Source organism: Cheilinus undulatus, linkage group 21, assembly GCF_018320785.1.
Source record: "Cheilinus undulatus linkage group 21, ASM1832078v1, whole genome shotgun sequence".
Taxonomy (NCBI): Eukaryota; Metazoa; Chordata; class Actinopteri; order Labriformes; family Labridae; genus Cheilinus; species Cheilinus undulatus.
The window spans coordinates 24469405-24530352 of NC_054885.1; the positions used below are offsets into that span (position 1 = coordinate 24469405).

At 38.0% G+C, this 60948-nt stretch overlaps 6 protein-coding genes across 6 annotated transcripts; 5 read left to right on the forward strand and 1 right to left on the reverse strand.

Annotated features, from left to right (window-relative positions):
* Positions 1–4021: 4021 nt before the first annotated feature.
* Positions 4022–13544, forward strand: cnn1b (calponin 1, basic, smooth muscle, b). Its single transcript, XM_041817132.1, has 8 exons — positions 4022–4096; positions 4216–4289; positions 8947–9068; positions 9159–9225; positions 9962–10099; positions 10394–10510; positions 10817–10963; positions 11408–13544. The coding sequence occupies exons 2-8, from the start codon at positions 4230–4232 to the stop codon at positions 11651–11653; spliced, it is 897 nt and encodes a 298-aa protein (XP_041673066.1). The 5' UTR covers positions 4022–4096; positions 4216–4229; the 3' UTR covers positions 11654–13544.
* A 4054-nt stretch (positions 13545–17598) lies between these two features.
* tmem205 (transmembrane protein 205) lies at positions 17599–20018 on the forward strand. The gene is made up of 4 exons (XM_041816917.1): positions 17599–17632; positions 18360–18468; positions 18583–18746; positions 18846–20018. Exons 2-4 carry the CDS (start codon positions 18369–18371, stop codon positions 19146–19148), a joined length of 567 nt encoding a protein of 188 aa, XP_041672851.1. The 5' UTR covers positions 17599–17632; positions 18360–18368; the 3' UTR covers positions 19149–20018.
* Positions 20019–24871: 4853 nt separating this feature from the next.
* Positions 24872–38506, forward strand: rab3db (RAB3D, member RAS oncogene family, b). The gene is made up of 5 exons (XM_041817516.1): positions 24872–25397; positions 30285–30521; positions 34890–35008; positions 35652–35776; positions 35923–38506. The coding sequence occupies exons 2-5, from the start codon at positions 30285–30287 to the stop codon at positions 36108–36110; spliced, it is 669 nt and encodes a 222-aa protein (XP_041673450.1). The 5' UTR covers positions 24872–25397; the 3' UTR covers positions 36111–38506.
* A 2044-nt stretch (positions 38507–40550) lies between these two features.
* Positions 40551–47004, forward strand: epor (erythropoietin receptor). Its single transcript, XM_041817339.1, has 8 exons — positions 40551–40847; positions 41292–41427; positions 41753–41919; positions 42889–43040; positions 43126–43282; positions 43469–43556; positions 43654–43741; positions 45018–47004. Exons 1-8 carry the CDS (start codon positions 40748–40750, stop codon positions 45759–45761), a joined length of 1632 nt encoding a protein of 543 aa, XP_041673273.1. The 5' UTR covers positions 40551–40747; the 3' UTR covers positions 45762–47004.
* swsap1 (SWIM-type zinc finger 7 associated protein 1) lies at positions 46722–52153 on the reverse strand. The gene is made up of 2 exons (XM_041817340.1): positions 51877–52153; positions 46722–47598 (listed from the first exon to the last, which is right to left on the reverse strand). Exons 1-2 carry the CDS (start codon positions 52141–52143, stop codon positions 47035–47037), a joined length of 831 nt encoding a protein of 276 aa, XP_041673274.1. The 5' UTR covers positions 52144–52153; the 3' UTR covers positions 46722–47034.
* A 319-nt stretch (positions 52154–52472) lies between these two features.
* znf653 (zinc finger protein 653) lies at positions 52473–59952 on the forward strand. Its single transcript, XM_041817338.1, has 10 exons — positions 52473–52815; positions 52986–53032; positions 53402–53716; positions 53830–54344; positions 54427–54604; positions 55467–55551; positions 56003–56120; positions 56200–56314; positions 56398–56497; positions 56710–59952. Exons 1-10 carry the CDS (start codon positions 52520–52522, stop codon positions 56885–56887), a joined length of 1947 nt encoding a protein of 648 aa, XP_041673272.1. The 5' UTR covers positions 52473–52519; the 3' UTR covers positions 56888–59952.
* The last annotated feature ends 996 nt before the right edge of the window (positions 59953–60948 follow it).

Below are 60948 nucleotides of genomic sequence, written 5' to 3' on the forward strand. Positions count from 1 at the left end.
GAAATTTATCAGTCAGGGTTTATGTTTTTAATCAGGAGAAGGCAGTATCATGACCAAAACATGACTGAAGACTTTTGCACGTCCCTAACTGTTATTGACCTTAAAGCTTGACTGAATTTATTTTAGCTGAAAGAGGGATTGGTCTGCTTAAATTTTGTTATGAAAAAGATGCTATAAATTCCACCAATCAGACTGGTAGAGTCTAAACAGGTTCTTGTGTCACTGTGAAGCAGACAATCGTGCTTAGCAAAGTTCAATGACTGTTAATTGCAGTTGAAAAACTTTTTGTTGTTCTTCTTTTGCTCTGCTGGTACAGATAACAACAGTGCAGCAGTCACATTCATTGAGCAGTCAGTCATGATGTCACATCCCCTTTAAAGCATTACAAAATCAATCAAATCTAACATTTTAAGAAAGGCCTCACTTGGACAAAAATCTGGATGAAAACTACTTTTAATTACAGAAACCATGTATAAGAGAAAGAAATAAATGTTCATTTTGACATTATGGTTATGATTATGTCTTGATTATGACATAATCAATTATCAATCAATCAATTATGATTATGAGATAGGTATCATGACTTATGCTCCAGCAGCCACTATGGAAAGCTCCAAATGTTTTGGCCTCACTTTAAGGAAGCTGACATGTCATCCATATTCATGTGTGTTAATGATGCACTGTTTTGATTAAATCATGTTCTGTCACACTGACTTAGTCTCACTAAAGGATCAAGCCACTAAATCAGCTGCTTTTGAACAAGTTTATCTAATAATAAATAAAGAAAGTTAGTTAAAGAGAATCTCAACTTCCATATCAAAACTTTTTGTTCCAATTTTAAAATATTTTTGTGGAGCTTGAAATGAGTAATTCTAACAGCTTCCATCTGCATGACATTTTGAGATACAGATTAGCTATTCAGCATAAATGTCATATGAATTCAGTGCCAGCATAAGTAGCACAGCCCTTCACACAGTAAATATTTGACTGTAGTCTGTTGTATTTAGAATGAGGGATTCCTCTTTCTCAAGACATTACATCTCTTTCCCTCTCCCACTCGCTTCAAGCCTTTCCCCTCTCGCATCATGCCCAAATAAAGTGTCTAAATTCCACGTGTCTCTCTTTGAAATGTTTATAAGACCTTTGCGTAGTGTGTGTTTGTGTGAGAAAGTGTGTGTAAATGTGAGAATGATAAGTGTGTCTCTGTGCTTTTGCAAAGTTTTGAATGCAAAATTATAGATTCTAAGTTTGAAAACTGTTTATGTTGATCTGGTGTGTTTTACATTGTGGAAACATCTTTGAATCCTGACAACAAAAAATTAAACAACAGTTAAAATTAATGAGATGAAAGGTTGAAATGGTCTTTACCTTGATGTTTGCAGTCATGTTATCCCAATGATGGGCAAAAGTCAGATATGGGCTTGGAAATGAAAACACAAATACTGGGAATGGAGGAAAAGTGAGTATGCTAAAGCTTTAGATTGATTGTCAACAACTGGTGGCCCCAGGTCCAAATCCAGTCCTTCACAGCTTCTCCTCCAGCAGAAAAACGCAGGAGAAAAAGAATATGTTTAAGGGTTTCTTTATTAATCCCCTACAGCTATTAAAGCAGCACCAAAAGCAACTGAGATCGAAACAGTAAATCAGGAATGACTTAATGTTTGATCTGTACAGAAAACCTGTCAGCCATTTCAACCAACATTAAACCAGGGAAAGAGCTACTGCTCTGGATAAAAGCTGTGCTTGATGCTCTGGCTGTGAACTTGTAGTCATAGAAGCAGTAGTAGTGGTGGTGAAGCTGAAACAAACCCTCCTCTTTTATGGCTGAAATTTTACTGGCCTTGGCCTGTGTACTTAAAGAATAAGGACAACTGGGGATTTTCTTTTCACATTCAGTTATATTGTTTTCCATGCTATTTCATCTAATGTGAGGATTTTACATGTTGTTTGTAAACATTTTTTCCTAAAGTAAACAAACCACCTTTATTCTAAAAAGTGTATCATTCTGGACACACCACATTTACGTAAGCTGGCATGATAAAAATGGGCTTTCAGAAAGTCTCAGAACCCCTTCACTTTTTTCAGTTTTATTTTGCAGCCTGATGCTACAGTTGAATAAATTCATCTTTATCCTCATTATGTCTCACTCAGATCTTACAGATCTGGGGAAGGCTACAAAAAGTTCTGCTGCACTGAAGGTTGCCAAAGACTCCAAATGAAACCTAGACGGCTTTTCATGTGTTTTGCACTGAGGAGATGTGTCCTTCTTGCCACAGTGCCACAAATCCCAGATCAGTGGAAGGCTGTGGTGATGTTTGTCCCGCTGGAACTTTGTCTCATCTCCACACAGGATCTCTGGAGCTCAGTCAGCATGACCATCGGGTTCTTGGTCACCTCTCCTACTGACCCCTACTCCCCTGATGGTCAGTCTAGCCAAGGACAAAGTTCCAGGAGGACAAACATCTCTACAGCCCTCCACTGATCTGGGATTTGTTATATGGATGCATATGAAGATATGAAGCACACTCTACTCAGTATAAATGTGAAATGAATGATTATGAATGGGTAAATGTGACCTGTGGAGTAAAAAGTGCATTGAGTAATCAGAAGAGCTGTATCCTGCATGGGTTTTTCACCAATCACAACACAGCATATCACCCAGTGACGGGAAAACCTGAAAGTCACAGAAATAATTAGTTTAAGTATCTTAAATTCCACCTTGCCCTTGTGTCTAGCTGCAGTACGGGTGATAGGGACTGTTAAATACTAAAAATTACATGCATTTTAGAGGAAAATACAAGTGTTGAAAACATGCTCATATTTCTTTAGATTATATATTTATGTGTGTGTGTGTGTGTGTGTGTGTATAGTACATAAAGTTAAGTGGCTTAATGACAGTAGTATTAACTTTGAAGAAACTGTCACACTGCATACACAAGACACCATTCAGTCCTTATGTGTCACTTACAAGATTTTTTTTATTTGATCAGTTTGCAAAACTTTAGCATTTTGATAGCTTTTTCATGCAAAAATCCCTTCCTGCCCCCATCTGTGGGTGACGAGACATCTGAAAACAACCCATCAGCTTGTCATTTATTCTCTGACCTCCATCAGGGCCAGTGCCAGAGGTAATTAGGCCATGAATCAAAATTGCATCTCTGCAACAGCATCCACAGAAAAACAAGAAGTTGTTATTCTTAATCAATAATGTTTTTCTTAATTTCCTCCCTAGAGTAACTCTTAGTATATCTTAGTGTTTAATTTGATTCAGTAACATTAATTTCATGTTATATTTAGCATTTAGAATTTTTGGTTTAAAATTGTCCTTATGAAGATTAAGTCTGTTGCCCCATGTGGACACCTCAATAAAACATAAAAACCTCCCCACTCCTCATTGCTCGTATAACAGAGTCAGGCACTAAATAGTTTACATATGGAGCACAGAAAATGTACAGCAGCCCTTTTTATAAAATAGTGAACATGGACCAAAGTGATAACACACAATGCAGCCACTCTCCAACATTTTTGATTAATTCAATAGCAGCTTCTGATATGTGTCCAAAAACTTTTCTCTATGATTTTTTTTACCCCCAGCCATACGTTCGGTTTCTATATAAATGTCAACATCAGCCCACAGAAATGACGAATGTTTAGTCATAAATAACAATAATAATAATAATAATTTATTATAATTGTTATCACTATCACTAGTAGTTATTGTTGTAGTTGTAGTAGTCGTAGCAGTAGAAGAAGATGTAGTAGTAGGTAGCAGAAGCAGAGCTTACAAATCCTAAAAGAACATTAAACACTTTTATATTCCATGATAGAAAAAATGAAACTAAAGAGAACATTAATGACATAACTTACAAATAACTGAAAAAAGCCTGACCTTGTTGTGCTGATTGTGGAAAAAGTGACACCGATTAAATCTAATACCCAAACGATGACATCATCCCTAGATGAGGAGGCTGCGTCCTGATTGGACAGTGGCCCCGGCCAATCAGAGAGAACACACATGGGAAGCGTTTAAAAAAGATTCAGAAAAGTGTCTGAAGGTTGTTTAAAAGCCTCTCCATCACGTCTGAACACGGCTGGGGTGAGTTGAAAGGCATAGACCGACGGAGTTGTTGGAGAATTTTCTGTTTGCTTTCTCTGCCTCGAACGGAGAGCTCCTTCTCATTTTTTTAAAACCCTCCTTAACTCCACTGTAAATAGACCAAAAAAGCAGGATGTCAACGCATTTCAGGAGCGGCCCAGCCTTCGGACTAACAGCCGAGATCAAGAGTAAGGTAAGTTTACATTCAGTTGTGCTGTTACGACATTAATCCTGAAACAACTGGAGGACGAAGCTTCTGTGATTCTAAAGACCAGGTCATGGACCAGTGAAGGGAAAGAGTCCTGTCAGTTGGCCTATGTTTACAAGGGCTATAAACACTCTTTATTCTGGAACTGTTTGAATATTTTATCACACGATGGAGCGATGGGGTTACTTGTGTGAGGATGCTATTTTGTGAAATAGTTGTTGGTATATTTCTGTATATTTAAAGAAAAGACCCACAGAGACTTGTTGGACAGATCCTGTTGAGGACAGTTACCTATCTGTGCATGCAGATCCTTTCCTTTCTTCATCTCCATAATGTCATCTCCCATCTTCAGTTAGGCTTATTTTCTTCTTTAAAGTCAAGGTATGAAGCAGGTTGGGATATGTTAACGATTTAGTAGGACACCTGGTTTTGTAACCTATTTTAAAATTGGCGTGGTGTCATGCTGTCTAATAACAGTTACCAAACGAGTAGTGAGAGCCACAAATTGACTTTGACAAAAAATGTCAGAATATTTATTCAATAAGTGTTTATCTTGTAGGTCTGTGCGTGATTTATGTCCTTCATCATTGCCCCCTTGCCAATAGAAAACCAAAGTGATTAAAGATAGGTCTGAGTTGTGATTAAGAGCTTGTACATATTTTAGATCAAGAAGCATGTGAAAGTGTTTTAACTAGGGTATGCCAGAGGTTGTACAATATAAACACAGGTTCCCAAAAAGTCTAGCTGCAGCGTACAATGTAAATGAAACAGAATTGGATTTGTTTAACCAATGTTACCAAGATAGTATATCTAATAGTCAGATTGATAAATTTCTTGTTTAGGCCAAAGGTATCTTCATTCACAGTTTAAGTTTACATACTTTACGCCCAACGTTTTCTTTATCTTTTTCATTGACAAAATAAATGAATATGTAGATGTTAAACATGGAGTAAGTGGGAGAAAAATTCCTCTTATAGTTTCAATTACATTAGTAAAAGTGCTACCGCTGTTAAAAATACTCTAGTAAAGGTGCTGCATTTCCTTAGGCAGACTAAATATTGGCAGTTATTTGAACCAAATCAGTACTATGTTGTTTTAAGATATATGACTAATGAATGAATAATGAATAGTAATGAATTAATTCACACTAAGGTCCTTTTAATTGAAATAATTTGTCTATCTTTAAAATAATTACGGATAAGTGATGCAGTGCAGTGGGATGCAACACACCTCTCTGATAATGTTGAAAAGTAGATGCTGCAATTCTAAATAATTAAGTAGAAAACATCAAATAACTTAAGTGACTGAGCTTTGTTATATTCTATACACACACAGTAAAGCATTATCACACACATCATATTGCCAAGTGTTTAAGTTGAGACCATCCTGACAGAAAGTGTTGTTATGGTTCTTAACAAAAATGTTTTGCCCATAGTTTTTTTTTAGCCTTAGCTGCTTCTTTCATGACAGTAGTGGCTGTTCATAGTGGGATGAGTCAGAGCTGCGACAGTCAGAAAGGTCAGCCAGTGATTGTTCCCAGATCCTCATCATCATTGTCCTGGGAGATATTACTTCTTCTCTGTATAGTGCTATCTCTCATCACAGCTTTGACCTCATACTGAGCTGTACTGCACCCCATGAAACCCACATTCCTTTCATTACTGCTATTCAGCTGTCAGCAGAGTCTTAGGTAAAACTGGAGCTTGGCTGGCTGTTATTTACCATCTGTAGAACATTGCCTTGTTGATTATGTATACAGGGGCTTGTTGAAGATACACACTGCCCTTTCCTGTAGAAAGAATATTTTTATTTTAGCCGCAAGGCTTTATGGGTCATTCAGGGATGCTTACGTTCCAGCAGCATGACCTCAGAAAGCTGCAGAGATGCAGTACAACGACTGACAGGTACATGAGCATTGTCTTTGGCCTTTTAAGGAGTGACTGGGCTCTGAATGTGAACTTGAGAAAGTGTCCTTACTCTAAACAGTTTACAATGGAGTCACAAATGACAAAACAGTGTCTGAAGAGAACACAGGCGGACAGAGGATAGATGGTGCAGACAACGGCAGCAGCTCCCACTGTGGATACATGTCACACTGCATGAGGATACATTACAAAGAAATTATGTTAGTGGCAATATTTCTTTTTGTGTGTATGCAAAGATATCCGCTACTACTAACAAACAGCTCGAACACAATTTTTGCCCCCTGGGGGTTTACCTTGCAGGCAATATAGAGTGTTGCAAATGATCTAATGAGGTTCTGCACATGGAGTGATGTGTGAATCTTAGTTCATTTATCAGAATAAATAGCACACTGTTTCTCATACATACAGCTGAAATTGAAATACAAAAGCAAACCAAGGCTCAAATGAATACTATCAGGGGATTTTCACCCACAGTCTAATTTGTTAGGTTATGCTCACTAATGTTAGCTTTTATTGTCTTTAGACATCTTTTCTTGAACTGACACACTGCTGAGTCATTAAATGGCTTTATGCCATTTTCTCTGAGTGCTAATCGGTTATTTTTGCATAGGTGATATTCTTTGGCATAGGTGATATTCTTCTTTAAGCAGGGTGACATGCTGGGTAATGTTAAACAAGTTAAATGATAAATGGTGCCTATACATTGATTCATCAGTACAAGAATGCAATTTTTGATAGGATATCATTGGGGCCTTTGCTTGACATGATTTTTAATTTGTATTTTTTTCCATGTCAGCACTGGAAGAGGAAATAAAACACTTTCACACTCTAGCCTAATTCAACTCACTCAAAAGTTTCTCTGCTCCAGCCTTACTTGGTCTGCTATCACCAGTATCCTCTGGTGGCTAATGCCAGCTTGTTTAAGCTTTTTGATTTCTTATAAGCCCAAGATTCTTGTGCTCAGGATAAGTGTTCAGTGACTAGACCCCTAATCTCAACTGTGCCACATGCACCACTGGTAAGTCACACAAGCTACTATGGCCCCTAGTTGCCACAGCATCACAGCCTCCAACAGACCAAGGCTCTGTAACTAAACAGTAGTGACAACACTGATGCTACCCACATGGCCCCCTACAGGCCCCCCATCCAAACTATGTAGACTGAAGGGCATCAAGAGCTGGTACATCCCTGGGGCTAATTAATACTGTGTAAATCATCGGAGTGTCTTTACTGTTTGTGGCCAGACTGGCTGTAATTGGGAGAAGTACATACTTTCTTAAAATTAAGGATAAAAGTTCTTCCTTCACAATAGTTCATTTGACGGATTTGGTTGTGAGTTCAAAGCACAAGTTATAGTAAGGTTTGAAAGGAAGATCAGTAACTCTTAAAAGACCATCAGTCTTCATCAAAGAGCATCCCTACTTTTTAAAGTTCATAATTGAACCAGCTCTGACTGTGATCCTGAGCTCTACGATGAGAAAAGTAACACAACTTGCTCAATCTTCTGAACATAACGTTGTAGACCTGCCGAACTTGACCTGTCTTTATCAGATGTGTTGTGCTCAAACGCTCAGCTCTCTGTAAAAGGGCAGATTCTGGAAAACTAGAGGGAGAGAGGCAAAGAGAGTAAATGAGAAATCTGAGCTGGGCCAATGAGAGAGAGAGAGCAGAAAAGACGGAGGGAGGAGTGTCTTTGAGAACTGTTTCTCCCAAGTTTGGTGTGATGGTCTGTGAGCTACACTGTCCCTGCTACTTTGAAATACGTGTTTGTATTGGCTGCTGATCCCAGACTGAGAAGACTTATCTGCAGAACATTCAGGAAAAGGGGGCTGTTTGTGTGTGTGGGTGTGTGTGTGTGTAGGGTGCGTGTGTGTGTGTGGGGGGGGGCAGCCTAAAACCCTTTAGCTGGAATTCAAAGTATTAGGGGCAATGTGTTTGTGCCAATAAGGAAATACATGGAGAAAAGACAAAGGCCAAGTGTTTTTCTGCATGCAGGAATGTCCAGGGCTTTTTAATTTAAATTCTCTTCCTGTTCTCTTCATGTCCCTCATCTCAAATTCTTTGTAATTATTTTTAAGGCAAAACGGTTATGAGAAAAGAATAGGTGAATTCAGAGTTATTGTGGTTACTGAAGAACCTTACATCATACACAAAACATTGTATTTAAATGAATTAGACATGTGTACGTACCTCGAAGTTCAAGCATTGTATATTATTTTACATTATGCTGTCTTAAGTACAATTTCACCATCTCTCATTGAACCTGACTGCAGGGGGGAATTAACATGAATTATGGGTTTTGTAATTTACTTATACATTAAAAGGCTTATTCCCTGGAAACAATAGTGCCATTCCTTGTATATGGGGGAAACATTGTTTTATTAATTATATTAACCTTTTAATCATCTATTACAGCAAAGGTCTTTCTGTGATCACACCAGAAGTGCTTTTGTATTTTCATAACATGAAAAAATAATATGGTGAATACAATGTTTAAAAAGAAAATAAACATTTAAGGCTTGTTTTTTTTTAAAGGACATAAATCTATTTTTCTCTAATGAAAAAATTGGCATGTCATTCCTAGAAACATTTTGGTGATCATGTAGACATATGGATAAGAAAAACTGTATGTATATTTTATTGATGAATTGCTGTATTGCATTCAAGTTTGATAAGCTAAAGTAACAATTTTATGTTTCTCTTTGCTCTCACATCAGCTTGCTGGGAAATATGACCCCCAGAAAGAAGAGGAGCTGAGAATGTGGATTGAGGAAGTAACTGGGAAAAGGATTGGGGACAACTTCATGGAGAGTCTGAAAGATGGAGTCCTGTTGTGCCAGTGAGTGTTTGGTTATGAAGAACAACTTTGTAGTTTTTACTGTGTTTGAAATATTGATGTGTTTGGAATTTCTTGTCTGTTTCTTTGTAGACTCATTAATGTTCTCCAGCCAGGTTCTGTTAGAAAGATCAACAACTCGAGTCAAAACTGGCACCAGGTAATTCTTCTTTGGACAAAGGAATGGATCACTTTTGGGTATGATAAGGCCCTTAACTAATATTCCATGTTACACACTTTCAAATGAATGCACAGCAGGTGAACCGTTCAGTTATAAACTGAACATTTGGAAAATAGCCCTACCCTCAATATTCAGCAGTCATCATTAGTTATATTTATTTGCAATTGCTTAATTCTGATTTATTGTTATAGCTTCAAGGCTGTAACCTATTATTATAGCTTTAGTTTGACACCTCAGAAAAATATAACTGCTTTCAAGTAGAAAACATTTAAATGAAGTGAACAATAACCCTTTCATGTATGAATGCTTGGCAGCTGCTAGTAACTGGTTAGAATTTGACTGTCTCTGGTTCAAAGTGGGACTGAACAATTTGGCAAAATAATATAATTGCCATTTATCTTTTCCCCCAATATTGTGATTGCAATTTAAAGGTGGAGTGTGTAAAAATTGGGGAATATTAGCAATATCTAACAGTCAGATTCTAGATTGCTATGCCCACCTCTGGTTTGTAATTGTGGCAACCAGTGGAATTTTTAAAAATCGGTTTCTTTAATTTGGTCCCTTCTGTGGTACTGTAGAAAAATTTAAGATGCAAATATCAAAGATGGCTGAGACCATGAAAAGGGCTCTCCCTGTGTATGAATAAAAGATTTATTCTAAGTAAAGAAAAAAATTTAAAAAGTTTCATTTTCTCCTTGTCCATTTTTTTCCTCAGCTGGAAAACATTGGGAATTTTGTTCGTGCCATCACAGAATATGGCCTAAAGCCACATGACATCTTTGAGGCCAATGATCTGTTTGAGAATGTCAACCACACTCAGGTCCAGTGCACACTCATTGCTCTGGCTGGAATGGTGAGGGCAGATTTATACACACACATACTGAAACACACATTTGTGCTTTACTCAAAAGTACTGACTGGGGCAATCTGGTGGAATCCAAAAAATTGGAGAAACTTGCAATTGTGTTTTTTCTACCATGAGCACTGACAATGTAAATAAATGTACTGTAAAACATTTGTTGTAGCCTGTGCATGTTCTTTTAGTTGTATGAACTAAGACAACAACAGCTGATGTAAATCAATATGGGTATGAATAATACACTTTCATCACCACCCTTTTCCCCTCTTGCTGTCAATTCTCTCTTAGGCCAAGTCCAAAGGTTTTCACTCTAAGTACGACTTAGGTGTGAAGTATTGTGAGAAACAGCAGCGTCACTTTGCTCCAGAGAAGCTCAGGGAGGGACGCAACTACATAGGACTGCAGGTCAGAGCAGAACTAACAAAAAACTGTTAGCTCCTTGGTTGATGCCTTCATATGAGACTCTTTAAAGATGTTGTGCCGACACTTCCCTGTGGACTTTTGTTATAGCTGTTGCCTGCTGAACTCAATGCTGATTAAAACTTCTTTCACCTGCCCTCTGGGTTCTTGATTATGAATAAAATTACAGCTGTTCTGAATACGGCTTTTATTTTAGTATACTGAATGTATAAATGAACCAAATCTATGTCCTAAACTATCTGGACGTGGTATTTAAGTCATGTAATTCACACTTCTTTACTCTGTCTCAAGATGGGCACCAACAAGCTTGCCAGCCAAAAGGGCATGACCTCTTACGGCACACGACGCCATCTGTATGATGCAAAGATGGCCATGGACAACCCCTTAGACCAATCAACTATCAGCCTACAAATGGGCACCAACAAGGGAGCCAGCCAGGTGAGGAAGCTCTTTACACACTTTTCTCTGTGTTGGTTACATATGTTATAAATAGGATTAATTGGTGAAAAGAAAGATATAATTTTATTGATATGAAAAAGCATGCAATTTGAAATAAATGCTTAAAACAAAAGTTAAATAAATTTGTTCAACCAGTTTTGTTGAAAGACACAAGTTTATAATCAAGCATCAACCTTCCCCCCTTGGAAGTTTCCGTTCCAAAGAGGGAACATGCCCCCAGGGCCATAACTAGGCTCAATGATGGATTTAAATACAAATAAGGAACAAGATACTCTGTATCTTAAATGAAGAATCTTTTCTCAAATGAGCAGTTTTTCATTGGATTTGCAGCCTTTTCTTTGATGTTAATCCAGCATATGTTTATGTCAACATAATATGAAGATTGTAAAGTCATTAACCCCTCATCTGGCGTTCTTCCTCCAGGCTGGCATGACAGCCCCAGGAACAAGGAGGCACATATTTGACAAGAAGCTAGAGCTGGATAGTTTTGACACCAGCACCATCTCTCTGCAGATGGGCACCAACAAAGTGGCCTCGCAGCAGGGTATGACCACTTATGGCCTGCCCCGCCAAGTTTTTGACAACAAGTACTGCACCAACCCCACTGAGACCTACTACAACAATGGAAGTGAGGCTGAGTTTGATGGCTACAATCAGTACTCTGACTAACAACATGGATTGCCTTCAGACAACCAAACATAACTGTCTTTGTGACGAGCAGACCATCCAGACTGTTATTTAACACTGATTTATGTCACTGACGTCTTCTAGCTTTTACTCCCTAAATGTTTGTTTCTCCACAGCTAAGAGGGGAAAGTGTTTGACATTTCTTTGAAGATTTCATGCAGTGGCCAATGTTGGTATAAAATTACTGACAAATTGTGTAACAGCTAAAAAGAGCAAAAAACTTCAATGTTTTCCTGCCCTATCTAAAGCTTTTTCCCCCTCTTTTTCTTTTTTTAACAGCTTTTTATACCTGAGATATGACTTTTGTTTTTTACCCCAAGCCTTACATCACTATCTTTCTAATTCAGCCTGAACATTTATAAAATAGAATTTAAAGATTCCCTAAAAGGTCACGAGTAGGTTGGTGTTATTGAACTTTGGCCCAGTTGGAACGGTTTCTGTTCACATTAGGGCCCTAGGATTTCACTGAATTTTCTGATACACAGACTGACCGTGGCAGACAATGCAGGAGGACCTGTAGCTTTGAGCAGACGTTGCCTTGTTTTCTTTATGTGAGCACATGTGTTGGCATATTTTTCATCTTCACAAGCCTGCCAAATTATTCATTACATCATCACAATACTGGACAAGTTACATGTCCTGTGCAGCACAACTCTTGTTTAGAGAACAAAAGTTTCAAGATAAAGTAGATTCCTGTCAGACATTTCTTTATGAAGGTTAAGTGTTGGTGTTTAAGATAGATTTAAAATAGGGTTAACATGGTCCTTCTTAGGCTTTGTCCTGTATTGCACCTTTTGGAAATGTTTCCACTTCCCACTTGGTGAACTTTGCCTTTGTGCTGTTGCTGCACTCAATCCACCTTCAACTTGTGTGCAGTAAACAATAGTGGAATGTAACTCAGATATTGTAGTTATCTCTGGGGTACTCGAGTATTTCCATTAAATGACACTTTTTTTCAGCACTGCTATTCAGATGGTAATGTGCAACTCTAAATCCACCCATTTAGATTATATATAGCAATTAAGATTTTACAAACTTTTTATACAAGATTTCTGAAAGTCTAGATATAACAGTACAGTGCAGCAATTAGCAGATTTTTTGTAATGTTTTTACTTTTAAAAATTTGAGGATATTTTACCAGTATACCTACATTTAAGTAGAGCCTAAAATGCAAGAGTTCTGTAGGCCTGTCTCACTTACGTTGGTGTCCATCCACCCATCAGTCATGGCAATATGTAAGGAGACCCTTGCTTTATGAATCTTCCCAAATAAGAAATGAGGTTCTTGTTTTGGAATTTGTGTCATACTTTTAACCCACCGAATGTCTCGAATGTTTTTCTATGTAAAATCAGGCTTTATTAGCTATCACATGATTTCCTTTCAACACATCATGAATAATGAATGAACATGAACGATAATATGAACTGAGGGGACTCAGATGGTTTAGATTCACTGGCTTTGAATTACTGCTTGTTGTTGAGGATGTGTTGAAAGGGTCTATAAATGATAGCTCATCTACTTTTCTTTTTTATTCAGCCACCAAGGTTTCATGGTCATGATTTAGGAATAGCAGCAGTGTACAATCTAGTGAGGGAAGTGTATGTGTACATTAACAAAATGGTAATCAATAAAACATCTTGTGATATTATTCACATGAATGAAGAGAGATATTTTTTAAAGAGTTTATTTATGGTTTCTTCCCTGTGATATACAAAATGACCACAATGTTGAGTAACTGTATGGATAGATTTAATCTTTATGTTTTAGCTGCATTTAACAGTGTTTACACTTTAAATCTTTGCAAATCCCTTAATTTCCCCAGCCCTAAATGCATTTCACATGACATTTGTGCAATAAAACAACTAAAAAATGATGCTGGTTCAGTTTTTCCTTACAAGGTTATAACTCTTACAAAAAAGCAGTGGATGAAGAACTACATGGCACATAGGAGCAGTGTTACAAAAAACGACACGATTGTGTTTTAAATACCTAACTGGACAAGCAAACAGGAACAACAAAACAATGATTTGCAGTTAAAAATGTCATCAGTTGTTTCAGTGCAGGGTTGGAAAGTAAAGATGACAAAAGTGGCATGTTTCTTTCAAACTCAACTAAATGCAACTCATCCTAATAACTTAAACATATTCACGTCTTCTTCATTCTAAATCACAAAAAGATAATGATAGAGGACATGGAATGTTTGAAATGTGTGGAAATATTGAAGAGATTATACTTTCAAATAAACAAAATTGCAAGTTATTTCAAAAAGTCAAGAAAAGCATCTTTTCATTAAGAAGATAACAGTAACTGTGATGCAGACAAAACATGGCAACTCTCTGGCCCAGCCAGAAAATGTGTCATGCTCAACATGCCACACCAAAGCACATTAAAACTAAGCTTTATCAGTACGATGTCATGATTCTATCAATTGCAATGTTTTTCCTGCAGTGTGCAAGCTTAACAGGACCTATTTTATGGAAAAATCATGCGTCAGAAGTTAAAATGTAAAACAGACAGGAGCGAGTGATGGTGAGTCACAGGAAAACATGGTTATTGATTGGCCGCTTCACAGGCATCAATCCAATCACTATAGACATCCACTGGCTCAGACAAATCTGTTTAAAAAGGTCAAGGTCTTCTTAAATAAAAAAGACAGATATAAGCACAAAAAGGAGAAAAAAAAGGTTACAGTAACACCCCCCTTTTTAACCATCTCATATGCTTCAGGTTTACCAAAAAAAAAACAAACAAACAAACAATTAAAAATGTTTAAAATGTGCATTATTAAGCTGGTGGATTCATATCAAAGACAGATTTCTGATTCTCTAGCTCTTGGCACGCATTTTTACTTTTTTTTTTTTTTGCAAGATTTGGAAATACTTTTTTCTCACATTGCCCAACGAGGTGGCACCATATATATTTGTGTGTGTGTGTGTAATTTTCTTAAAAGGATACAGGTTATTGGAGTCTGGAACTCCTCCAAGCACACACTACATGATATAATTCCTGTGTTGCGAGTTCGTTCCCTGGAGAAGAAAGAAAATATTGTTTTCAAAATTGCTCTAAAATACATTTACTTCTGATTATTCTGCATTTTGACTTTCTTACATTTTGACATCACAAGACTTTTCATGGTTACAGAATGGGCAAGTGAACTGGACGTCCAGGTTACCAGTCATTTTCTTCTTAGGAGGTGGCTTTCTTTTCGACTTTCTCCGCCCCATTGTTAATGTTGTATATCTGCAAAAAATAAGGAAAAACAGCACTTTCATAACAGTTTAAATCTTGTTTATATCTTTGAGTGGCAGTAGGAGTTTCTCACAGTCAGATTTGTATGCATGTTTATGTATCTGCACAGGTCTAAATGATAAGTTTTTCGCCGAGCATTGAAACAATAATTTTATAACTTCACAGCATAAACTGCCTTAGGTCAACAACTGATAATTAAAACGCGAGTATGTAGAGGATATTTTTTTGTAATTCGATTGCTCATGGCTTGCTTTCAAACAAGTCGTAAACAGGGAAAACATTAAGCAAAACCAACATATTTCTTAGATAACATTACACCCTTTCTCTCCTCGGGGATGGTTGTCAATGCTGCCTTCGAAATAGCAAGTGTTTCATCACAATCACACAGAGTCAGCTACTAAAATCTTACTGAAATCTAATTAGAAAACAGGCACCCGGGCGCCAAAAAGCTACTGCCACTCGCTAACATGCTAACTCGCTAACAGTTCTTGCCATAGACTGTACAAAAGAATAGGTGCTAGCCTGATGCTACGAGAACGCGTTCAACTGGACAAATATCTAATGATGACTACTTAGATATCAATAGAACAAAAGCGAAGTGCATGTTACATCCCATGAAAAGCTGCATATTATTTCACATGTATGATTTGAGATTACACTTATCTGACTTACCAGTGAGATGTTTTAGTATCGCTCGATGCTTTGTGTTCAACTCAATCCGGTGGTTAGGCTTGTCTACGGCCGCATTTGATTTGTTGGTTGAATTTTTTTCTGATCTGCGATTGGCTAAATTTTGAGAGTGACAGCCATAGACTCCAATAGCATAGCTCGAATCTTTTGAATAAAACGCCCCATTTAAGATGTTGCAGGAACACGTCAAGATCAAAACAGAAACGTTTAGTGGCGTCTGTCAGTCTTGAAAATACAACAAAAAAGCGGGGTTTCAAGGAAAACGTTTGGAGGATGTGTAGATATTAACATGGGCGTCATGGGGTGACAAACATGACGAATTTTAAGGGGCTGTGACTTACCCTAACCCTACCCATGGCATAAGGAAGAACTGATTAGATTTTTGGAGTGATCCGGGTGATCTGGATCCAGGAATTTTTGACAGGATTCTTTACTTTAATGAAATAGGGCTAATGGCGGAGATCTGCGCTCTCCGAGTGCTTTTCTAGTTTACTTAATTAGTTATTAATAATATAATATAATATAATATAATATATAAAAAATAATTATTTTAAGTTATTACTTTTTAAAATTTTTAGTTGAACTTTAAGAAATGTCTGATATCTAAAATACATTTCACAATATGCAAATGGCAGAAATCATTGCGTGAAGCAATGACAAAAATGGCCATACTAGGCCATGGACACTTAAGAGGCCACCTGGAAGTAAGAAAAGTAATTAACTCTTAACATCTATTGACCTCTTTTGAAAGATGGTGGGTTGAGAATGAGATCATGAAATTAAAGGCCACTTCAAGTCAACAATAAAGACATTTTAATCACTTTCAGTTTTTCAGGCTCTTTGCAATAGTTATGCAAAGGTAATCGTTGTTGTTATAGGGGGATTCGGCAGCGAGTAAATGATCTAACTTTAAAAACAGTTGCTTAAAGAAGAGGCAAAAACAACTGTAGAGATTAGTAATGGATTCAAAATCACTAGACCTCACATCAGACAATATTGTCCTAAGTCAGTTTTTAAATGGACAATCACTTTCATTACTTTGTGACTACTTACCCGCTCACTTAAACGATGTCATGTTATATCTAAACCGTTTATAGTCATTTTCATTTTCATTGCATTGCATCCACACTACTGTATACAGTATATTAACTGGAATGTTGATTAGTATGCACTGTCCCTGTAAAATAAATGCATCAGTTAACCGGTACTTATTACAATTAGCAATTACTTAGAAAGCCAATCTATGACACAAGAAAAGAGCTGCAAGCAACTTCATTCATTTCACAACCTTACAGTCCCGGAAAAAAAAAATCAGCATGAAGTACTGAAAATCGAGCTTTAACTTAAGGGAAAAAAAAGACCGGATATGTTAGCGTACGTATGCCTTCATTACATTCCTAAAAATGCAAGATGAGTAACGTTTTTCAGTTCAACCTTCCAAGTTCACCATTCATCTGAGTTCTGGGGGCGCACAGCTGGCGCATTCAGGCACAGCACTGCTTACCAACAGATAACTTAGCCTTACAAATAACTTCTGGGTCTATACTGTTGTAATAACAGAGTTGTATTTGTTATAAAAGAGGGCTAAAACTCCACAAGCCCCAAACATATAAAGAAAACGCTTTTCTGTAAGTTTGGTCGTTGAAAGTGTAAAAAGATGACCAGTCATAAAATAGCCTACTAATGATATTGCGCCCACAGAAAGTGGCCACACAGATCCACAGCCTAAAAACCTATAGAACCGTTTTACAGTAATACATGTTAACGGTAAGTGGGTTTCAAAATTCATATAGCAAAAGTTTGACTATCTGACTATAACCGCTATGACAACTGAAATAAAAGAAAGACATCTTAACAAGCAACTTTTAAGGCACTACTTATTCCATGTGACCTCGAGGGGCGGGGCTTTTTGTCACAATAATATAATGGTATAGGAAGTGGCTCTCCTGAACCTTTGACCACACTTAGGTTGATCAGCTGCACTTGAAATTTCTAACCAGGAGCAACAAAAAAGACAGCAAGGTAAGAACAGTCATATGCAACGTCCATTTAGGAGACATATGTAAATAAAGCCAGTATCGAGACGACATACAACTTGCACGGCTGTCCTCTCCCTCACAAGCTAAAGCGTGTTAGCTATCAGTTATAAGCGGAACACTGTTTAAATCAGAAGCGAAAGATAAACTGTTGTCCTCCTCTGATCACTACCTCTCGATAAGTTGGTGCGATCGGTTAGATTTTTGTCAAAAAGCTCAAACTCTCCCTGTGATGCTGTGTTACCTTAAAATTATAGTAGCAATACTGACATCATTAAGACAGCCATTTCCTTGCACATGCAGAGCAGCAAAAATACAAATAAGATACAAAAATAATGCGTAAATGTTGGCAGATATGGTTAAGCTATATAGTTGTGACACATATCACACAAGTAAAACAAGTCCGAGTTGTAAGACAATAATAATAATAATAATAATAATAATAATAATAATACCTTGGACTTAAATAGCGCCTTCCATGAGACCCAAGGTCGCTTTACAGAAGAGTGGAGACGACCCAAAAGATAAACACTAAATTGAGTCTAAGTAGGGGCTGGTTTAGGAGAGACTGTAAGTTGACAAATATATGTATCGAGAGCATATCATATTCAAACAGACCATGCATCATATTAAACCTACCCACCATCAAGATTGACCAGACCACATGTCAGTTTTAATGCAAGTAAAGTGTGTAAAGATATGTTTCGTCATAGGTTGATACCATGGTGACAGAGGGGGAGCCCACAGACTTGTTGAAAGTGCTACACCTTCTAGCACTGTCTTTCTCCTGGGGCATGCAGGTCTGGGTTTCCTTCATAGCAGGTATGAGGCACACAAACAGGAAAGTCATGGGTACATTTCAAGTAGTTTAGTTTCTATTACATGCTCTTACTTCTGCCATCATTTATGCTCTTTTGTACATGCTTTGTCTTTCAGGTTTTGCATTGGTTTGGCAGGTTACTCTGCACACCTTTGGCCTGGTACAGAGCAAGCTTTTCCCTGTATACTTCTATTGTCTGATGGGGAGTAGTGCTGCCAGCCTTGCTCTGTATGCTGTGTATCACCCCAGAGAGCTGCTGGACTGGCATGAAAGTTTACAGGTGAAACATCCTGCCTGAGTACAGTATTTACAATTACAAAATAACAAATAAATTCTCAGAATTTTGTCATCCAGTGAGGTATCTTCTTTTGTCTTTCAGATGGCTTTGTATTTTGTAGCATTAGTCATGGCCAGTCTAAACGCCTGCTGGTTTGGCCCAGCAGCCACTGAAGTGATGTTTCAAATGAGGGAGGTGGAGAAGGAACATGGATTGGGGAACCAGATTGGCCTTGGCAGCCAGAGAGAGGAGTATGCTAAGCTCAAAGAGCAGGACCCCAAGTACAGAGCTTACAAGAGCACATTTGGTCGCTACCATGGGCTTTCTAACCTCTGTAATCTGATCGGATTTATCTGCACCACAACCAACTTAATCTACACTGCTTTAAATCTATCCACTATTTAGAGAAGAATAGACATAATTATGGAAAAAGAATAGGTTTTTGTTTATTCAGTATTTAATGAAATGCGGCAAAGTCATTAAGGTTTGATTAAATAGTACTAGTTTAGTACCTCCATAAAATAACACTATGTGACATCATGAAAGTGCAAAATAAAGATATTGCATCATATTTGTAACAGCTGTGAATTTTCAGTTTTAGTGCTCTGATGAAGGGGGATGCTTTTGTTGTTAATTGGTATTTAAAAAACTAGACTTTTATGTCACAAGCCCTTTTCATCTTGTCAATTTTTGTCCAACTGACACTTTTAAAAGAAGATTGTTTTGGTATTTGTAAAGTTTTCTAAAGAAAAAATTGCTTATCAAGTGGAATTTCTATTAAAACTCTATTCTAAATCACACAAGTCCTGTGAGGAGTTGGTTGGTTATGAAACAGACCGAAGTTAATTTATGAAATATAAAAGTTAACATGACCATAGTCTTCTCTTTTATTGCCTCAAATGACTGCTTGGGTCTCAGATAAGGTGACTTACCGCTCACAAAAGAAGTAGCCCTTTTTAATGTCCAGAAAAGCAATTCACATTGACTTTATTGTTTGACTGTCAAATGAAAGCAGAACAAGATTGGCAAGGACAAGATACGAGAACACGTTTTGTGTTTATGTATAGGACACGATCAGGAAAAAGATAAGACATCAGGTGTGTCACCAATATTGACACAAATGGAAAGTTCCTCACGAGTGTTTTAAGTAAAATTTATTCAGAAAACTTGGCATGCTGTCATGCAATGTGATATTATCCCCAGTAGAGGGTGATGTTTGGAAAAATTCAGGTAAAGTTCTAGGTCTGTTGTTGGGCATGGCAAAGTATACTGCAGGTTCTTGTAAGATATTGTTGCATCTTTTAAGTACATTTTATCATTCAGAGTAAAACAATTCTTTGTACATCTATTTGATAAAACTGTGAGTAATGTGTTCATCAAAAGTTTCAAACATCTAGTCTAATTTGCAAAAATATATTTATAGAAACATTTTAATTTTGTCTAAAATACATGCAAATATTTTCAGCGACTGAGCTGACAGTTATAGAATTACCTGCTTCTGTGTTAAACTACACCTTTTTGTGTCCTTGTTTCTTTTTTATTCTTTACTCATTAATATAACTTTTTCATCGGTTTGGAAACTGAAAACTGCTCTACATTGTCGACTTAACCCAGACCAAGCAGACAGGGCCTGCATTTGAAACAGGGATGTTTTAATTTAGTTAACTGTGACGCACATCAGGTTTGGATGCAGAAACAGTGTTGTGCTGGCAAGCCCAAGGCTGACAGAGGCCCTATACTTGTAAGAGCTTCAACATTAGTACTAATGGGTTATAATATCTTTATTACCTCCACCAAGGAGATTATGTGATCAGCAGGTTTTGTTAGTTAGTTTGTTAGCAACATAACTCAAAAAGTTATGGACGGTCTGCGCTCTCCAAGTGCTTTTCTAGTTTAATCTAAAAAGCAGGGACAGAAAAGAAGAGGTTTTCCTAGATGCAATTAATGCTAAAGCCTGTTATTTAGAGGGACTGCTGAGTCAACATTCACACTACTGTTATCCAGTACTTTATTATGTAATGTGAATGCATTGTCAGTTCATTTTCACCTCATTATTAATACTCTTAACTCCTGGGAACTCGTGTGGATGGCCTTTCTGTCTGTCTCTACAGTAAACTTAACTCATGTTTCATTCATGGCTGGAAAGTCAAACTGCTCTGTTCATTGTTTATATAAATATGAGCCTGTTTAGGCACAAAACTGATGTCAGCTCACATAGACTGATCCGCTGCAGACACTGCAGTCTGATTGTCTCTCACTCTCTCTGGGCAGAAGCAGATCAGCTGTCCCTCCACCGCACATCTAACATATTTCAAAGTAGGCCTTTAAGTTAAATGAACAGATAAATCAAAGTTGCTTTCTTATGGAGTTCTCCAGGTAGCAAAACTGGGCTTCTCAAAACTGGGGTACTGACATACTCTGGCTTCTGAAAACGGATACATGGACAAACAGAAACCAAGTTGCTTAAGTCCACATAAACTAAATAGTCAGTGACATCATCCATTGGCCCCCGAAGAAGGCTTTAAAAGCCAAGCAATGCGGGTGCTGTTTTGGAAATGGTGTCTCAAACAAGCTAGTAATCAAACTAGAAAAAGACAACAATGTGGAGCTGTGGTGGGCTTTAAAAAATATACACCCCATCTCCATCTTATTAAGATCAATCTTATTTACCTCAGTGTCATTATTAGCATTGTCAACACAAGTTCATGTAGCTGTTGTAACGGCTTTAACACCAGAACCACCAGAACCTTTTTATACCTAAACCAGCCGCCATTTAAGGGTTACCCATTACTAGAGAGTATTAATTTTCATGATAGCACTGTTCAACAGCAATTTTTAACCAGACACAAAGAACAGCTCATTAACCATAGAAAGAGAACCAGACAACTGTCAGAAAATGACCCATCACATCTAAAATACTCTTACGGCCAATCACTCTGTCCTGAAACCTCCTCCGTTCTTTTCAGTCAAGCGTTTAGCTTATCTATTTACATTTCACACTCACTTATGTCCTTTTAACTGGCAGTATACACGTTGAAGGTCATATGTCAGCAAATCATATAGCATTTGTAGCTAGTGCATTTCTGATTACAAGTTGTTTAATCATTAGGCCAGTCTGTCTGTAAAGCAGTGCTTAATCTTTTCTCTGATTTCTGTATTTTTAGTAGGGTTTCCACAGTTTTCACAGGTCAGCTATTTTACTCTCTAACTTTTATGCCACATTTACTCTCCCATCCAAAAGTAAAGGAACAGTGAGGCCATCTCCTTTATTTTTGCTGTAGACTGAAAACATTTGGGGTTGGCATTAGAATATGAATATGAGGCAAGAGATCAACATTTCAGCTTTTGTTTCCAGGTATTTACATCTGGATCTGATACATGATTTTAAAGATAGCACCATTTGTTTAAACCCACCCATTTTTCATGTTGAGCAAAAGTATTGGAACATGTGACTGACTGGTGTGTTTTGTTGCCCAGGTGTGTCCTATTACCGTGATTACTCAAACAATAAATAGCGCTGAGAACGCTCAGTTTTAGATTTGGGTTTTGCCTGTGCAGACTGTATTTATAGTTAGAGGTGTAACCAATATGAAAACCAGAGAGCTGTCTATGGGTGAAAAACAAGCGATTGTGAAGCTGAAAGAAGATGGGAAATTAATCAGAGCCATTGCACAAACATTGGTCATAGCCAGTGCAAGCATCTGAAATGTCCTGAAGAAGAAAGAAACCACTGGTGTACTCAATAACAGACGTCAGACGGGTAGACCAAGGAAAACAGCAGCAGTTGATGACAGAAAAATTGTGAGAGCTGTAAAGAAAGACCCTAAAACAACTGTTAGTGACATCAGCAACTACCTCCAGAGGGCAGGAGTGAAGGTATCACCATCTACTGTTCGCAGAAGACTTCATGAACAAGCGTACAGAAGCTACACCAGAAGATGCAAACCACTCATTAGGAAGAAGATCAGGAAGGCCAGGCTGGAATTTGTCAAAAACTGATGGAAATCAACAAATGATGGAAAGGCTGAAGTTTGGAGAAAGAAAGGATCTGCTCATGACCCCAAACATAAAAGCTCATCTGTGAAACACAGTGGAGGTAATGTCATGGCTTGGGCTTGCATGGCTTCTTCTGGAATGGGCTCATTAATCTTCACTGATGATGTAAAATGATGACAGCAACAAAATGAACTCAGAAGTCTACAGAAACATTTTGTCTGCCAATTTAAAGAAAGATCCAACCAAACTACTTAGGAGATCCTTCATCATGCAGCAAGATAATGAACCAAAACACACTGCCAGCAAAGGAGTTCATCAGGGGCAAAAAGTGGAAGGTTTTAGACTGGCCAAGTCAATCTCCAGACCTAAACCCCGTAGAGCATGCATTTTACCTGCTAAAAAGGAGACTGAAGGGAGTAACCCCCCACAACAGAGATTATCTGAAATAGGCTGCAGGAATATCCTGAAAAATCACCACAGAAGAAGAATGCAAAAGTTTGGTAATGCCAGTGGATCACAGGCTTGATGCAGGTATTGCAAGCAAAGGATTTGCAAATAAATATGAAGTCTTATTCACGTTAATCTATTTTAAGTCTATCTGTTCCGATACTTTGCTCACCTAAAATCTGGTGTTCCATTACAAATAAAGCTATCTCCTAAGTTTGTATCAGATCCAGATGTAATTACTTGGAAATAAAAACTGAGAGGTTGATCTCTTGTCTCATATTCATCTTTTGATGTCCAACCCAAATGTTTTCAGTCTACAGCAAAAATAAAGGAAAAAGCTTCTCCTTTCCAGTATTTTTGGAGGGGAGTGTAGTTATTAATAGCTTTTATGCTATTTTAGCTATTATTTACACATTTTTCACACATTTCACACATTATTATTGCTATTTTTTAATTATTAATGATTTTAAGTCAACAGGAGCAATGTAAGGAAGAAACTGCATTTGGTTGAAATACATTTCATCATTCAAAAATATGCACAATGAAGTTAGACTCAAGTTGCAGATTAGGTAGTCATTTAAACTTAAGTGCACTCAGAGCTCAGGCTAAGGCTGTTTTGTTAAGTTGCTCATTCAAGAAGTAAACCCTTATTTCCAAAAAAGTTGATCGACACAGCTTTACATGGTATGACATGGAAGAGATTTCAAGTAAAATATGCACATTTCTTGACATTTGGAAAGTTTTTGTTGGGAAAATGCTTAACAACCTTAGCAATTGCATGTCATAGCCAACTATGAGGAAAAGATTCAGTGTTTTTGAATTCCTTAGCTCTGAGTGTGCAGATGAAAACATGAGGAAATAGGAAAACAAAAGGCTGTCTTGAGTACTTGCACCAGACAAGTTCCACCGTTCTCCTTTAATAAAAAATACAACATTCATAGCTGCAGACACATAAACTTCGCATTACTGCTGCAAATTCAGGGACTATCATGTTGAGCAACAATAACTTTCCAGTTAATTAATTAACAAGTTAATTAATGAGCCAGGGATTCTGATTCTGCTTTGTTCCGTATTCTCAAATGTGTACAGGCGGCACTTATTTAAAAGTTTCTAGATACAAAAGAGATCAGTGAACCCAAACCTATAAAGCAACACAGAAATAAACACTGAGGGCCACATGTTCAACTTGTTAAATTCTAGTATGCCTTGTCTGACACAAACATAAACTTATGGGCACAAGTCAACTTTTTTTTTCACGATCATTAAACTTAAATTAGTCACTCAAGTTAACCATATGTAAGTGTGACTATTTGGTAGATTGTATGTTTTGTCCCATATCTGTTTCAGTATGGGCCAATACTGAATGGAATATTTCCCAAATATAAAAATTTGGTTTATTTTCTCTATAATTAAGTGTTAGATAAGACGGCTATCATATTGTCAACCTCTGTGAAATACTGCTTACAGTAAGTTAAGCTGGCACAGTGAATGAAAAGAGGGGGGAAAAATAAACCATGAATAAATTTACCAATCCCCTACTCTACATTTACTGACGCATTTTATTTGTTGGTATAGCCTTTTGCACCCAACACAATATGCTGCTACCCAGGAGATAATAGTACGAGACATTAATTGTTATTTTCCAGACTTCCTGTTTTAAGAGGGTGCACACCTTAATGTAGGCGTGAGGGATCAAAGAGGGATCACATTGCACAGATTAAAGGTTATTCGTCAACCTCAAACCTTTTCAAACTCAGTTTTCAGTGATTTAATGTTACTATTGCCGAATAATGGCGGCACCCCTAATTAGCTTGTTATATTTTGGTAGGCTACCAGGTGCAGGTAAATTACCCGCGCGTTCATGTGCGCGCCCATGGTAGATGGTCCTCCTGGAGCTGTGTAAGCTGACACAGGGCTCAAAGCTTTCAGAAGCTTCCTCAGCGTCTGCTTTAACCCTGTAGTAGTTCCAACTACAGTCTGAGCTTGAATACACAAGCGAGATCCGGGAGCCGCTCTACTTGTAAACGAAGGAAAGCGGGGGAAAGTAGGCTAACAAGGAAGTACGGCTCTTGTGGGAAAAGTATTATATTTTAGTTGCTCGTTTAGCGTTTGTGTCTTAGCACTTGACATCTCAACGCTAGGTGGAGGACAGCTGCCAATCTGTGACAGAGTCATAGAACCGAGGCGGACGTTTGCTTTCTGCCGTGGAAGGTAAGCGAATTCAGCGGACTCTCACACTTCCTTCATGCATGCAGGTTTGCATGTTCGTTAAAGGCTAGTACTCCTAATGGCTGAACTGATGTGACAACTAGTGATGTGTGCTTCATGAACGAGCCGGTTCGAAGAGTTAATTCTTTCATGTAGCTGAGAGATGGCTTCATTTTTTTCTTTCTCGTTTTTGATATTATTTAAAAGATAGAATAAAAGGATTATCTTTCCACATTAGGCACTGAGGGCATGTACCTGATTGAGTAACATTAATGTTTTTTTTCCCTTTTGGTGGAAATGTGACATTTGGGAATTTTTTGATGAAATTTTTGTTGATTAGAAAAGCACAATATGAATAAATTACATATCCATTAATCAGTCACTTCTTTATCAAGACAAGCATTGATGGTCTAGCAGTAAGATTTTTCCCTATGCAGGTCTATGGAGGCTGTAGTCCTCCATGTGGGCAGCCTAGATTCCAATGAACTGCTGTTTTTCCATGTCATTCTTCATGTCAAGTCTACTACTGAGCCAAAGTAATGGTTTAGATCATTGAAAAGATCCTGAATCCCCATCACCAGTGGCAGCTGCCAACTAATCAGTGGTGGACATTTCCTGCTGGTCAGGAAGGCTGGCTCATCAAACAGTAACAACTGAGGAAACTGTTTTTTTTTCCATCAAAAGGCTCTATTTGCTTTGATAACCTTTAATTGTGTTACTGCACACAATGTTTCTCTAGGTTGTCATAAAGAAGCCCTCGTTCTCATCCATCCTCAGTACATATCTTTTCTCAGAGATAACTGTGCTGATATGGCAGGTGCTAACAGAAGCATCACTGCTGCTAAACGATTTGTTATGCTGTGTTATTTTATTTTCAAACATCACTTATACTCTATCAGCATCACAAGGATTTTTATAGTCAGCTGTAGTTCCTAGAATTGATATGCACATTTAAAAAAACAGTATTAGTTTTAAAAGGGAAATGTTAATAATGAGCTGAATTTGTGTGAACTGTGCTCCAATCTTGCATCAAATCACAACAAAAGGAATCAGAGGGATGCACAGAGTGTTCTATATTTACGTCATGATGTCATTTGATAATCAGGTTGCGTTTTGTTTTCTCCTTCTATTTTTTTCAAAATTTTCCTTAAGCGGATATTTGAAAAAACAAAACAAAAAAAAGGATTAAAAAATATAAAGCATCTATGTAGTTGTGTGACGACATCAGCCAATCATATAACAACTTGAACTACAGTTTCAGGTCAGATAATTAAATACTCAGAAATTGACACCTCAGCATTAATCAACACTGCATAGTTAGTCTACTTATTAGCCTGCAGACATCCTGAGCTGCACAGCAAACATGAATAACATGTGACTGGGTTACCTCAGGCTTTAACTGAGCAAATGAGAAAGCTGGAATAAGAAAAAAAGCATCATGTTATGAGATCTACAAGTACAAAAATGTACCCTGGAGACCCCTGCTCAGCACAGGCATCATGTGATTTCAAAGCCTGTGTCCCAAGAGATTAGAAAAAATTGAGACCTAAATACAGCCCCTTATGTAACTGGGAGTGCACTTACCAGTCTACGGGGGTGGTTATTGTTGAAAGAGCATGTTCCTACTGACAAGTTGTGACATTTTTCTAAGAATTGGTAAACTACAGCATTTCAAAACATCTGCCTGCATGCAAAGTTGCACAGGCTGTGTAGAGAGTTTGCTTCATACCCCCTTCCTCCAAATTATTTATAAATCCATGTAAGGTGTAACTTTTGGAAAGTTGGAAAGACAAAGGATGGTGAAAATCTTGAGGGACATCAGTCCATTTTTATACATAAACAACATAACTGATGAACAGTTAGTTACCCCCAGACAACAGTTTATGGATGTTGTCTGGGGGAAGAAGGTCAGTATTCAACAAATTCCAAGCCAACATTACTTTTTATTAGTATTATACATAATTTATTCCAAGCCAAGGCTGAGTGGAAAATAATGCATGTGATGCAGTCTAATATTATGCCAATCATCTAGCTAGAGTGTTTTCTCAAGAGTTAGCTGTGATTGGTTACAGAGGTGGGAAATAATGGAGCACAAATACTTCGTCTCTGTACTTAACCAGATTTTTTGTATCTATACTTTACGTGAATATTTACTTTTCTGACATTTTTTTACTTTTACTCCCTACATTTGAACACAAATATCCAAACTGACATGACAGGTACGGTTATTTTCTGTTTTTTTTTTTTTTTTTTTTTTTTTTAATCAAAGTAAAATTCCAGTCAGTTTCTGTGGTGAGACTACCTAACCTGACACTCCAGATGGATTTGTTTCATACATCCATCTGGAAAACCTTCAATGCTAAGTGTTTGGGGAAGGGCAGAGGATTTGAAAAAAACTCTGAGTGTGATTGAATGAATGTTCTGTCACATCATAACGGGCCAATCAGAGCAACAAAACACATAACGTAGCCACGACCGAGGTGCGCGTGCGCAGCTACCGAGGAATAACGCAAACCATGGCGACTTTTGACAGGTCAGTACACGACGTTTTTATCGTTTTTGTCGTTTTTTAAAAAGAAAACAACTCACTGCTGTTCTTTGTTCTTCTTTTAACAAAGACATGTTGTTAAGTTCTGATAAAACTGCCGCTTTAGCAGCATCCACACTAATCTCTTCCGCCATAATTGCACCGGCCTCTTGTTGCTGCTTGCTTACGTCACAACTCCACCGCACCTGAAAGTGCTGCCCCTTGTCACTGATTGGTCCTGTCACTTTCTAACCGGGCCCAAACAGTTCAGATGGGAGCTTTGCAAGATGGATTTGCCAGTGAGAAACAAGGAAATGGATGTATCTCTCTGCTTTGCAAGGTTAGAGACTACCTCCTTTTCACAAAATGCTTTTATTCTGAAAGGTTTCCGGGGTATTTCTCCAGTCCTTGTAGTAACTTGGTTTTTCTCTGCAACTGTGCTTAATAGGGGTGTGACAAGACACTTATCTCACGAGACGAGACAAGATTTTACACTTCTTTTTTTTTTTGTTTGTTTTTTTTTAATTTTGGAAAAAAAATACATAGGTGGATATGTCGTACAATTTAAAGTTATAGTTGTGAAACATTCAGGTCTATTCAAAAATGTTTAAATTAACTCCTGTTGTACTGAATGGGCTATCAATGCTTCCAAACAGTTTATCATGTCTAACTCTGATTCAAACTGTACATTTTAATATTCTACAAAATCTTTAACTTACTACACTATGCGCTCATCCCTACAATTACAATAATTATATTTAATATCATATTTAATTATATATGATAAAAGCATTTAGATTATTTTGAAAGTACTTTAAGCACTGTTTACAACAAACTGAAATATGAAGAGTTGCATCAGTAGAATCAAACTATTTCTCATCCTCCAAGGACATCCAAATTTTAAACACTCAAAATAAATCTTTCTTACAATAACACGTTTGCTGTAAGATTATTTTATTGTTTAGTGGTCTTTTTTTTCTCATATGAGCTTTGACAGTGTTGGACATGACGCGCAGGTGAGTGTGAATGTTAATGTGTGTGTTAGTGATTGAGTGTGTGTCTCTGCTCTGTCTGCTGTCAGACAACAAACAGGGAATGGACTCTATGGCGCTCAAACAGAGTTTGTTTTACTAAGTTTACCGCTGCAGTATACAACGGCCCGTCGCGCTACTCATGTTAAGCTCCTGATTGATGATATGCACATCCAGCAGCTGATGGATGTGTGACTGACAGACGGTGAGACAAGAAGGAGACATGACGAAGCAGCAACTCAAAGTTACAAAGTCACAGATACCGGCACTATGTGCGAGTCTCTGTGCATACACGAACTAAATAAACGCTGTATTCTCCTCTGCACAGGTTCCCAGCAGCGTTGAATCATTTCATAATGTTATAATGAACTTATTATGCCTAGGTGGATCTTGTGCGGCCTCAAGTTGCGCATGCGGAGGATGGGGTGGGGGTTGGAGCGGTGATCTTAATGGATCATGGATCAGCTCAGTTTCATTTGCTCTCTCACAAACAGTTTTAAAGTGTCCAGGGCATCTTTGTGATCTCTTATAACTTCCAGTTTGGTATTGTTTTCTGTAAGGAGAGCTGCTGCTCCAAGTGTCTGCGCAATATTGATCTTGCGGGATTGATTTTTCCTCGACAAGAAATATCGTGGCGTTTGATCTTGCGAGATCTCGTGGCACGAGATCTCTTCACACCCCTAGTGCTTCATGTTAGTTTCTACTCTTATGTAAATTAATTTCAGTTTAAAATATATTGTGCTCCTTTCCATGTCAGTTTTAGTGTTTAAAATGTTCATTTTTTTAAATAAAAGTTGAATGCCTTAAACTTGAATGGCTGAAACTTAAAAAATGAGGGGGGTTTTGGTATTGGGGGTACCAAAGTTGTTTAAGATGAACTTTTTATAATTTTCCGAACTATCAGGAGAGGTATTGTATATCAGTGATGGTTAAAAAAAAAAAAAAAAAAAATCAAAGAAAATACGTTTTTACTTTGTACTTTAGTACATTTCAGAGTCTGTACTTTTTTTTTTTAACTTTTACTTAAGTAAAGGATTTATATCAGTACGTCTACTTTTACCGGAATATTTTCTCACACAAGTATCTGTACTTATACTTAAGTCAAGAATGAGATTACTTTTGCCACCTCTGCAATGGAGATATAAAACAGTCTATCTGGCATGTCAGGTTAATTCAGATTTGGGGTAAAACTTTGTTGGTTGAACATGTGGTATTTTTTGGTCTAAATAAGAAATTTGAAGACTTGTGCTGAATCATACTTTGTTGAAAGTTGTCAAGAAATGCTTTATTCAGGAATATTTTTTTCATTTTGTTCCTTCTCACCCTCTCTAGATGGCATCAAATGACTCCCGGCTCCAGCAACAGCCCTCCCAGAAGGATGCAGCTGATCAAAACTTCGATTACATGTTTAAGTTACTGATTATTGGCAACAGCAGTGTCGGCAAAACCTCCTTCCTTTTTCGATATGCAGATGACTCCTTTACCTCTGCATTTGTCAGCACAGTAGGCATCGACTTCAAGGTCAAAACTGTCTTTCGCAATGACAAGCGGATCAAGTTGCAAATCTGGGTGAGTTAATAAAAGATGTGATGTTAATAAAAGACTTTGCTTTTCATTTGTGGTATTACATTGTTTTACCACTTTGCCATTTGTAGAAACAGCATGCCTTAAAACAGCAGGTACACCACAAGCACCAGATGATAGTGGTCCCCACTATACAGCTATTTACCTTTCCAGACTAAACTCCATTCCCTCTCCATCTAATCCACACTTCAATGTATCTTCAACTTGATAAGTAAGAAGGGTTTTCCAGTCTTTTCATGATGTCATTGTTTGATTTGAGTTAGTATGTGTTGAATATGACAGAGAATTCCCTTTCAGGCAACTTGGAGAAAATACATTCACCTTTTCAAGGTGAAGTATGAATGGAATTGCGGGTGTGGCCTTTGTGTTAGTGGAGCATGTGAATTATACAAGTGCGCAAGCCTTAAGGGTGGGAGAAATAATCGATACAGCATAGCATCGCAATATTTTGTCTGGTGATATACCATATCGTCACGTCCCCCAAGTATCGATTTTTTCAAAGTAATTGCTAATATGACCTGAAGTCTATGATAATGGAAAAATAAAATCAAATGTTTGGACTATTGTTTGACTGATGAGGCCGGCAGAGGTGACATTCATAGAGCAGAGGAAAGTTTTTACAACAAACATGGCAGCACCAGGGGAAGGACATTAGGAATGCAAGCAGGGCACAAATTAGATGGATATGACACATGAGGTTTGCAAGAAGTGCTACATGAAAATAAAATACTGCAAAAATACAACAAACATGAGGGCAAGACTAATGCAAAATCAGCTAAACAGTTGAAAAATGGTATAGATCACAATATATGGTATCGCAATACTCACTGTATTGCAAAATGTTTAAAATCCAAATATCGCGTATTGACCCAGTTATCGTGATAATATCGCATCATGGGGCCACCAGTGATTCCCACCCCTAACAAGCATGGTTTCTTCATGGTTTCGTACATATTCTTACTCCTACCTTTATCTAGGACTTAATCTGTAGTTTATGGTCATATATGTATGCAGAAGGCAGATTAACCTTAAAAAAGGTTTTCAGGTTCTCATACTTCAGCTGATGCTGTCCAACCCAATTGGATTCAGGGTTGAGAAACCTCCTTTGCACCTTCATTATTTTACTTTGTAACTTTTAGGATCAAAAAGTAACACTTCTCCTGGACAGCGGTGATTAAGGCTCATCCATTAGCTCTTAAAATACTAAATGTAAAGTTTGGCTGTTGATAATTATGCTAATTTAGTGGACAGATGGATCAGATACTATTATGGATTTTCCCCAAAAGCTGTATTACACTGTCAGTATTTAAACTGAAAAAAAAACTTTCTTCCTATAAACAAAAGAAGAAATAATTGTGCTTTTGTCCACACCTTTTTGTTTCATACACCCCATCTTGTGCCAGGTTTTAAGGGATGCTTCTTCAACCTTCACATGGCTGTTTTCCTGTCAGCTGCTGATTAATGGTATCATTCTGACAACGTATTCAGAGTACAAACCAGATGTGTTCATGCCTGTACAGTGAAACTACTGCCAGCAATTGGAGACCTTAGCAGAAGGTTGAACAGAGGGACAGTTAATGTTACATCTCAAGCTGGCTTGACACTGCTGACAGTCTCAGTAAAACAATTTACTTTCACAACAAGGCATATAGTGCATGTTATCATAACATGCATCCTCAATTTTCCTTCTACCCCACATTCGTCACTGTATACTACAAGTCCTATTAAAACACAATTGTTAAGGCTGTTCAAACAGATGATTCATTTGAGCCAACAGTGTGTGAGCCACTGTTTGATACACAAAGAACTGCCCAGATGAATCAGCAGCAGAGTAGTCTACACTACTGTTACTGGTGTGTAATCATCTTACAGTGGAGAAAGAGGGAGTTAGTATTAAAAGAAATTTCTTAATTATGTGTCGTAAGTAATGAGGTCAGAAGTTGTGCTTTGAGAATTGTGTACCAATGCTTAGCCAAAGCTCTGATGGTACTGTTGAGTGACCAAGAACCTGGTATTTCCTAAACTCAGGAAGTAGAGGAAGTTCTCTATCAGCGTTTGATGTAGACATAAAGAGGATTTACTGCAGCGCCTGTGTGGCAGTGTATTTAAAGGGTGTGGGACCAACAGGCATGTCCTTCTCTGAGCTCTTCTTTATGTGGTGTGAATAATCAACTGTAAGAAATGTTGCCTGTTAAACTCTTGTTAGCTTCCATGGAACACCATTTCTAAGAGGTTTGCCCGGGTCTTTAGACAAAGAGTATTACTGATGATTTCACTCTACCATCTGCCAGCCCCCCTTTGTGTGTCACAGAAACATGGAAGCCTGATAACAATCCTACATAGCCCCAGTACAGTGAACGTGAAGAGCTCAAGCATATGTACAATGTGTTCACACTGTGCACACAGATTGTTTACATCTCTTCACTGCTGTCATGGAAATATGTTTTTCATCTTTGAACAAACACACACCTTTAGCACACTTTGCAAAAAAAACATCCACAGATATAGAATCAAGGTGATTATATCCTGATGTGAGTTTGTCAGTGCTTTGTGTCAGCAGGTGACGTATGTTTTTAGACCATGTCACAATTACGTCTCTGACTATGACAGAGGCATGTTTAAACCTCCTCCTATTATTTCATGCATATACACAAGAGAGAGTAGCTTTTGTACTGGCGTTGATCATCATAGCAACCCTTGGGACTATCTGTTTGGTAAGTTGTCCCACTATGCTGCCAAATATTTGTTCTTCTTTGAGTGGATAAGACAAAGATGGACCTGTAGTATATCACACTTATCTGTTACAACAGTAACCCTGGCAAAATCAAAATAAAAGAAAAAATAACAAGGCAGGGCAATGTTTTTTTCTCCACTGTTTTTAAAAAGCACACTGCCCTCTTTCCTGTCTATTCCGTCAAGTGACAGTACCATTTTCAGTGAACCACACAGCGCAGACCAGCTGTAATGGAACATTCATAACCCTCAATGGCCTCCAGTTACCTGGACAACCCCCCCCACCCCCCCACCCCCACCCTACCCTTTACGAAAACACAGGCCCTGATACAGAAAGAAGTGCTCAGTGGAAGGCAGTTCCTCCACCAACAGCCTGTTTGATCTCTCTGCTTTGAGTTTTCTTCTGTGACATCACACACAGCCTCCAGTTAATTTGTAGATGCTTCTGATAAACTTATTGTGTCTTGGTGGTAACAATGCAAAGCAGTTATACCTCTTCTTGTGCTCTGTGAGGTCTGCATTTCCCTTATCTCTGTGTTTCTTCTTCTTGGCCTGGTATTGATGAAGATCAGAGGCCCTAGTTTGATGAGTAAGGCAGAAGCACCTATCTAAAGCCCCCCCCAATATATTGTGTGAAAAGCATCTTGAGACATTCTGTTTTGATAGTGAAGTCAAGGGTTTGAAAGGAGAGAGGGCACAGAGATTTTACAGGAATTGACCATGTCCTAGCCTTTAGGTTTTTAAGATCAATGTCTATTTTTCATGATGAAACTAGCAAATTTTTTCATGGGCATAGAATTGGGTTGGATTTACAGGATTTAGATTTTCATTCAGTGCCATGATGTCTTTGCCAACAGTCAAACGCTTGTAATGATGTCATGCAGTGTAATTTACAAAGAAAAACAGATGCTAAATTATTTATGTTAGGTATCTATCTTGATGGAATAGACTGATACTTTATTGCTGGTTTGTAAAAAGGCAGTCTTGAGACTGAATCAACTTAGAACTAGAATGGCCGTCTGAGGCGGCAGACCCACGCCTAAGCAGCGCCACCAAGGAACTCACACTCCCATTGATTACTATAGTGCTCAAAATTCAAAGTGCAAGAAAAACCGAACGGTCATCCCCAAAATCTAATCAATTCTTCCCTGTCACTATCCCAATATTCCCTGAAAGTTTGGTGAAGATCCAACTTTCCGTTCTCAAGTTATCTTGTACACATACAAACAAACAAACAAAGAAATGAACAAAGATACGGAACCCTTTACATAACCCCCTGCCGATTTCATCGGCGTGGGTAATTATAGAAAAACAAAGGCATACCAAAATAGACATAATTATTGTATCTAATGTGGTGAAATCTCTTCTTAAATAACCAACTATCTGAATTCTGCCATTTGTCTTAAAATAGACAGTTGTTATACAGCACCTCTTTCAAAATAATAATAGTCAGCTGTACTATTGAACTTCATGTTGCAGCAACAGGTCATGGTTTTGACAATGCTGCCCTCCTGTGGTTGAGAATCGTGTATTGAATGATTACATGTGAAATGTTGTTTCTGTTAGTTTTTCTTAATACCTTATTTGTATGTTTGTTGGTGTATTTGTGTCTGAATGCAGGATACAGCAGGGCAGGAGCGCTACCGTACCATCACCACAGCTTACTACAGAGGAGCCATGGGCTTTCTGCTCATATACGACATCACTAACCAGGATTCTTTCAGTGCCGTTCAGGACTGGTGAGATGGACATCAAGTCTTTGCTCTACTGTGTATTTAACTATACCAGGAGAGTATAGTTAAATACACAGTTACCTGAGAATATTCTCTACCAATTGTTGTCCCCAATACTGTTATAAGATTTCACTCAATTTACACTAAATATACACGATGCAAGCAACTTTAGGTTCAGAGCTTTAACACAGAAACCTCCACACAGTGTCAGTTCTCCAGTAGGAAAAGCTAGATCAACATTTGTCAGAAACTCTTATCTTGGGGTGCAGAGCAAGGCTCCATTAGCAGATTTTAGTTGTCAGGAAGGCTCATTCCATCTCTATGAATCTTTAATTTACTCACAGCAGGTTTATTAAGGCCTTAGTGATAAGACATATAGCTTTGACATCATTTTTGAAATGTAACTGGGGGCTAAGAGAAGCACAGGGACTGTGTGCCGCCTCTTATAGTTATTAGCAGGAGCACTGTATGAGGGAGAAAAATCAGGAGGATTCTAAGGGCCAATGACTGGCAGGTGCTCTGAGTCTCTGAGTCTTTTCAGTTATTTTCCACCTATAATCCATTGAAAGGGAGCAGATATACTATATGACTCCCTTTTTCACACCACTTTTAATCAGGAATTGTGTAAAACTTTGTGTTTGTGTTACAGGGCAACACAGATCAAGACATACTCATGGGACAACGCTCAAGTGATCCTTGTTGGTAACAAGTGTGACCTGGAGGATGATAGGCTCATTCCCACAGAAGATGGCCAGAGACTAGCAGAGGAGCTAGGTAACAACTCTTTCCCTCACATGTTTTAGCTTTAAGGCCAAATTTTCTGGCTTTTATCTATTTGTTATCTGTGCACTATATCTGTTTTCATACTTAGTCTATCTGCTGTATTTGCACATTGAAAATACCCTTACATTCTCCCTCAGGGTTCCAGTTCTTTGAAGCCAGTGCTAAGGACAGCATCAATGTTAAGCAGGTCTTTGAGCGTCTGGTGGACGTCATCTGTGAGAAGATGAATGAAAGCATGGAGGGAGATGTTAATCTCATGTCCAACCATGGGAACCAGATCCTCAAGGACTCGCCTTCAGAGAGCCAGGGTGGCTGTTCTTGCTAGCTACTTACCCATTTACCCAACACTCACACACATGCACACACATTATACAGTCTTGAACACACACACTGAACATCTTTACTGTGCCTTATCCATGGAGAGTGCCTCTTCCTCTGTCTTCACTCTGGACACACCCAGTCCTTTTTTGTCCCTCCCAGCGCAGCACAAACTAAAGGACAGCTAGCTGAGATAATCTTCATCCATGGTGTCAGGCCCCTCTCCTGTCCAGGCCTCCTGTGTTGTTTTTACATAAAAGGGGCCCACTCTGTTTCTGTTGTCTCGACCCATCAGTTCTGTGATGAGCTGATAGCACATTAGAGCAAGCCTTGTGCTCTGTCCATCTCTCGAGTCAACTGCCTGACCACTGCTCCTTTATTTGCATTTTAACTGAACTGTATATAAAACATTTGTTAGGCAGCTATAAAGCACAATAATGCCCATGCTTGGCTTTATATTTGGCCTCCTTTGTGTTTGACATTCATATATTGAATGTGCATAGGTTGCCTTCAGTTAAGTAAATAAATACTAAAATTGATTTTTCTTCCTTTCAGACAGACTCAAGTTGCAAACTCAGTTTTTGTTATGAGATAGATATAAGATTTGATTAACACTCCTGTTTTGACCCATAAATGCTAAATGATAGATCTTTTTCAAGATGCAGTTGCTGTGTTTTATTGTTTAGGGTCCCACATTAAGTCTGAGTTTGGTGAGTGGATAGCTTAATGTTTTTCATTGTAGCAGTTAAAATGATAGATGTTCAGAGGGTTATTTGCTTGTCAGATTATTATTGATGCATTATGCTCATGGTAGAGAGAATAAAAATAAGTTTTATTCCACCTTGAATGTTTTTAATGCCTTAGACTTACAAGGACAGAAGACAATTAGGAAGTTCGCTCATTCACTATCATGTAAGGATTAGAAAATAGGTGTCCAGACTTCTTGGACCGATTATTTCTGTATTGCACAATAATTATTGAATATAACTTGCAGAAAAAACAAAAATGCCACTTCTAAACTTTTCATTGGACTTCACAGTCTTATATTCCATCCATTCTGATTTCAACAGCAACAAGAGAGTTTGAATCCATTGACAGGAGGCTAATGTTAATGTGGCTCTTTCATGCTATGTCAGACATCCCATCGTGGCTCCTTGTCACTGTTATGCACAGGCAACTTTTCTCCCAGAACAGTTTCTGAAACAAAAACTACCATCTGATAGTTATATGCCTGTACAAGGAGTACATTTGCTGGACAGTAAAACTTCAATGGTAAGTAAAGAGAAAGACTGGAGTGGTTTCTGTGGTAGGGTGATATATAGAAATTTTATAAGCAAGGGATGAACATAAGGCTCAGTGGCCTTGATGTTTGACGTATGACCTCCAAAATTTAATTAGTTCATTCAGGTGAGCCAAAATGGACATTTGTGTAAAGTTGGAAGAAAATTCTTTAAAGTGTTCTTGAGATATCACAAGCAAGGGAGAAACATTAGGGAAAGTAACCCCAAGAAAGTAACCCCAACGTTTGAGAATCTAATCAGTAAGTCAGAGTGGGCATTTCATATAGCTTTATGAAAATCTCTACTGAAATATCGTTCTTGCATTTACAACAAAGGCCTGAATGGATGGGGGATGGAAAACCAAAAACATAATTCCTCCACTATTACAGATGCAGAGAAATAAACTGAGTTTATATCATGAAATTTATAATATTAATCGTCACTTGTTAGAAAATTGGTTTCAAAATAATTGAACATTTTTATAAAGTGAAGTCTCAATCAAAATAAAGACAAGAAGAAAGTGCTATTAAACAAGACCTAAAACTGTTTAAAAAAAAAGCCAGTCCAGAGCTGTTTTTGTGTGCTAATGTTGAGACAGCAGAGTGATAGTAAAGGTTTGTCTTATTCACTGTTGGAGTTTGTCTGCCTGAGGAAGTCGTTTAAGACTGGTAACTACTGTGTTAGTCACATTTCCCTTTCTATGTCCTCATTCACCCCTCTGTGCCAGTCTTTTTATTTACACCATTCTTCACCATGCATGCTTTAACCAGGACATGTGCAACTCAGAGACACACACAATGTTCAGATCACTCGAGCCATGGTGAAAGAGTCAACATGTTAAACCTGCTATTCCCAACAACTTCATATTTACAGAGATGTTTATAATCCCTTTTTCTTGTATAATGACTGTTTGTGTAACTCAGCACAGAGTATGTGTCTGTACTCAGAAAGGCAAGAGCACCAATCTCTTAGAAAGATAAGTGTGGGCCTCAACTGTAATGTGGTAACTATCAGGAAAAACAATGAGCAGGAGCTTAATAATAGTTAAAGAACCTTGGTCACTCTCTCATTAGTGTAAAATCTCACGATTTCATTAAATAAAGAAGGTTTTATTTTCACTCCACTTTATGTCCTTTTCAATCAGTTTAACTGTTTATTAAATAGCTTTGTTGCTCCTATTCAATATTCAGGAATGATCATTTAGCCTCCAACAAAGGTATACAACATTTTATGCTTTTATTTCAATTAGTTGTTACTCACAGTGCCATTTTACCATTGTTGTCCACATTCTGGCCTCTGGCTTTTGTAAGTAGTACCACCATAATCCCAGCAGCCTAAAATGGCCATGCCAAAGCTGCCGTTATGCCTCACAGCTCTGCAGGGTTTGGTCAAAACTGGCGGTCACTTTACTTCCTGCTGTAGTAAAAATGTAGACTGATATGTCTCTATCAGTGTTTGCCATTGATAATTGAAAACATTTTTAAAGTTCAGATAGCTTAACTTATATTTTCATCTGCACCATACTGAGCTTTATTGAAAGTTACATAAAAGAAGGCCATGTGTAATATCACTAACTCCTAACACTTGTACTACAACACTTACTTTAACACACTGTGAAGGTTTGCATTGCATTTTTGGATTGCAGAAGCATCAGAGAGAATATAATTTGTGATGGTTTTATTAAAGGAGCTGACACTGGCAGCTGCTGCATATAATGAATGTGCTGTACATTCTACTGTAACTTTTTTACCACTTTGTCTGTATCTGCTATGTTACATCTATAACACCCAGAGCAGTCAGTCTAGAATGTGTGTCTATTCTTCATAGTGTTTATGATCTATTTGTTTAATTTGTAAAATGTCTTAATGGATGTTTTCTAAAAAAAGTTGGAAATTAGGTCCTTTCCCAGATCTACCGTTTAAGCTATGGCTGTGTTAAATGAAGGTATTGTGGGAAAATGTATCTCCAAATATGTTTAAATGTGTTTACGAGAATAAAGGATTCATTCATAATTTGAGGGAGAGCTTTATTGCAAGCAAATATCCTCATATGAATTTCAAAGCTGTGTCCAAAAGTTCAGCATGCCTGGGTTGTGAGAAGTGACAACCGTATTTGAAGATCAAGTTAAGGCTGTCGTTTGTCCTAACCCAAAACATCAGGACAGGCTTTTACATATTTAATCTGAAGAAACAGTGAAACACCACTCTGCATCCTCTTGACACTGCCACTATGGATTACAACAAAAGGTAGCTGATCTATGAGAACCTTTTTATATCCGTAAACATAATAAAACTTGAGATTACCCTAATCCCCCCTTGAGTCCTGTAGACCCCTGAGCTTAACAGATAATTTCCTATATATTTTCTTGTCCTTCAGATGATACAGTTGAATACTTTTTCGGGATAGACAAGTTAAAACTTTGCCACGATAAACTATTTAGATTGTATATTCTTCTGCGGATACCCACTCGGTTGAGCTGTAATAATGTTTTGGGGTTTGCCGGACCCATTTCTCTGTGTTTGGGTTGTGCTCACCTCCTCGTGTGATGGAGAAAGACTGAACTGCATACAAGCTGATGGGGATGGGTCGTTACGCCCCCTGGTCTACTTATCAGAAGTAAAGAAGCAGGGCTGTCTGCTGCTTAGATAATGCAGGTCAAACGAAGAGAGCACGCGTGTGACATTAAAAGATAAAAAACCGTTTAGGTTTACTGCTTATGTGTGTGAGTACTCTGCGGTTTCGGTTTCTTTGGCACATGCACGGATTAGATTGGTACAGGGCCTGCCGGAGGCTGCGCACGAACCCTTTTGCAATTGCAACAAGCAAGGAGTTCTCTTCAACTCCTGTTGGTGAGATAAAGGTACACGGAGCAGGTGCCTTGGAGTATACTAACTGAAATAATAATGATATTAATAATAATAGGTTCATTATAGTTTTTTTTAATGAATGTAATCCCTGTTTCCCTTCTTCCCTTATGGCTGAAAAAAAATCTATCTTGTTATTACTATCTTTTCGTCTGCCTCGTAAGCAGGCAGCCCACCACGTCCATGCGCTTTGGGTCCATGCCTTAAACATCAATGAGCTCTCGATTCCCGCCCATCAGGGGAGTGTAAAACGTTTCGTAAGGCTCCTATTGCCCCACCTCTCTTTCACTTACTTTGGTAAAAAGTAAACAGCTCGCCTCTGCACACCTTATCACTCTCGTGCAGGCACGTAACCGCGTGGCGCTATCCATGATATCTAAAAAATAACAAGCCCAGCGCAAGCTGCTTCAGAAGCATTTGTTGCGTGTTTGTCCTCCAGTTATGCAGACAGACAACAGAAAGCAGGAGTGTTCCTGTTTACAGAGAAGACAGAAAGGACGATGAACAACCGCCTGGCCCGGCTTTGGACACTTTACGTGATGTCCTGCGCCATCGTAACAGCGAGCACTGTCCAGGGCGCACGACATTTCGAAAAGAAAGGTAGGATGAACTCTGCCGACCTCGCTCCTGGCTCACCTGTATTGGCAACAAGGGAAAGTTAGAGAGTAAAATATGTAGAAACAGTAGGTATTATTAAAAAAAAAACCCATCAGAACTCCCTCTTTGTTGGCTCACCTAACTAATTCCATTAGTGCCTTGCTGCTTAGACTAACTATTGTTATATCAGGGGGAAGTTTCTTTCTAACCCTCCCCTGCACGATGCTTTCTTTAGTTATTTTGTAATTGTTCTTATTTGTTTTATCATGTGCAAATAAATAAACTAATAAACTAATCCCCAGTAGTAGTAGTGGTGATGGTTTATTTTGAACATGAAAAAAGTATTTAAATAATTGTGACTGATGTTCACATTTAAGAAAACAAAAGCAAGTGAGAAAGCTTTGGAATGTTCATAACTTAAAATCTGCCCCCTTACCGCCCTTTTAGTGTCTATAATGCTGAAAGAGGTGCCAGAGAACCCCAAGTGCTTTGCTGAGGGCAGGAAAGACTTCATCTGCTTCTGGGAGGAAGACGAGGAGAGGGCCGGATCTGTGGATCAGTACACTTTCACATACACCTACCAGTAAGTCACTTAACTATCGAAAATAGTCTTGGAGAAATGTGGAGGCTAAAAGTATAAAATACCTGTAGTTTTTAGGTTGTATTTGTGTACTTGTCATTAGTTCCTTTCATCCTTTAGACTGTTGTAATGAATTGGATGCAAATGTAGCCACCATAACTAGCGCTAAATATTTGTCTATTAATTACTTAAATGGCAAATGAATTAAATTAAACAGTCTATGCTAATTTTGAAAGTGCTAAACAACAGGTCTCAGTCCAATAATTCAAGAAAAGTTGTCCTTTTTCTTTAATCTTTACATATGTCTGTTTTTCTCTGCCCTGAGCAGAAAAGAAAACAGTAACAGGTGCCCACTGAGAGCCCTGCATGCTGCGGGCGGGAAGACGCTGTTCATGTGCCATCTGAATCGAACCCAGATGTTTGTCCAAATGGACATACAAGTTCATCGAGAGGGAACACTGATCCACAACCGCAGCCTCCTTGTTGAGCTTGTCTGTAAGTTATTTTCCTTCATACTGTGTAGATACAAAGTCACACTAGAGTCAAGCAGAGGATTGATATTAATACTTTTTACAGTGAGATTTTGCATTTATTTTTATTGCCTCTACTGTTCCAAATAATGACACTTTAAACTGCTATTAATATAATGTTTAGCATTTTAACAACTAGGAACAATAATGCTTGTTATACGAGAACTGATGTAAGCAAAGAAATGTCACTTTAATCTACAGTTCAACTGTTGGTTTCTCAATAGATAGAACATCCTAAATAAAAAAAAACTAAAAAGTTTGACAGAAAAAGTAAGTATAAACATATGCACATGCTGTCATTTAGCTTAGAATTGCAAATAAAGTGTCAAATGAGTAAATCAAAAGCAAACATAAAATTACAATTAGAATCTATAAACACCAGATCTATTACTTTAAGTATAAACTAGAATGTAAACATACATCACTTGTAGGTATAGGTTTAAATGTGCAAAGGTAAGTGAAGACAAGCATTTAATGTATTTCATTTAACTCTTTTCATTAAACAGCATAATACTTTCACATAGGTGTTTTTTGTGTGATAAAGATTAACTATTTCAGAAGGATATATTTATGAACACTAGCTGCCTCACAGCAGATTTAGCTGAGACTTACAATGAACACCTATCTAGAGAATCAAGTGGACATACTTGGACAACAAGCAGCTAAAAATACATCCATGGTACACAAAGCCAAAAACATTTGACATTTGTAGTGCATGGGTGCCAACACAGCTTGGATTTAATTGCATCTAGGTGGTGAAAGAAATAGCACTGAAAGATTGAAATAATGCTATAATCACTTTTAGAACATATAAGGTTACTTGAAGTTACTCAATCTGTTCCTAGGTGTTACAAACTTTTGAAAAGCAAAATATTTCTCAGACTCCTTTCAAATTCCTCCCGAACAAGCTCTAACATGTCTGTTTATATGGCAGTTCTTCTGGACCCTCCAGCTAATGTGACAGTAAGCCGTTTGGGTCAGCAAGGCCAGCTAAATGTTAGCTGGGTGCCTCCCCCTCTTAAATACATGGATGACAGTATGATGTACGAGGTTAGCTATTCTACATCTGACAGCTTCAAGTGGCAGGTATGGGCTGATTGAATGATCCGATCATTGTTGATTTATTGTTGCCCCAAATGCCCTGTATTGATACATTTATTCTGTTATGCAGGTAGAGGTAGCAAAAGCAAACTCAAAAATGATCCTGAGAGGCTTGCAGCCAGGTACAAATTACAAAGTGCGAGTCCGTGTAAAGCTCGATGGGATAAGTTATAACGGCTATTGGAGTGCCTGGAGTGATCCTGTGTACATGGAAACACCGCCTGCAGGTGGGTACTAATTCAGGTATTGAATTCAAATATCAAAAAGATATCTAAAGTCCCAGCAACAAAGGTGTGTTTTCCAAGAGACGTAGAAGGAAATTTTGCAGAAAAATATTTTCCATACTAAGTTGGTTTAATTGCTTTTGCTCATTTTCCAATAGTAATTTTGTGATAATGATTTGTCTCTTTCAGAACTTGACCTGCTCATTGTTTCCCTGACTCTTATCATCTCTTTCATCCTCATTGTCCTGTCTCTCACAATGCTTCTGTACCATCGCAAGTAAGTGAACCAGGAAAACATAGCAATTGTTCAATGTTTAAGTGATAATAAATGAACAAGACAGAGATATCATTTTTATGTATTTGTGTCGCTTCAGATTTCTTGTAAAAAAGATTTGGCCAAATATCCCAACTCCTGATGGCAAATTCCAAGGCCTTTTCACTGTCTATGGTGGGAACTTTGAGGTAAGCATAAGATAACAGCACAAAACAAGAGGATTCTTTTTGTTTTTTTTGACTGATCTTTTAACTTGTAGATCTCAGTGTGTAAGGGGGAATGGCATCTTCTCAGATGCTCTTTTGTCCTCCACTGGATCACCTCAAGGGTGCATTCTCTCACCTATTTTATTTGTTTCGTACACTGTCAGAGCCATTATGACAACTGTCAGATCATTAAGTTGGCTGACAATTCTGTTATTGTGTCCCTTCTCAGTACTGCTGATCCTGACCCCGGTCCTGTTGTGTCTGATTTTGTTGACTGGTGTACGTCCTCCTCCCTTGAAATTAATGTGTCCAAAACAAAAGACATGACAATTGATTTTAGGAAAAGTTCAACTGTTACCCCTCCTGTTTTAATCAATAATCAGGCTGTTGAGGTGGTACAGAGTTATACATATTTGGGCACTGTCGTCGACAACAAACTAACTTTTGAATCCCAGGTTGATGCTGTCTGTAAAAAAGCACATCGTTTGTACTTGAATGTGGGGCATTTTAAGAATCTTTAGTAAAATTTCAGGTTCGACCCTTACTGACCTAACTCAGTTGTTCAAAGTTAGGACTCTCAAAAAGGTCCAGTCTATCCTGGCTGATCACAGCCAGCCATTATTTTCTGAGTTTAAGCTGCTACCATCTGGTCGCAGATTTAGCCTGCCAGCATGCAGGACAAAATTTCCATATAACTCTTTAGTCCCTGCTGCCATCGGCTTTCTAAATGGTTACCTGAAGCCCGTGTTACTTCTTATTTTGTGTTGTTGTTGTATTGCACACTGTCTCTTGAGCTTCTATTTTTTTGTGTCATTTATGCTGCTTTTATGATTGATCTGGATGTATGTCTTGACTGCTGGCTGCAAAACAAATGGCCCTTCACAGGGATAATAAAGTGAACCATGAACCTTGATTTGCAAGACTTTCATTAACAAACCACATGCTATTGCTAACATACTGACTTTAAGTTGTTAATAATTTGCTCTGTTGTACACTATTAAGCCTGTTTGGTTCTAAAATTTGCTAAGAATTCCTGAAATAATGGACAACTGATTTATCCTAGCACTGAGTAAAAGTTATGAACTTGTTCAAGATAAGTTATTTATTGCAAGTTATAGAGACCCTTACACTCAATTTAGAAGTGTGAACATCAGGGCATCACTGGGAAAGTGGAAACAATGAGAATATTGTGTTCATTATAAATTAAGGACAATCTCTTTTTTTCATTTGTGGTTTTCTTTTTGTTTTGTTTTTCAAGGAGTGGCTGGGCCAGTTCAATGGAGGGTTAAGGCTGACTCAAGGTTTTCTAAACTCAGAAGAATGCCCTTCTCTCCTGGAAGTTCTCTCAGAGCTAAGCCTGTGCCCCTCACGGCCTTCCCCACCTCTGCCACCCAAGGCCTCTAGAGCTTTAACTACAGGCGGACAGGATGAAAGGGATGCAAAGAAAGGGCTGGAGAGGAGAGTGCCATTGCAAAGGGGGGATTCAGCTTCATCAGAGGGATGGAGAGTCACACCCCATGACCACTGGCTAATGGACTGTTTACGGGCTCTCCAACATGACACAATTCCTAGTTCCCAGTCCTCTCTGCTGGAATCTCGAGATGCTTATGTCACCCTGAGCACCAACAACTGCATCAATGATGAACACCTGGATGACATTCTTGAAGAGGCCTCCCCCCTTGAGGTGCTTTTTGCTTCAAAAAAGACAGTGCTAGGTGAATCCCATTCTGACCTGGGATCTGTTCAGCATAGCTCTGGGTCAGGCAGACTATCATCGCAGTCTAGCCTTGAGTATCCAAACCACGCCTGGAAGCCCAGAGGTCCCGGATACATCTACATGGCAGTTGCAGATTCTGGAGTCTCTATGGATTACAGTCCCATGAGTAGAACAGATGACATTGGAAAAATGGTTATCTACACCAATGAATATAAGAATGATGTTCCTGCTCATCGGAGACCATTCCTGTCAAGGCAGCATCCTGTCAATGATGATGATGGCTAAGATGATGCAAAGATGGAAAGTTTCAACATGGACTACAGCTTCAAACAGGCTCTGTGAAGACATTTGAATTTAACCCTAAGTTATGTAAACCCTCATCAACTGTTAAGAAAGGTGTTCTAAGAAATCAGGAGCAGACTTTAAGGATAGGGCTGGTGATACTTTAACATGTAAAGAATAGAGAAAACTAGCAACAACCCCGTCCCTAAGTGTTACCTGTTTGCTGTAGCCTGATAGCTATAGCTACACTTCAGAATGGTAAGATAATAAATTAAGGTACACCATTTGCGTGATGTAAGCTTTTCCCAACATTAAAGTCACATAAATAATTAAGCCCAAAGATTATCAGTCTAATATGTAACTTCATCACTAGGGGAGAGGGGTGAGGGGTTGAGCATAATTATACAGAAAAAACACAAGGTTTGAATCTCAAAACAATTGGCTTACACATTTCTGCATGGCTAAAAATTTTTTTAAAAATGTGTTTGGAATATTTTTTTCCTAATTACATACTTTTTTATGGGTCACATCATTGTGTCCTCATCACAGCATATGTTTTGAGAGAATACTTATGTTAAATATCTCTTTTATTCCTCTGGGGTTTGCTTTCAAGATATATTTTATTTAGTGCTCTTGGTTTCTCAGAGTCAAATATTTTTTCTGCACTGATTTTTTTAGTGTATTTTTGTTTTTGTAAAATACTTTCAGTGATATCAACCATTGATGTCTCACTTGCTTTATTAGTAGTTTCCCACCTGAAGGCTAGGACCCCTTAAATTGTTACAACATAAGCAAAACAGAAAAATATTCTATTGTTTTATTGTTTAATAATTTTTTAAACATAGATTTAAGACACTGAACATTTCAACTTATTAAATCGTGTACATGTAAAAATACTGGTCCTGTTGTCTTTAAAAGCATGGGCAGCATAACAACATATTTAATCAGTGTAAACACAACAAGTGTAAGTGAAGACTGACTTTAATCATGTTAACTTGCCAATTTGCCAGCGCAGTCATGTCAGGTAGAAGAAGGGCAAAGATTTACAATTGAAATCAGGAACAATGCTTAACTTTTAAGGCAGTGCGGCAGGTACTATTAAACTGTACAATTACACTGTAGCTTAACTTATCGTCTCCAGAAACACCCAAGACCTTCAATTAAAAGCTGAGCAATGCCAAAAAAGCAATTTCTGTGAACAAAACTAGTCTGCAGGTGAAGCAACTGATCTTCAAAAACCACTCCATGACTCCATGATTCTCTGGAGTAAACATTTTTAAACCAATTTAAACTCCATCTGACTGTCAGGAAAAATTAACAGCTGCCACTCTTGGTCTATGTTTAGCCTGCCCTTATTGTCTTTCATACAACAGGATTGTGCGGTGCCTGTCCCAGAGACAAAAATGTGCCACACCTCCTGTAACCCAGCTGCCACAGCTTCATAACTTTTGTCTTGATCCAGAGTACAGCGAACTTGAAAATAGCGATCAAGAACATCAAGAATTGGATCTATGGCAGAGGCCTCCCCACCTGCTTGCCCGGTGTCTACTTTCGACTGGAAGGAGGCGATGAAGCTGCAGGGGGCCGCACAAGAGGAACGTTGTTTCAGTAGTCGTGTGAGGAAGGCAGCACTGTCACATAGCAGTGCAGCAAGGTGTGCAGCACAGGACTGCTCTCCAGGGTAAAATCCACTGGTGATGCCACCTACTGGGCTGCACAGGTAGCCCTCCAGTCTATCAACTATGATTAATGAGGGAGGTGCGACAGACATGAACTCATGAAGGCTAGCTACCTGCTGAAGCAGCTCCTCCATCCTGCAGGGATAGCAAAACTTGATTTTCTTGAAGGGAAAAAGGAGAAAATGACTTGTTTAAACATTTAGATTCAGTTTAAGTCCAAATAAATAACAAATAATGGTCATCACACTTTTTCAGGGCCAAGTGTTACATCAATAAGTGCCCTGTTCGATTCAACAATTTCTATATATCAGACAAATTCCATGTGCTAAAATAAATTACAAAGAAAACACTGTACTATGAGTGGAGTCTCAAAATGTTTTTCTTATTAAAAAAAAACAGCTGACAAGTATGAATAAATAAGCAAAATATTTGCTAATCAATTTTCTGTATCCTGTTAGTGCATCCACTAAGGCTTAAAACAGACCATTCTACTGCTATCAACTTGAAATACATAAATATAAAGTGTACTTAATGAAATCACTTTGGATGGACTGGTCATGAATTGTTCAGGTATATCAATGATTAGTACAGGAATGCATGGGTGCATAAGACTAAAGATTGGTACTAGCTGTTAGCCCTGTTGACTGACAGTGGTCCAATGGCGAATAATGTGGCATTCAACAATGTCAGTAGCTGACAACTATCTGTGGTGTTGTACTAATTTCAATGCAAGCTAGCTAGTAAACCTCACTGATGACTCAAAGAAGAGTTTTCTATCGGGCAGAAGGTGACTACCTACTGGACAGACTGTTTTAATGGTCAAATTTGAGAGAAGGAGAAAATGGCAGTCCTTTCAGGAAGCCCCATGCAGTATGCAAAAAATGTTCCAGTAACATTCCAAGAGGAGGAGGAACTATTTAAATAAACCCAATCACATAGCTGATTTTGAAAAATAAAAAGGACAGGAAGGATGTGAATTATGAATAATTGATGGAAAACAAAACAGTTTTTCTTTAATCAATTTTCAATCAAAAGAAGCAGTCACACCCACAAGTAGTCTTTGATAAAAAGTATTTACAATACAACTTGAAAGTGTAACAAGTGTCTAAGGAGCTGACACAACCATGATCATTAATGAAATGCTGAAGGAGAAGAAACACCAGATGGAGATATTTATCACATTCCTGGTGTGCTGTATTAACTGGTGAGAGTTGGAGCAGATCTTCGGGGGGCATGGCTTCCAACGATTCTTGTTTACCTTCTAAATGGCATTAAAATGCAGTAACACCACTTGCTGCTCCAATGTAAGACTTTACTGTTGTCCGTAGAGGCATTAAGGTCATGAGCGAGGTGTTTGTGTAGTCACAAACTAAGTTTTAAGCTGTAGAAATGGGAAAGAAAATACAGGTGACTGTGCAGGTGCCTCTTCAAAACAAAGCAAACGGAGGAGTATTTGTTGTCACGTATAATTGTGGTTATGAATCTGATGGATTTGGGAATGTTTATTCTTGCACACAGTCTGGAATGGGTACATCCCGTCTGAGGGATGCGTTTGAAAAAGACTAGTAAGTAAAGTAGAAAGACGTGCTCACTGTGTTAACTTGTGACAGCCTTGTAGGCATAGGCGTAGCACAGGGGGGAAAAGGGTACTAATTATCCAGAACCACAGTAGGGAGGGGCCCTTGGGGAGCCTGTAATGAAAAGTGTGTTTTTATTTATTTTTTCTTATAGTAATTACTGACATTATTGAATCTAAATTAATAAAATGAATTGGTCAATAGGCAGAAATTTGTATCGAATAGATTGAAATAAAAAGGGGGGGGGGGGGGGGTTGCTCCTCCTTCAAAAAATGTCAAAATGGTGTGGTCCAGCGCTGCAAAATAATGCAAGTAAATTTGACTTAACCATTGTAAAAATCTTGCTCTTAAATCCAGAAATTATGGTTAAAAAGAATTTTAAATGCAGATATTTGTATAAATTAAGCAACATCTGTTGCTTGGATAAAGTCGGTTAAGGGGGCCCAAAATCCCTATCTACGTCCCTGCTTGTTAGCTCGTGATAGTCTGTGCACTCTCGTGTTTAAATACAAAAAAACCCCAAAACAAAACAAAAAAATTTAAACATATTCAGTCTACATACTAACACTTTACATGGGTTTAGTTTGAGCAGTATGAGGCTACAGGAAAATTAATAATATAATCTGTTCAGATGATGGCAACACATGTTAAATATATCCAATTCCTCAACCCGGAGAAAAAAACAACTGAAAATGGTACTTGCCCATGCTATCAAAATGTCTTTTATTGTAGAGGCATTAAAAACACTGCAGTTTAAAAGAGCACCTTTCTGTAAGTCATCAGGAGTACTTTCCATAATGTAATTTATCTCCTATTAATCCCAGAGGGCCTCGTTGGGACCACCATCAGCTGTGGTGGTCAGATTAACTTGTGACCTAATGTTTCACTCCTGTCATAAATTTAAGTCCTAGTACCGATATCTAAAGTATTCATAATGATTCTGTAAACATTTTGAAATGTGTACTGACTCTGTCTGAGACTGTTAGTATGAGGGACATGTACTTTACTTGTGTTTGATCTTTTTTTTTCCCTGCAATTTTCAGAGTGAGCACACCTCCTGACCCAGCTCGTTTCCAACTTAGGTAAAGATAGAAAGATATTCACAGATTCAGACTTGCCGCTTTAATAACTCAGTAGAGGATCATCACATTTACAAAAAACTTAGACCTTTTTTTCAATCACGTACAGTGGACTGTGAGCTACAACACAATTTTTCTCAAAACGAACCGTCCATGGGGCTTGACAGATTGAATTGTTCTCTTTGCGCAACCGGCGGTGGATTGGAGGCGACGGGACCGTCTACAAATTGCCATATGGGAATGAAAAGTATTCAATAACTCTGATACTGTACATTGTAGTGACTTTAAACTGACAACAAACATCAGTCATGACCTCTACTTTATACTACAAGGCTTATTTTGGCAAAAAAAAAGTGTTAACTGTAATTTTTATGAATTTTGTTATATTAAATTAGGTAATTATCTTTAACAACTCCAATATTATACATTTTAGTGACATGAAACTTACATCACACATCAATCATGTCCTGAACTTCAAAACTACTAGACTTATTTTGGCAGAAAAGTGTTTACTGTAATTTTCATGAATTTCTATATATGAAAATAAGCAATCATCTTTAATAACTCAAATATTATACATTTAAGTGACATGAAACTTACATCACACATCAATCATCTCTTCTACTTTATACTGCAAGACTTATGTTGGTAAAAAAAAAAAGTGTTTACTGTAATTGTTATAATTTTCTTAAAATAAATTTAGTAATAAATCTTTAATAACTCCATTATTATACATTTTAGTGACATAAAACTTACATCATACATCAGCCATGTCCTGGGCTTGATACTACAAGACTTATTTTGGCAAAAACGTGTTTACTGTAATTTTTATGATTTTTTATATATCAAATCAAGCCATAATCTTTAATAACTCCATTATTATACATTTTAGTTGCATGAAACTTACATCACAGATCAATCATCTCTTCTACTTTATAGTATAAAGTAGAGGACATGGTTGATTCCTAACTTAATATATAAAAAAATCATAAAAATTACAGTAAACACCTTTTTGCCAAAATAAGCCTTGTAGTAGAAAGTCCAGGACATGATTGATGTGTGATGTAAGTTTCATGTCACTAAAATTTATAATATTGGAGTTATTAAAGATTTATTTTGTAATTCAATATATACAAAATCTTGAACAAAACAAGTCTTGTACTGTAAAGTAGAGGACATGGTTGATGTGTGATGTAAGTTTCATGAGACTTAAATGTATAATATTGGAGTTATTAAAGAATAATTGCATAATTTCATATATAAAATTCATAAAAATTACAGTAAACACTTTTTGCCGACGTAGAACTTGTAGTATAAAGTAGAGGTCATGGTTGATGTGTGATGTAAGTTTCATGTCTCTAAAATGTATAATATTGGAGTTATTAAAGATTTATTACAAGAGTCACCTGTATTTTCTTTCCCATTTCTACGGCTTAAAACTAAGTTCGGGACTACACAAACACCTTCCTCACGACTTAAATGCGTCTACGGACAACAATAAAGTCTTACATTGGAGGAGCAAGCGGTGTTACTGCATCTAAATGCCATTTAGAAGGTAAACAAGAATCGTTGGAAGTCACGCCCTCCGAAGATCTGCTCCGACCATAGGCTCCGACTGTCACCAGTTAATTTGTCACCAGTTACTTTGTATGACACCAGAACCCAAGCGCTGGTCTAAAATAGTATATCGGTCTGTAACATTGTATAATCAGAAAAAAAACATACAACATTCACCTTAACACCCACTATCAATGAGTAACTTCATGAATAAAATGACCTGTACCTTCAGAATTTCCGGCCTCAAGCTTGGAATACATTTCTGCAGAGACAGTGGAAGACTCTGAATTTGCGTGCTAGTGAAAAATATCACGTTCATCCCCGTCTCGGCAGCTGTAACAGCCGCGAGGAGGAGCAAAGAGCGGCTAATGCTGTTGTCTCCCAGCACCAGCGTGCCACAACTTTCGGGCGACGGAGGCGTAATTTGGCAGTCATTTTTTAAATTTGTTTTTGACATTAAAGTCCTAAAGACAAGTGTTAAAATATCCGCCATGACTAATACTATCAAACTATACACTTTTCTCTACGAATATCGTCTCCCAGTGGAGTTAATGTAGAGAAGATACCCGCGTCCGTTTTCATGTCGCTAAGAGGTGTTCATGCTGCATCGGTCCGCAATAAACAGACTCCATGCGAAGACCGTTCCGCTTCAGCACTTCGTAAGCCCATGGTCTCTCTCAATATTAGACAAGCGCATTCCGATGCAAAAAACGACGTGGTCAGCACTAGTTTTGCTGTCTTTTTTTTTTTCACCGTGTGCTGATTATTCCAGCAAACAGAAAGATGCCACTGTCGCTATTTATACTTCCTGATAGCTCGGACGACTTCCGGGATTCAGTGTAACCACAACATCAGCTGTCTAGGCGAAGATGGCGAATAGCCTGGCAGAGTTAGAAGTTACCGTGGGCTCCAACCAAGCGGGGGATCACGGGAAATGTTTACTGAGGCGTTGCAGAGGACGACCCAGGCTACCAGACTCCGACCGAGCTAAAAGACGGCTAGAATCCCGTAAGAAGTACGACGTGAGGCGGGTGTACCTTGGAGAGTCACACAAGCTGTGGAGTGAGCTCCGGAGGCGAACCGGTCTCAGTGATGCTGGACTGGCAGAGTATCTGATCCTGCTTAATTCCACGTACGGAGAAAAATACCAGCAGGAAAACTGTGGGTAAGCCCAGTCAATGCCATCTTTCTTTCTTTCTTTTTCTTTCTTTTTTTTTCTTCTTTACATCAATTAGACTGTGATCTGTCAGATACTTTTATCTGCTGTTTGACCTAGTGTATGTTCTATTCAGCTGTATGATCAGTCATTCTCCAGATGTTGTGTTTTACATACAGGAAGAAGATAGGTACAAGGGTTTCACAAAAACAGCACAAGAAAGAAGGTAAGATTATTGATATATGAAATATTTCTTAAATCAGTCCCATATGTACTTTATTTGGAGGTGTGGGACAGGTAGAGTAAATTTTAAATTGTTTTTATTTGACTGGTCAAATTAATTAAACCAACATTGCATCCGCTGAGCCCGAAACCGTCTTTGCTGCTCTTTGATTAATTGATTTGAGAATGCTAAAACTTCCTGCCACTTTTTGTTTGGTTTTTCAAGTGCAGATCCAGACAGATCCACAGGGGATTGAGAAAGATCCAGATCTGATTTATGGGCTTTAATAAATGAAGATTTCAAAAAGTCTTTTGGATATAAATGATTAATCCATATTTTAATCACACTTATTTGACTGTTGTTGTTTTCCAGACAAGAAAGGGTGTGTGTCCAGCCTGCACAGCCTGGTGTGTTGGTACCAGGAGCACTCCAGCTCTTGCCCTCTTGAGCCTCAATTGAGAGCCCTGGACCCCCAACACAACTCCTCCACTACTGCTGTTTGGCAGTGTGACTCTAACCACTCTTTTGTGCAGTACCTTTCATCTCCAACAAGGGAGAGAAGTGATTATCTACATGAATTGGAAGTGAGTTGGGATGGTGATGAGGAAGGCAAAGTAACAGATGGGCCTATGCCAAAGGGGTTAGTGAGCAGAAAGAAAAAAAAGGAGGCTCACAGTCAGTTTAAAGGTAAAAAATAAAATACCCTCTGATATTTGACTCAGTGAGAGTTGTTAAACTTTTATTTATTGTTTCTTCAACATCTTGGTGATCAATCCATTTTTATTACTTTTTTTCTATAGATGCAGAAAAAAATATGGATGATTCTGAATTACAACTTGCCAACACAAGCCCGACAGAACGGACTGCAAATTTTAACCATCTTCCCAGTGTAGGAGCTTCCTCCAAAGAAGTTCCACTTACAGGGCAGTCTGTCTGGGAGATGGAGATGGTTATGGAACCAGAGAAAAGCTCTCCAGCAGCAGACAGTCATCCTATATCCTCAGAGGATGAGGCTGAGGCAGCACAGGATCTTAGACGAGGCAGAAATGAGGACGAGATGAGATCTATACCGCATGATTATGAGTGTGTACCTGTGACGTCGTCTTTGACTAACCAGCTAAAAAAGACAGATCAGAACCCTGTTCTTGCAGAGAGCTTTAGTAACTCAGCTGGACTGGCTGCTCAGTCAGAGCTGCCAGTGCCCCCTACTGCCCCCGTACAAGAGAAGAGTGAGTTGTTTGACCCGCAGACTCTGCAGACGATGGTGACCAACTGCGATATTTCTGACCAGAGGATGGCTTTAGAAGGCTCACAGGTAGGTGGAGGAGTACTTTATAGAGCTGTCATTATTTATCCACTTTTTGTATATATTTTCTCAAAAGTTTAACCCTTTTTAGTTAATTATCATCACTGGCCCCAGCTATGAGGCCCTGACTTCAGAGGGCATCCAGCTCAACGTGGGTGGTGGAAATGTGGAGGAAGTCACCTGCACTGTCATCGGAGGTGTCACCTACAACCAAGTTTGTGGGCCTGACTCAAAACTCAGGACAGCAGAAGATGAAGGCTTCATGACAGGTGCCCTTCATTTGAAACAGCCACTTTTTTTGCACACTTCTTCCAAGCAAAGGCAGGCTGCATTTTAAATAGAACTTAGGTTGCAAATATAGTTGTGTGGCCAATTTTTTGGTGTAAGCGCTATAGGCTTAGAAAAGGTTTGTTTTTAATTTCATACATCACTGTTAACAATTTAGTTGATGACCTATTTCATAGTTTATAAATCCAGTGTTCACTTTGCAATATGCTACACACTGTAATTTTCAGGAGTTTTCAAGATGAGTCCATGAACTGTTGTATTTCTAAATGGTCTTGAGCTTGCATAGCCTTTTGTAGCCATATGACTACTACTCAGAAAAAAATAGTTGGAAGGCAACAGTCTAAAAAAGTGAACAGTAAAAAACTAAGTTGGTCTGAGCAGAATTGTGAATCTGTACTGTTCTGGTGCTTTAAGTTGGATACACACATTTGTGACCCAATAGATTAAAATAGGACATTTTTTTATCAGTATAACTTGGTAGAAGCCAATGATGTGACAGGTGTGGCAAAACTATAACATGTTACATGAGGTAACATAAAAAAAAGGATTGTTAAGATCAAAATATGACAGAGTGCAATGGAAATGGACTTGGTGAACAAGTCATGGCAGATATGAAGAATAAGATTTAACCATCATAGACGTTTCCTCTGCAGAGGTGATAATTCAGACCTCACTCCCAATTTAAACTCTGTTATAGCCTCTTATTCCAGTGTCTATGTTGACTTGTCAAGTCTGAAAACAGTTTTTAAGAATTCTGTCCTCACCTTCACAGGGTGCATTATAGATTGATCCAACACCTGCTTGAGTCACATTGTAATCCATGTTGGTACTGCCCTCCCACAGGTTTGAGTGACAAACAGCTACTGCAGCCTGCTGTTGATGTTTTGGATTTGGGTAGTGAGAAAGAGCTGCAGCGGAGTTTAAGCAGGTGGGTGCCCCGTGTTCTCCTCATGGTGAATTCTAGGACTGTACCCATCGTAGAATTTTGTCAGTAAAATTGGGTTATTCAGTACAATGCTTTGACCATTTTCCTTTATCAGTTAAGCACCACTTCAGAATCCTTAAAATTGCCAAACTTTTTACAATAATGTTATGTGCAAGAAAATCTTTGTCAGCTAAAAAAAAAGAAAATCAGCCGGCAGGTGAACCAAATACTAGTTTTAAGACTGACTGATTTTATGAACTACTGTGCTTTTGTCCTTGTCTTGCATGGGATTCATTTGATGCCAGTTGGATCAATTTATTCTCCATTATTACTCTAATCTTTGGCCTTCAGAATAAAGCTCTTGAGACAACGAAGATTCTGGAGTGTGGATTCTCTCAGGTCTACTCATTACTGTTGATTCTAAACTGGGGTTTTGTTTGTTTGTTTTTTTCAGTGTCAGGTCTAAGAGAAACAGGCGAGGCCCCATCATTGAGGCAGATGGGATGCTCAAAATGTTCCACTGTCCTTATGAGGGCTGCAGTCAAGTCTATGTAGCCATTAGCAGCTTTCAGGTAAAGCAACAGCTGTCTCATATGTCATCTCTCATTTTTACTTGGTTTAAGATGTGAAGATCTTTTTCCTCCTTTGCAGAATCATGTGAACCTAGTTCACAGAAAAGGAAGAACAAAAGTATGCCCCCACCCAGGCTGTGGGAAAAAGTTTTACCTATCTAACCACCTGCAGCGTCACATGATCATCCACTCAGGTGTAGTGCTCAAAACTTCTTTTCATGCTAAAATCTAGTTTTTTTTTCTCTTGACTTAAAAATGTAACAGAGTCTATTTACAGGGGTAAGAGATTTCATCTGTGAAACATGTGGAAAATCTTTTAAGCGTAAGAATCACTTGGAGGTTCACAGACGGACTCACACAGGAGAAACACCTCTCCAGTAAGTAAAAACAACTGAAAATAGATTTAGCTTTTTCTGTCTTTAGCTCAAAAGACACTGAAGTTCTATTGACAGTGGTGGGTTGTATTGAAAATTAGAAGTCATTGTTAATCTCCTTGAAATGTCATGTCCCATAATACTCTACACAATGGTCACCCCTTTCTTTTCTTCTGTGCTCATCCATCTTATCTCTCCTTGGCTTTGTCCACAAGATGTGAAATCTGTGGCTATCAGTGTCGCCAGCGTGCATCTCTTAACTGGCACATGAAAAAACACACTCCAGAGGCCCACTACAACTTCACCTGTGAGTTCTGTGAGAAGAGGTTTGAGAAGCTGGATAGTGTTAAGTTCCACAAGCTGAAGAGCCACCCAGACAAGCAGGCAACCTGAAGTAATCAGGTTGTGGAAGTGGGAGACAACAAGAACATGCTGGCTTTCAACAGACAACTTCCAGTGAAGAGACATTGTTTTGTTTGTTGTGTTTATCTTACCTTCTGTGTTCAGGAGGATATGAACATCACCTGGGAACACAACAGGAGCACAACAGTTAAAGGCAAAAATGCCACTGTCTGACAGCTGTGAAGGACATCAGCTGTTAAAGAATACCATGAAACATTTCCTTACATATTTGATACTGCCAGATATATTTAAATCCACTGTTTTTCTGATGTCCAAATTAGCTGTTACTGAAACCCACCCCCAAATAACCATAAGTAGGCACGACTGTTGGAGTAAAGCTTTAGATTTCCATACTTGTTAAAGAAGTATGGTTGGTTTAAGACAAATACTCTTTGTGGTAGGATTCTGTTTAATTCCTTCAACCAGAATCGTAAGAGCTAAAAAGGAAAGGATAGACTTGATTCTGTGTTTACATGCTCCAATTAAGATAAAAAAAAAAAATAGTGTGGCCAGCTAACTAGCAGAACGGTTGCTAGTGTCAATGGTATGATCATTTCAAACTACATAGTTTCTGATATTGCAGTCAAATAGACCTACTCATGATAGCGCAACCACTCTGTAAAATTCCTCCACTGTGAGGGAGCTGACTCACAATGCTGCTATAGATGAACAGAGAAATGTTAGCCATACCTTGTGAGACCCATAAAATTTTATATAAAGGAAGCTGAGCTTCTTGATAAAGACAGAATTATTTACGCAAACTCATCAGTACGTTCACTTCCTAAAGCCTTTTTTTATTTTGTTTGAATGTGAAACCTTAACTGCTTTTGCACTAGAGCAAGGTAAAAGTCATAAATGTTCCCATAAACTCCAGTACCAAAACAGTGCTGTGTATTCACTTCTGCGTTTTCAAAAAGTAGCTTTTATCATGTAGTAAGCAATTAAGTTTATATTATTTTTTACTCATTACAAAGAGGGTAAATTTGGAAATACTGACTACTTTTAGGGAATGGTTGATAAAACATTCCCTAAAAAGCAGTGAAACTGTTTTGTATTAATGTAGAAGGCACATCATTGTATTTAATGGGGTGAATAACACTGCTATGGTCCATTTAACATGAAGTGTATTGTAGTGTATTTGTATACCAAAAGATGGACTTTGAGTGTGAGGGGTGAATAGCTATCAAAGTACTTTGAATTAGATATGTTAAATTGACATCATTGTGTTTTTACAGAATATTAACCCTTTATCTAAGTCATTTAAAAATCCATGTCTCTTGTAGAGCCAGGCGAACTGCCTTGCTGTCACATTTCCCCATCATCTGTCTTCACCTTCTGGTCCTGGCTCACAGGGCCAGATGAACAGTACTGTGAGTTCAATGTGACAACTTCTCAGGAAAGTTCCTCTTATTCCTTATGTTTCCTTTGTTATGTTGTTTGAATTTTAGGCAAACACACTTTTTTTCTGTCTCCTTTCACCTGTGTATACTGGTGACTTACTAAAAAATGAAAAATGACTCATTTCTTTTGTATGACTTTTCTAAAGGTCATTTGTTTGAAATGAATGGTTAATTTTATGCAACATGTACTTGACTCTTACATAACTCACTTTAAGGTGTGTTTTGGGCCAAAGTGTTTGTGAGCATTAACAGTAAGACAAGGTATGAAAAGCATATGTGTCACAATACACAGTCATGCATTAACCTCTCAGATACTACACTTTCAAAGTGTTGAGTATATACTAAATGGTTTCTGAATGCTTGTGTTAAGGCTTGACTTGCAGGATAGGCTGGTCAGTTTTCTAGTAGAGCTTGTTATTTGTTACTTACTTGTTATTGGTATCAAAAATGTATCTACATAAATTTGTGTATAATGATTGTTTTTATAAAAGGCCTTTTCCATGCATCGTCATTTGAGCTTAAAACACCATTGCTCCAATAACATGATCTGACTATCAATACTTTTTAGCTGTAAATCTTCAGTCTGTTCCTTTCTTTCTCTATGACATTAGCAATGTCGACCCTTGTAAATATTATACGATTCAGATTCAGCAAATTTCTGATTGGAAAACACAAGTCCACAGTCAGAGCACCATTCATGCCATTGAGGACACAGTCTTCCATCTTGGTAGTGGTGACTGAAACTGACAGACATCTTTTTTTTTTTATTTATTTATTATTTTCATCATGTGTACATCAGCCAGAATATAACATAAATATACAAACATACAAAAGTACTACTCAACTCCCACCTGGAATCCCACCCACTTATTCCAAAACCTCCTCTGAAATAACCAAAATAGATTTACAACAAATCCAAATAAATAAATAAAGAAGAAAAGGGGAAAAATAATAATACAATAAATATATAAATAAAAAGAGTAAATATAAATTCATACAATACATTTGTGCATACAAGAACCTGCATCCAATCAAATTTATGGCAAACAAACAGCAGTTGCTAAAACAACAACACATTCATGGAGGAAAGAGAGATAAATGACAGTTAACAATATCAATTTGTTGTAGACCTTACTTTCGCTACAGGTTCCTTGTTGTTACTTCAGTATGTCCATTAAGGGCATCTTGGGAAATGTTCCAGGCATGATAATAAAGGGAGCAAGAGGTCTTTAAAAATGTAGCCTCGGTTATGCTTTTCTAAAGTCAGTCTCTCTAAAGGTAGAAATTCAAAAATCTGGTCAAGAAACATCCTAAAGGTCGGGGGGAGTTCATTTTTCCAAAATAGAAGAATACATTTCTGGGCAAAATATGTTATGACTGACAGACATCTAATGGCGAAACATAAAATTCAACCTTGCTTCGGGCCAAGCGTGAAAAGTTTGTTTTGAAATTTAATTGTAAGTAAAATATGATTTAACATGACATAAAATGTTGGTAATTTATGAGATGAAAGAATGTGTGAAATTTCACGAAAATGGAATAGAGGGAAAATACCATCCCTCCAGCGTACCTCAAACAGATTTATAATGGGAAGGATTTGGACATTGTCATAGTATTTGCATTAAGGAGACTGCAGTGTTTTGAATGAGCTACAGCCTTTCTATTGTTCATGTAGGTAATTCTCAAAGTGAGCATGCTGCCCTATTGTTGTTGGCACCAGTGTACACCCCCCCCCCCCCCCCCATGTTTCACCAAGGTAAACAACTTATTTTACCTTTCCATGTGGAAAATCTCTGTGCAAGCACAATTTGTGTGCTCATGGCTGCTCAAAATTCAGCCCAACACAAGCAAATGCCATTTATGCAAAGAGGTGGCAGTAGAACGTCCCCACTGGTGTGAAAGTACTTTCAAATCTAGACATGTAAACAAAAATTTTATTGAATATATAATTTCAAAATGGATATTGCTGTGACCCTGTTTAGTTAGCTATAGTGAGTATCTGTGAAGACAAATCGCTAAATTGTACTACATTATTTTAGTATTTTGATAAACAAGCACAAACTGTTTTTTGGTTGATTGAAATGATCCAATTTGACAACTTAACAAGACATACCCAGCCTGTATTTCATTATGATGAATGGATAAGCAGAAAAGCTGATTTACACCAAGGACCAATATTGTAATTAATTTATATTTCTTTTTATGTCAATCTAGGTGATTAAAGTCTGACATTAACTTTTCTTTAAGACATGTTTTTGTCTCAGTAAATGAAGAGATGTTTGTTGCCTTAGCTGCACAATTCTGCACTAGTTTCCTGGCTTTTTTCTTAGTCTGTCTGTTGTTTTGTGCAAGCAGACTGCTGTATGCTGAGGTTGATAAGTTTCATGCTATTCTCTGACTGGCCAAACAGAATGATACATAATGGAGCCAAAAGAACTGAAACAGACACATGGTGCTCCATATAGCTGATAAAAACAGCAGTGAGATTAACATTTTATTTCTACTATTATGATGATACTTCTATAAGCATCATATTAAATAATTAGGTTATATCTGAAGCACTATGATGTCTAAAAATTTGTATGCATTTCTGTGTTATATAGATGAGAAAGCATGCATTAAAATAAAGATACAAATTCACACTTTAATTAT

Coding starts and splice junctions, on each gene's coding strand:
- cnn1b (XM_041817132.1), top strand. CDS start 4,230: ATGTCAACGCATTTCAGGAGCGGCCCAGCCTTCGGACTAACAGCCGAG. Junction 9,226..9,961: donor CGAGTCAAAACTGGCACCAG/GTAATTCTTCTT, acceptor TTTTTTCCTCAG/CTGGAAAACATTGGGAATTT. Junction 10,511..10,816: donor GCAACTACATAGGACTGCAG/GTCAGAGCAGAA, acceptor CTCTGTCTCAAG/ATGGGCACCAACAAGCTTGC.
- tmem205 (XM_041816917.1), top strand. CDS start 18,369: ATGGTGACAGAGGGGGAGCCCACAGACTTGTTGAAAGTGCTACACCTT. Junction 18,469..18,582: donor CTGGGTTTCCTTCATAGCAG/GTATGAGGCACA, acceptor TTTGTCTTTCAG/GTTTTGCATTGGTTTGGCAG. Junction 18,747..18,845: donor ACTGGCATGAAAGTTTACAG/GTGAAACATCCT, acceptor TTTGTCTTTCAG/ATGGCTTTGTATTTTGTAGC.
- rab3db (XM_041817516.1), top strand. CDS start 30,285: ATGGCATCAAATGACTCCCGGCTCCAGCAACAGCCCTCCCAGAAGGAT. Junction 30,522..34,889: donor GGATCAAGTTGCAAATCTGG/GTGAGTTAATAA, acceptor GTCTGAATGCAG/GATACAGCAGGGCAGGAGCG. Junction 35,777..35,922: donor GAGACTAGCAGAGGAGCTAG/GTAACAACTCTT, acceptor ATTCTCCCTCAG/GGTTCCAGTTCTTTGAAGCC.
- epor (XM_041817339.1), top strand. CDS start 40,748: ATGAACAACCGCCTGGCCCGGCTTTGGACACTTTACGTGATGTCCTGC. Junction 41,920..42,888: donor CCTCCTTGTTGAGCTTGTCT/GTAAGTTATTTT, acceptor TTTATATGGCAG/TTCTTCTGGACCCTCCAGCT. Junction 43,041..43,125: donor CTGACAGCTTCAAGTGGCAG/GTATGGGCTGAT, acceptor TCTGTTATGCAG/GTAGAGGTAGCAAAAGCAAA.
- swsap1 (XM_041817340.1), bottom strand. CDS start 52,143: ATGGCGGATATTTTAACACTTGTCTTTAGGACTTTAATGTCAAAAACA. Junction 47,599..51,876: donor TGAGGCCGGAAATTCTGAAG/GTACAGGTCATT, acceptor TTTCCCTTCAAG/AAAATCAAGTTTTGCTATCC.
- znf653 (XM_041817338.1), top strand. CDS start 52,520: ATGGCGAATAGCCTGGCAGAGTTAGAAGTTACCGTGGGCTCCAACCAA. Junction 54,345..54,426: donor TGGCTTTAGAAGGCTCACAG/GTAGGTGGAGGA, acceptor AACCCTTTTTAG/TTAATTATCATCACTGGCCC. Junction 54,605..55,466: donor AGATGAAGGCTTCATGACAG/GTGCCCTTCATT, acceptor GCCCTCCCACAG/GTTTGAGTGACAAACAGCTA.